Raw genomic sequence first — 71,350 nt, 5'->3', positions numbered from 1 at the left:
AGCCTGATTGATTAAAACCGCCTCTTCGAGTTCTTTTGATGTTTTTGAGGGAGACTAATATTGGTCCATGAGAGGACTGTTACCCAATTCTGCATTGAATAGGCAATCAAATGAGCATTGCAGAAAAGGCCTGTTTGGTTGTTGGACACACTATCAATGGTGAGTAGCTTGGGTTACATTAATCTATGCATATTATATATATATCGTAGTACTATAATATCATGAATGAGTTTTACATACATTTTTGGACAATTATTGGTACTTATTTGTCTGCTGAGAGCTAATACCAGACCAGACCAGGACCATGCCCTACCATACCATGCCATGCTGTCCCATGCATGTGGTGCTGCATTAGCAGTGTTGCAAACAGCCAGACAGCAGATTAAGACAGCTTGCAGCCAGTGACCCCCACACTCCCTCTGTTCTCTATTGACAGGCTGAGAGCTGCTCTGGGAAACTGACTTTTCAGTGCTAGTGGTTCACAGATGATGGTAGGATGAGGAGGGGAGAAAATAATGACAAGAAGAAAGGAAACCGGGCCTCGCGCACCATGACTGGAGCAGCCATCACAGACATCCTGGAGGGACTTGGCCAGGCACCTCCAAACATCTCCCTCTCCTCAATAATCAGACCACGTATGTTCTGTACTGTTTGACTAGGAGCTGCAAGTTGCATAGAATAGTGATACTGCCATTCATCTGAGCCACTATGGTAAATGGCTTAGGTTTTATAGCAACCAATTAGGATGTTACTGTGATGTCAAGTCAACAAAGCCCCAACATTTTGATATATGTGTATGATTTAACAAATCAAACTATTACATTTAGCGAAGACTCACAAATATGAAATTCTCTCACCTCAATTGTTCAACCTAAGCATTTTTTTTTCAACTCCACCTCTTTTGGAAGGTCAAAGAGACTGTTATGCCCCTTCAACATGGCAAAGAATTACATATTTGGAATGCTAACAGTTGAAAGAGCATTCTCCTCCCTGAATATAGACAGCTTATTGACTACAGTTTATCCACATTTGTTTTAATAGCCCTTACTTTAAAGATTCCCAAGGTCCCCCCCCCCCCTATCGTTGTGTCCCAAATAGCACTCTATCTCTATATAGTGCCCTACCTTTGAGTCCTATGGGCCATGGTCAATAGTAGTGCACTATAGAGGCAATAGGGTGCCATTTGCCACACAAACCCTCTCTTTGTGGAGTTTGTATGGTTAGGGTTTGGTCACCTTTATCCTTAACTCAATACTTTTTAGTTGTATTTTGTCATGAAACAAATCATATGAACAAATTTAAGCCATGGCATTGAAAAATGTATATTCTGTTTCCTGATAATCATGTAACAAAGTTGGTTTAGATTTGGGACCCCAAGAGGAGTATAGTTAAAATGATATAAGTTTATTTTTAAGTGAGATACACTGTACTTAACCAAGCACAGGCATAAAGTGACCCTGACAATGTTTGTTAATAACCATCCAAAGCTTTCCTTTTGTTTCTCATTTGCGATAGATCGCTAGTGGCCTTTCTAGTTTTAATCAAGGGGCATCAGAACATGTACCTCAACAGACCAAGATTTTGTTTCGATTTTTAAGTCTCGTTGGCTTTTTTAGCCTACTCTTGGTCATGAACTCAATCTGGCTCACCTATAATGAACACGAGCACAGATATTAAACTATGCTTTAATTGTATTTCTCAAAAAGGAATGAAGAGTTGAAATGAATTAAATGGATCAAGAACTCAAGGAAATGCAATATGTAGTTTAGTATTTTGAATTCCAACTAAACATTCCAATGTTTTGTGGGAAAAAAAGGCATCTATTTTTGTTCTTTGGATATCCTCATTCTTTTCTGTTTCTGATGACTTAGTGATTGTATTATAAGCATCAAATTTTTCTGCACTTCTATAATATCTGCGTTTGAATATAAAACTACATTATTTGGGTTTGTTTTTGGAGTGGAGTGTTTTTGGAGTGGAGTGTAACTGGCCTATCTAAACTAGCATGATCTGAAATTCTAGACTTGTTGATCTGTTGATTACCACAAATTAGTTTTTATCCCAAGATATTGACACTTTAATCAATCAAGCAGGAGATTCCATTTGATAGCTTTATCTTTAAGTATTAAATTGTGATTTGGCAGGAAACTCATTGGTTCATGCGCAACTGTCAAATGTACAACATGAAATGTGTTCTGTTTGTTTTGCTTCTTAGTTTTCATATCAAATAAATGTATGGTGGTCAGGTCTCTATGTTTCTTGTGATTTACAATAGTCTTGGAGACAGAGAGCGAGACACAGCTGCATGTGAGCACTCACATTTTTCAACATGTTTTTTACAAACAGATAGATTTGGAGTAATGAGCTTTTCATCAGGGACATATGCAGGATGCTACCCTCCACAGCATGGCCTTCGCTCCAGATGAAAACTCCAAACCTACAACCTAGTTTTGGCCAAAATTAACCGGATAGATTACTGCTACCAAGGTTTCCTGTTTCCAAGCTATGCAGAGGGTGCTCTAGCAAACAAACAGAGACCTGAGGACACCATCCAACCTGGAACTGAGTGAGTAGTGTTTGGTCTGATGCTATTTTGAAAGCCAAGAATAAAAATAAAGTACATTACAATGATATATTTTAATTTATGGAGACTGAATGCTGAGTTAAGGCTGCCAGGCTTGCTAGACAGACCAGATATAACTTCAATTAGCACTGAGGTGTGAAGTGAAAAGTGTTGAGGCCTTTGGGCCCAACAAGTGGCAGGAGTATTTGAAGCGTCCTCTGAAGCCCCCTGCTGCTGTTCAGACCATTCACTGGCATTTTCTACAAGAAATCTGCCTCCAGAAATAAAAGCTTCTCCCAAGTGGGTGTGACACCTACTCCTGTTGCCTGCTGCACTGCTGCTTGGATTCCACCTGGCTATCTTTTTTTATTTTACCTTTATTTAACTAGGCAAGTCAGTTAAGAACAAATTCTTATTTTCAATGACGGCCTAGGAACAGTGGGTTAACTGCCTGTTCAGGGGCAGAACGACAGATTTGTACCTTGTCAGCTTGGGGATTTCAACTTGCAACCTTTCGGTTACTAATCCAACGCTCTAACCACTAGCCACTAGGCTACCCTGCCACCCCACTGTTCACCGTCTGCCCTGGCCTGTCTCCCCCGTCTGGTACAGGTACCCCCACCACACTCCCCCCTCCCTCCCGAGCTTTTGCTCGCCTCATCACACGCGTTGTTGGGGCGAGTGACTCTGAACTTACAATGGCTAGCCCCAAGTCGTTATTTATTTTACTATTTTCTTGTGCATTTTGCTATTTGCCTCATGACTCCTGCATACTTTGTTGACTACGAACTTTCTTTACCCAAACATGGGACAGACTGTTTGTTCCCACACTCGGGACTCTGACTCTATTGGTTACGCAGAGCTCTCCCTGTCCTCTGCCGTGCCTTGATTGTATTACTGTTGATGATATCTGGAAATGTGCATGTACACCCTGGCCAATCTACTGTTGCTAGCCCCAATTCTGACTTGTGCTCCGATATCTTCTTCACTGATTTCTGCTCTCGTGAAAGCCTGTGTTTTCTGCACGTTAACACTAGAAGTTTATTACCTAAAATGGATCAATTGAAAGTGTGGGTTCACAGCTCCAATCCAGATGTTGGTCATTACTGAGACGTGGTTAAGGAAGAGTGTTTTGAATACTGATGTTAACCTTTCTGGTTATAACCTTTTTCGGCAAGACAGATCTTCCAAAGGTGGGGGAGTGGCGATCTTTAGCAAGGATTACCTTCAGTGCTCAGTTGTCTCCACCAAGTCTGTCCCCAAACAATTCGATTTGTTGGTTTTAAACTTTCAAATAGTACTTTGTTGACTGTTGCTGGGTGCTATTTTCCTCCATCATCACCGGCCTGTACCCTATCTGCCCTATGTTCTATCCTGGCCCCTTACACTAAGTCTGAATTTGTCCTGCTAGGTGACCTAAACAGGGACATGCTTATTAAACCACTTGACCAAGTCCTAAAACAATGGGACTCCCTAAATCTTTCTCAGATTATTACCAATCCCACAAGGTATGACTCTAAACACCCAGAAAAGGCTACTCTCCTTGATGTTATCCTCACAAATAATCCTGATAGGTATCAGTCTGGTGTTTTCTGTAATGACCTTAGTGATCACTGTTTTGCAGCCTGTGTTCGTAATGGCTGCTCAGTGAAACGACCTGTCCTGATTTGTCATAGACGCTAGCTAAAAAACTTTAATTAGCAAGCCTTCCTTCATGAACTGGACTCTGTAAAAGGGTACAGAATCAGCTTGATCCCCTCTGTCGAAGACGCTTGGACCTTGTTTTTAAAAATATTTTTTTCATTCTTTCAGTGGTATTGTTAACAGACACGTCCCCATAAAGAAAATGAGAATTTAAAAACAGGTTCAGCTCGTGGTTCTACAGTGATCTTGCAGAGTTACTCCACCTCAAGAATTGCATTTGACGAAAGGCTCGGCACACGCATACTCAGGCTGACTGGCTCTCGTCCGGAAGGCCAAAGTAAGTTACTTTAAGGAGCAGTTCTCTCTCTGTGGGTCTAACCCCAAGAAGTACTGGAAAACAGTTAGACCTGTAGAATAAAGCCTCCTCACCGCTGCCCATGTCCCTTAATGTTCATGATGTGGTTGTTACTGACAAGAAGCACATGGCTGAGCTCTTTAATCACCACTTCATTAAGTCAGGATTCCTATTTGACTCAGTCATACCTCCTTGCCCGTCCAACATGTCATCATATCCCACCCTTCTAATGCGACTATCCCAGATGCTTTTCTCTCTTTTTCCCCTGCCCCGCCACAAAGTTTCTCCCTGCAGGCAGTCACTGAGTCCGAGGTGCTAAAGGAGCTCCTGAAACTTGACCCTAAAAAACATCTGGGTCAGATGGTTTAGACCCTTTCTTCTTTAAGGTTGCTGCCCCTATCATTGCCAAGCCTATCTCTGACCTTTTTAACATGTCTCTACTTTCTGGGGAGGTTCCCATTGCTTGGAGGGCAGCCACGGTTCATCCTTTATTTAAAGGGGGAGATCAAGCTGATCCTAGCTGTTATAGGCCTATTTCTATTTTGCCCTGTTTATCAAAAGTGTTGGAAAAACTTATCAAGAAAGCCAATCACTTGATTATTGACGTCTATAGTATTCTCTCTGGTATGCAATCTAGTTTCCGCTCAGGTTATGGATGTGTCACTGCAAACTTAAAGGTCCCCAATGATGTCACCATTGCCCTTGATTCTAAGCAATGTTGTGCTGCAATTTTTATTGATTTGGCCAAAGCTTTTGATACGGTAGACCATTCCATTCTTGTGGGCCACCTAAAGAGTATTGGTGTCTTTGGCCTGGTTTGCTAACTACCTCTCTCAAAGAGTGCAGTGTATAAAGTCAGAAAATCTGCTGTCTCAGCCACTGCCTGTCACCAAGGGAGTACCCCAAGGCTCAATCCTAGGCCCCATGCTCTTCTCAATTTACATCAACAACATAGCTCAGGCAGTAGGAAGCTCTCTCATCCATTTATATGCAGATGACAGTCTTGTACTCAGCTGGTCTCGCTCCAGATGTTGTGTTAAATGCTCTACAACAAAGCTTTCTTAGTGTCTAAAAAGCTTTCTCCTTTCTTAACCTTGTTCTGAACACCTCCAAAATAAAGGTCATGTGGTTTGGTAAGAAGAATGCCCCTCTCCCCACAGGTCTGATTACTACCTCTGAGGGTTTAGAGGTAGTCACCTCATACAAGTACTTGGGAGTATGGCTAGATGGTACACTGTCCTTCTCTCGGCACATATCAAACCTGCAGGCTAAAGTTAAATCTAGACTTGATTTCCTCTATCGTAATCGCTCCTGTTTCACCCCAGCTGCCAAACTACCCCTGATTCAGATGGATGACCATGCTGTATTACGGAGACATAATTTATCGATTGGCAGGTAAGGGTGCTCTTGAGCGGCTAGATGTTCTTTACCATTTGGCCATCCAATTTGCCACAAATGCTCCTTATAGGACATGTCACTGCACTCTATGCTCCTCTGTAAACTGGTCATCTCTGTATACCTGTCGCAAGACCAACTGGTTGATGCTTATTTATAAAACCCTGATAGGCCTCACTCCCCCTTATGTGATACCTACTGCAGCCCTCATCCTCTACATACAACACCCATTCTGCCAGTCACATTCTGTTAAAGATCCCCAAAGTGCACACATCCCAGGGTCGCTTGTCTTTTCAGTTCGCTGCCGCTAGCGAATGGAACGAGCTGCAACAAACACTCAAACTGAACAGTTTTATCTCAATTTCTTTATTCAAAGACTCAATTATGGACACTTTTACTGATAGTTGTGGCTGCTTTGCATGATGTATTATTGTCTCTACTTTCTTGCCCTTTGTGCTGTTGTCTGTGCCCAATAATGTTTGTACCATGTTGTGATGCTACCATGTTGTGTTGCTGCCTTGCTATGTTGTTGTCTTAAGTCTCTCTTTATGTAATGTTGTGGTGTCTCTCTTGTCGTGATGTGTGTTTTGTCCTATTTTATTTATTTGATTTAATCCCAGCCCCCCCCTCACTTTTGGTAGGCCTTCATTGTAAATAAGAATGTATTCTTAACTGACTTGCCTAGTGAAATAAATAAAGGTTAAATAAAAATAAATAAGTGCAACCCCAAACGGCTGCCTGATGTAATGTGCGCCTCTTGTGAGTGTAGGGATTATAATGATGTGAACGCTCCAGGGAGAATATTGTTTGATGCTTTTAAAGCTATTTCACCATCCACGAGACCAGAAATGTGAAAAGAAAATGAATACCTTGCAGATTGTTATGTTCATCCTTTGGCAAATAAATCAAACTTGATTTTAGATCTACAACCCTCATGGACAACATTTTGATAGTCTGTGCGATAAACATAGGCAAATGCACCTATCATATTTCTGGGACGTAGGCTAACTGCTAACTGTGAAACTATAATCCAATCAATGTGCTTTTATAGCTTTTGACCCGCCCCATTTGATCCTTTTAAATTGTGAGTTTTTCTGGTGCGCTCCAGTCGCCCTGTCCAGTTCATAGAGAGGGTTAAGTAAAGCATCATCGCACAAGGAGCAGTGACAGCGGTTTCCACAATGCCCACCTGACTTGAAGGGGGAAGAGATCATTTGGAGGCTTTGGACACTACCACATGAACAGACTACATTCATTGCCAGAACAAGGATATAACAATTGCAAGATGAAAGCCAACACACCAGTTACCACGGGGAAGCAGAACGGGGACATGAACAGGAGGCCGAGCTATACCGGCGACCAGCGGGTGAAACATGCCAACATAACCACAAAGATTTGGGTGAAAGTGGCGATGGCGATTGCTTATTTGCTATGCGTGTCAATATCTGCCTTTATTCTGGCAATCTACTATGTTTTCTTTTGGAGTCCGGATCCTGTCAATAACCCGGCATCGGACAATGTCACCATCCCGGCAGTAACCAATAACACAATGTGCCAGCCAAGGTTATGACTGCGTTAGGTCCGTAGACTATCCTCCGCGGTGATATCCCGCGCAATGCTTGACACTTTTTAGATGCGCTTTAGGACACCTGGAGACAACCCAGGCACACGCAGCAATGGTGTACCGCGACAGAGGGGACAGCAAGACGTTATTTGAAGGATATTGGGATTTTTGCAGCAGTCTGCTGAACTATACAGGTTAGCCTACCGAGGAATCAAATTAGAGGTTGACAGCCTAAAGACTTGTGATTTCCTGTAGCTTTTCGGATGCAGAGGGAGGGACATTTATTCAATTAACCCATCCACTCATATTATCTCTGTTACTATAGAAATGTAGAGACAGTTTAGCACGTAACTCCAGAACATAGACAAATAATTCCCCTTCAGTGAAACTGTTGTAGCCTGTGACACAACCCTATGGACTATCTGTTATCTATTGTGTTGCACTGTACCCCGTACTATTTAAATAGGTGCTATAACAAAAATGTGACAGTTGTTTTAACTTTTTCATTATAGACAACATTTAGTTTCTAAGTACATGAACATTCACAATGTATGTTTTGAATGTCATTATTCTCTGTGTGTAATATGATATTCTCAAAAGGCAATCAATTAGAATCAAGCAGATGTATCTTTTGTTACTGTTCCATGGAGAATAGGCACAGGAATTGGGCACACTACATCTGCCTTTGTATTTTAATGAGGCAAGCGTCTCCTATGATCCTACATGATTCATGGTTCACAATCGTGATGAAAGAGTGCAGTTTGTCCTCTGACCCCCAGGTGTTTATGTAAACTCCTCTTGATTGGCACTTCTTTTTTGTCCATTTTCGTCATTGCCTCTATCTTTGTTTTATCAAACTTCAGTTGGTCTATTGCTAAGAGAAGTAAACACAGCCTACCATTAGCCCACTGCTTTCAAACATTATGACAGTAGCTCTGATTGACAATGAATTATTGTTACCACTGAACAGTCAGTCGGTGTACCCCACTCCTCTCTCCCTGTGTCTCGAAGGCATATGGGGAAAGCGGGAGAGAGTTGCAACACTTCCTTCGATCAATAATTAAATTGCACTGAAAGTTGTCAGGACCCATTCCTTCTCCCTGGCTGCCTTTGCCTCCATCTCCTCGCTCTGAGGCGACACCCATGTATGACTCAGCATGACGGAACAAAGGCCCCAAGGAGGTCACACTTTTTCAACAGCTCTGATGTGATGGCTCCTGAAGAAGCCTGTTAGTTGACACTTTAAAAAAAAATATGTACACCCAACTTTTGATTAAGCAAGGTGGGAACTGGGAAGGTGGATTAGGGTGGACACTCCTGACAGAAGTTGACAAAGATGAGTGTCGTTAAGAAGGGAACTGAGGGACCTGTCTGCTGGATCAGACTGGATCTGACCCCTACAAGGCTGCCACCAGACATTCCCTTCATGTTCCTGCTGTCAGGATCAGCTCTATTGGAGTTCTGCCTTCTGTGTAGGGAAAGAAGTATTAACCACACTGCTGTACTTGATATTAAACAGTACACTGAACAACACTGATTAGAAAATGACACTACGATGCCATGGGATCCTGCAATGGGAGCACTGTGCCCTAATGTTCTCTCATTACATTCACTAGAAACAAGATAGAGATAATATCCTAACCGTCTCACTAATTGCTATAGTTTAATTTCCACAAGAAATCGTGTAATATCCTCAATGTTCTTAGTTTTGGTTGTGTGGAATTCTCTTGATAACAATATCCACTCCGGGGTCAAGACCATTGGACCAATGGAAATTCAATAAGTTCAAGTCATTAGAAAGGTAGAATTGTCTTTATTATCTGTTATTATTGTCAAGTAATTAAAGAATAGCATAAAAATAGCAATACACAGATTTGCAATTGTTGTGCTCTAATAGAACACTAAAAGTTATTAATATATAGGTAATAATACGAATATTTCATTCCAGTTTAGAAAATGCGTAAAATAAACATTTCCCCTTCAACACAATACTAAGGGAGAAGATACCTGTTTCACCACTAGGGGTCATTGTTATATAAATTATGAATATGTGGACTATTATATCATGCCAGTCTGTAACAGCCTTATCTGCTGTCCTTGGTGACTTTCCAAAAATAATTATAAACTGGCACACCCAGTTGCAATTGGACATTAATATTGTATTTTGACTACAAAATATGTTCAATACAATATCAGTATTTGTAATGTAACGGAAGCACACAATTAGTGTTGTATTTGCTGATTCTCAGCAATCAATATTTGCTTGATAGTTTTCATAATTAAAAGCTGCCTTTCTAACATTATGTTAAGTACAAAACAAGATATTATAGTAAAACAACTCAGCCATTCATGTGGACAACTCACATTATCATGTTGGCATTCCAAAATTTCTTTGATTGAATTGTCAACCAGTCATCAGTCTGACACTCGGTCTCAGTGTAGTCCTCAGGAACTAGCTCCTCCAGATCAGTGTCAGAAACTTCCCTTAGGAAGTTCAACTCCGGGGATGAGTGGTGGCAGAGTGCTTGGAACACGTTACACCCAGGCCCAGAACCTAGATCCTCCGTGACAATAGGGACGACGCTTGGCCTGCTGAGGGGGTCTGATGTCTCTATCTCTGCGAACGCCACACGTCTCATTAGGCAGGCGGCATCGTTTGACCCTGTGAGGTTTCCAATACCCTATTTGTAGAGAACCATCTGTCATCCTACTCCCAACATATCCTTCCTCCAGAAAGCACCAGTTTTGGAGCATGGTGACTTAAGATGTGTAGTGGGACTCCAATGCCGAGGTGGTGGAGGAAGACTCATCTTGTAGGGGATTGTTGTTTTCTGAGTGTGACTCTGGAGAGGTGTCAGTCAGAGGGATGTGAGGTCCAGGCCCAGCAGTGCTCAGCAGCACTCGTCTGGGTGTCATCCATTTCCAGAAGCTACCAGAGGATTTGGTGGAGTTGACCTCTGTGGTAGACTGGTCAATACTATAGGAGTGTCCTCTTTTCAGCCAGCTAGAGATGAACCTACTCCTGGGCGTTTCCCCTGAGCCCTGTGGTGATTGGTAGGGTTGGGAGTGGCAGACATACTCCTCTCTGGCTCCTGACTGGCAGAGCAGAGGGTTCTGGATGACCTGGTCAGTCAGTGACTGGAGGAAGAGTGGGGACATTGCTGAACAAGTGGAGCAGTGGCCACGGCTCATTCCACTAACACACTCACCCCCAGGCTCCTCGTCCAGGGCATAAGGGTTGCAAATCACATGGTCAACCAGGAGCAGGTCACCCACGGTGTTCTCACAGAGAAAGTAGCCCATGTCTTTTGGGGGAGCACTCACTCTGAGATAGAAATAGCCACTACCTGACCCTTCAACATCTGCAGTCTCCAAAGACTTTCTCTGCCCACCCTGTGCTTCAACTGCTGAGGGTCCATCCTCTGAGAGGTTCTCTTGGCTCTTCTTGACCCTCTCTACCCCTCCATGGAGATCCTCCAGTGAGTGACCATCATGTTCCTCTTCCTCTCCCAGAAGCCATGTCTCTTCCCCCACAGCCTCCTCCCCCATCCCCTCCTCCCCCCTGCTCTTCAGATCCATCACTAGGAACTTGACCACGGCACTGTGGCGACAGCGGGCGGCATAGGCGAGAGGCGTCCTCCCCTGGCTGTCTGAGCTGCCTGGGTGTGCACCATTCTGGACTAGGAGGCGGACGGCATCCAAATGGCCGCATTCGCTGGCCAGGCTGAGGGCGGTGCGACCTTCGCTGTCTCTACGTTCCACCTCCGCCCCCCTAGCCAGGAGCAGCCTCAGGAAATGGGTGCGATCTGCGGTCCGTGGGAGTTTTGCGGCACACATCAGTGGGGTGCGGCCTGTCGCCAGCCCCTGCTGCTCCTCTATGGTGGCATTTACCGCAGCCTCACCCAGTGCAGCTAGGATGAAGTGGGCTAGCTGGACCTTCCCTTCCTCCATGGCCTGGAGGAAGATTCCCACGCCAGATCGCTTGATCAGACCACCTGGTCCATCCATCATGTCAGCAGGTGTGCCAAGGTGTGAAGAAGAGCTCGACATATTCCCTCTCTATCAACACTCACTATAACGTCGACCATCCCAGAATGTGGATTGAGTGTGCAGGGTCAGTCTGTATTGCAATGTGCCCGATAACATATTGATTAGATGGAAAGGCTCCCCAGGCTGTCAGCACTCTCCATTACTGTCCCTCCCTCCCTTCCTTTGTTCTCTCAAATATCTGATGAGCCAATGAGCCTTTAACCTTTTTTTTCAAAACATGTAGATATATTCTACTACCATCATCATGCTCTTTCAGCTTATTGGAGGAGATATGTTGCTATGGTGACACTAAAAGCACATGACAGGTAGGCTCTTTGTATTTTGGTAAGGGGACCATGAGGGGGAGTTACAGGGCTCACCTTCCATTATATTGAGGTATATCATACCCAGGGCATTATGTTGAGGTGTGTAGCATACCCTGAACTTAAATGCATGTTCAGTGGTAATTCTCGATTGAACATGGTTTGCCCATAAAGTTACATTTATGGGGTTACCCAGAGCTGTATATTTAGATAAACAGTACCAGTCAAAAATTTGGACACAGCTACTCATTCAAGGGGTTTTCTTTAATTTACTATTTTCTACATTTGTAGAATAATAGTGAAGACATCAAAACATGAAATAACACATATGGAATCATGGAGTAACCAAAAAAGTGTTAAACAAATCAAAATATATTTTATATTTGACATTCTTCAAAACGGTCACCCTTTGCCTTGATGACAGCTTTCCACAGTCTTGGCTTTCTCTCAACCAGCTTTATGAGGTAGTCACCTGGAATACATTTCAATTAACCTTGTTAAAAGTTCATTTGTGGAATTTCTTTCCTTGTTAATGCGTTTGGGCCTATCAGTTGTGTTGTGAGAAGGTAGGGTTGGTATACAGAAGATAGCCCTATTTCGTAAAATACCAAGTCCATATTATGGCAAGAACAGCTCAAATAAGCAAAGAGAAATGACAGTCCATCATTACTTTAAGACATGAAGGTCAGTCAATTTGGAAAATTTCAAGAACTGTAAAAGTTTCTTCAAGTGCAGTCGCAAAAACCATCAAGAGCTATTCTGAAACTGTCTCTCATGAGGACTGCCACAGGAAAGGAAAACCCGGAGTTACCTCTGCTGCAGAGGATAAGTTCATTAGAGTTACCAATCTCAGAAATTGCAGCCCAAATAAATTCTTCACGGAGTTCAAGTAAAAGACACAGCTCAACAGCAACTGTTCAGAGGATACTGCGTGAACCAGACCTTCATGGTCGAATAGCTGCGAAGAAACCACTACTAAAGGAAACTAGGAAGAAGAAGAGATTTGCTTGGGCCAAGAAACACGAGCAATGGACATTAGACAGGAGGAAATCTGTCCTTAGGTCCGATAAGTTCAAATTGGAGATTTTTGGATCCAGCCGCCATGTCTTTGTGAGACGCAGAGTAGGTGAATGGATGATCTCCGCATGTGTGGTTCCCACCGTGAAGCACGGAGGAGGAGGTGTGGGAGTGCTTTGCTGGTGACACTGTGATTTATTTAGAATTGAAGGCACACTTAACCAGCATGGCTGCCACAGCATTCTGCAGCGATACGCCATCCCATCTGGTTTGGGCTTAGTGGGACTATCATTTGTTATTCAACAGCACAATGACCCAACACCTCCAGGCTTTGAAAGGGCTATTTGACCAAGAATGAAAGTGATGGAGTGCTGCATCAGATAACCTGGCCTCCACAATCACCCGACATCAACCCAATTGAGATGATTTGGGATGAGTTGGACCTCAGAGTGAAGGAAAAGCAGCCAACAAGTGCTCAGCATATGTGGGAACTCCTTCAAGACAGTTGGAAAAGCATTCCAGGTGAAGCTGGTTGAGCTTTGCCAAGCGTGCAAAGCTGCCATCAAGGCAAAGGGTGGCTATTTGAAGAATCTCAAATATAAAATATATTTTGATTTGTTTAACACTTTTTTGGTTACTAGATAATTCCATAGGAGTTATTTTATAGTTTTGATGTATTCACTATTCTATAATGTAGAAAATAGTAAAATAAATTAAAAACCTTGAATGAGTAGGTGTGTCCAAACTTTTGACTGGTACTGTATAAATGTATGGCTTTGGGGCAACCATGCTGAACTCCCTAGTCATTACCCTTCTTTTTGTGTTAAACCAACTGTGATTTTGGCTAATAGTTGCTAATATTTTGGTTAATAGTTCCTGATGTCATATCAATGAAATAATACAATACAATCATTCAAGCATGGTGGTATTGGTTGCTACGGAGCAGCTCCCCGGATGTAGTGTTACCACCAGCAGCCTCAATATGACGACGAGAAAGTGAGACTTCGGCTAATATTACAGAGTTTTGGGCAGCTTCTTTTATTAAGCGAATCAAACTATTTATCCACTTTAGCGGTGCACGAAGGAAATTTAAGGTAATTATGACACGAATCAATTGTCTTTCATTCATTCAGCTATGCCTACTGACTTAACGTTAGGTATCCAAACTAAGTTTAGCTAGCTACGTTAGCAACTTGCTACCATTAATACTAGCTAGCTAGTTGCTAGCTAGAATGAGTTTGTTTGGCTAGTGAACCAAAAACGAACTTTTCTAGAATAAGAGTAACTTTATGCAATATAAAGTAATTCATAATGGGTCTTGAAACTCTGTGAAATGAGTCACGAGCTAACGTTAGTCTACTCTTTCATTGTAGAAATATAGCAGCTAGCTAACGTTATCGGCCAATAAGAACCTCTAAGCTAGTTTAGTTAGTGAGTTGACAAATCCAACTGGTAAACTAACAAACATTACATTGGTTAAAGTATGCTAGTAATCCACTGTTATAGGTAGAAGCCGTGTACCTCAAAGTAGCTGTTATGCTGAGAAACAATGATTTTGTTAGCTTACTCTAACTATTCAAACGCCCTAGGGGAGCTAAGTGATGTGTGTAGTCTGTGCTGTGGTGTAGTTTATTTATTTCACCTTTATTTAACCAGGTAGGCCAGTTGAGAACAAGTTCTCGTTTCCAACTGCGACCTGGCCAAGATAAAGCAAAGCAGTACGACAAAAAACAACACAAAGTTACACGTGGGATAAACTAAAGTACAGTCAATAACACAAAGTTGGACTAGGAGGAGCAATTACTTTGTTAGGAGAGTCAAGATTGAGGTTCTATCCAGAGACCGCTGATGTTAGCTGCAGTCTAATCTAGCTATCTGCTATACTGAAGAATTCAGGCCTTGTATTATGGCCTTATTTAATCTTTCTTGTAAGCAGAACCAGGCAGCAGGTAACCGTTCGCTGGTTTGAATCCCCGAGCCGACTAGGTGAAAAATCTCTGTGCCCTTGAGTAAGGCACTTAACCCTAATTGCTCCAGGGTCACCATCAATAATGACTGATCCCTGGCCGTGACCCCACTCTCTGACTGTGTCTCAGTGGGATATGCAAAAACAAATGTCCAATTCTCACACAATACACATTTGTACTTGTGTAAAATAGTACAAATGTAAGCACCCACCAAATTATTATTTATCTCATCTATGAAATCCTGAACTCTAGCCCTGTACAACTCTAATCCTGAACACTCTCTCTCTCTCTCTCTCTCTCTCTCGACTTGACAGTTCATGAAGCTTTTGTATTCTGATCATAGAGTTCTGATCATGGAATTCTGAACGTGTCATGCTGCTACATTTAAATATGTCTACCGTGTCCCGATTCCCTTTAACTGTGCTATATGTAGATGTCAGTATGAATTCCACAAATGGTGGAATAGGCAACATATGATAACACAACAACTGATGGCATTACCTAACTAGCCAGCTAATCTCTGTAGCTAGCCAGCAAACTAGCAAATAACACTAAAGGGATTGCAAACTTGTTAGTGTAACTCTAACCAAACAAAAAGTATTTATTCAAAGTATTAGCTAGCATTTGAGGCCAGCAAACATGTTCCTCACACACTAGGAATGCATTTCCTCCAACGTTATAGTGAGAAGGTGTCTCTTGGTCCCAAAACATTCGTTTTTTTTGGATACTTGTGGGAGGAGTATTGATTATGTCTCCCACTGTATGCGCTTTCGGTAGCCGGATTGCATCTAGAATGAGAAGAAATCTGCACACAATGCATCCCTGACCACCTCCTGAGATGGTCAGTCGGATCTGAACAACCATCACACCCCAAAGCGACATTTCAATGCGATCTTCGTATTCTGATAGCAGAAATTGCATGTAAGTGTCAAGTGTAGACAACCTCTCTTTCCATCCTTACTTTTGGAGACTTGGCAGCTGATAAATGTTTAGTGCTGGTGTGACAGGGTGCAAGTAAGCAGGTTTGTGCGATCAGCGCCGGGCACTCCACACATTCCTGGCATGTCTGAGTGCCACTGAGGGTCACACAGACAGAACCCCTGCACTCTACCCAAACAAAGACCTACACTACACCCAGTCACCCCAACAACTCTGTACCACCACACAATCTGTTTGTTAGGGATGGATGTTAGAGATCAACAGACGCAGTGATAAGCTGTAAGGGGTTTTGGAATTGTCATGACTAGTGTTCCCCCACCTAGTCTGTGTCAAGTTATTAAGCTCTTCCCAGTTTTGTGTTAGGAGATTGACAGGGTATCTACACGCTGCCCAGAAAGTGTTTTTAGTTTGTTTACCCAAAACCACTGTGATATGTGGCTATTTATCAGAACCAACACATTTCTGATAAGCATTTGTGTGGCATAGGCTAATTTTTCCCCATGAATTCTGAGAGTTTTGGAATGGAAGCAAATAAAACGTGAAACAAGTTCTTTACATCACATTGAGACTAGAGGTCGACCGATTATGATTTTTCTACACCGATACCGATTAATGGAGGACCAAAAAAAAGCCAATACCGATTAATCGGTCGATTTTATTTCGTTTTATATATATTTATATATATATGTGTGTGTGTGTGTGTGTGTGTGTAATAATGACAATTACAACAATACTGAATGAACACTTATTTTAACTTAATATAATACATAAAATCTATTTAGTCTCAAATAAATAATGAAACATGCTCAATTTGGTTTAAATAATGCAAAAACACAGTGTTGGAGAAGAAAGTAAAAGTGCAATATGTGCCATGTAAAAAAGCTAACTTTTAAGTTCCTTGCTCCGAACACATGAAAGCTGGTGGTTCAATATTTCCAGTTAAGTTTTGGGTTGTAGTTAATATAGGAATTATGACGCGTCGACTATTTCTCTCTATACCATATGTATTTCATATACCTTGCCTATTGGATGTTCTTATAGGCACACTAGTATTGCCAGCCTAATCTCGGGAGTTGATAGGCTTGAAGTCATAAACAGTGCTGTGCTTCAAGCATTGCTAAGAGCTGCTGGAAACCGCAGTAAAGTTTGAATGAATGCCTACGAGCCTGCTGCTGCCGACCAGTGTTCTATCAAATATCAAATCATAGACTTAATTATAATATAATGAACACAGAAATACAAGCCTTTGGTCATTAATATGGTCAAATCCGTAAACTATCATTTTGAAAACAAGAGCCAGGCGGCCCAAACTGTTGCATATGCCCTGACTCTGCATGCAATGAACACAAGAAAAGTGACACAATTTCCCTAGTTAATATTGCCTGCTAACATGAATTTCTTTTAACTAAATATGCAGGTTTAAAAATATATACTTCTGTGTATTGATTTTAAGAAAGGCATTGATGTTTATAGTTAGGTACATTCGTGCAACGATTGTGCTTTTGTTAAATCATCACCCGTTTTGCGAAGTAGGTTGTGATTCGATGATAAATTAACAGGCACCGCATTGATTATATGCAATGCAGGACAAGCTAGTTAACCTATTAATATCATCAACCATGTGTAGTTAACTAGTGATTAAGTTAAGATTGATTGTTTTTTATAAGATAAGTTTTTAATGCTAGCTAGCAACTTACCTTGGCTCCTTGCTGCACTCGCGTAACAAGGTGGTTAGCCTGCCACGCAGTTTCCTCGTGGAATGCAATGTAATTGGCCGTAATCGTCTATAATTGGCGTCCAAAAATGCCGATTACCGATTGTTATGAAAACTTGAAATCGGCCATGCCGATTAATCGGTCAACCTCTAATTGAGGCCAAAGGACGCCTGGCCTATGCTTTCGGTGGTAGTTAGTAGAAAAGCCATTTTATTACTGCTCTGTGCTCTCAAATGTATTTTTGGGGGGTGGTTATGTCTAGACCATTCAGTTCACCAATAGTTAGGCTTGCAAATTGTAACTCTTTCTAACAGGAGGCTTCAATTAACTCCATCTCTCATTTTCCTTTTTTTCCTGCCTGCATAAATCCCCTTTTTAGTAGAGAACAGAGAGTGGAGTGGGGCGGCAGTGTGAAGTTGTAGTTGAGACCCTAGATCAGAGGCCACACTGAGTTCACATGATCACGGACGGCATGTTGTCGTTCTTTTGATCTGAGCCCTAAGGTTGCCTCCATAGGTTGCCTCCAAAAACACAGCTGTATAAATCGTTTCCAGTAGAGGATTCGGAAAGAAAAATGGAAGGCATCAAGTAGCCTCTAGTGCTGATTTTATAGAGGGCGGCCTACGTGCATTCATTGGTCATGTTCGTAGACCACTTATGAACATGTTCAGGTTTAACTCATTCACACAACATGTAGGGCCAAGACGAGTCCTAAAACCAGACTTCCAGTGTATGTACAGATGTTCAGGGCCATTATGTGTGAAATCTTCTCATTTCAGCTACCAAAGTAATGTAGGCTAGCCTATAATGATGTGCTTTGCTTTTTTTCCTCCCACTACTATTCCACACCCTGTAGGCCTACATATTATATATTTTTTTAGGAGCCCTCTCTCTCCCCTCCGCCCCAGGCGAAAGGTGGAGTCAGCTTTTCATTTGAAGGGCTTTAGCACAGCTACTGCTCTGTTTTCACATCATGCCTCAATATTTGGCTATTAAAATGCTTTCATCTGACCCAGGGAGGCGCCTCACTTTCCAACTTTCAACTAGACAGAGTCAATCCCTCGTTGAGTCCTTAACTCACTTTCTCTCTCTGATTATAATTTTATAAGACACAGAATCTAATGGGCTCACTTTCTCATCAGTTGCGCTTCTCTCTCTCTCGCTCGCACATTCCTGTCTACCTCACTCTTTTCAGAGCAACTTAGTCTCACTGAGGGAGTGATCAGAGGATATTATGCTGTAGTCCTGAATGTGTGGTGTGGACTGGTCATCTCTTCAGCCCTGGCTTCACATAATCATACTCTGCATTTCAGTTTCATATTTCCTTTAAGCAGCGATTGCAACTGGCTGGCATTGTTTTCAGTTAAGGCTGATATGTCACTGTGTGGGTAAGAGTGATGGCATCGGGAATCTCTTGTCATCTATGTCTCTTAAACAAAGCCCTGTCTGTGTAGGTCATGCTGACTGTAATATAGGCTCAGTGTAGTAGACTATAGGCTACACACAGTACAGTGAATTGTTTTCCATGTTTGCAATGTGTAATCGTTTCAATCAGAGAGGTCCACAATCAAGCTAGGACCTGCTTCCCTGGCAATAGAAAGGTCTTGTGTACACAGTTTGGCAGGGGATTGTGGGTAATGGGCTGGCCACATTTCCCCTCTGCTTTAACTGTTGCACAATGAGAGAATATAATAATGAATTGTGGTTGCAAAACAAGAAAAGGTGCTGTTGCATTATGCAGGCATATTTATTTTATTTAACTAGGCAAGTCAGAACAAATTCCTATTTACAATGATGGCCTACCAGGGTACAGTGGGTTAACTGCCTTGTTCAGGGGCAGAATTACAGATTTTTACCTTGTCAGCTCGGGGATTAGATCCAGCAACTTTTCGGTTACTGGCCCAACGCTCTAACCACTAGGCTACCTGCCGCATAACCCTGGAATATTCAAAGTGAATGAGGCAGTGTTTTTGTTCCTGCCGGTGAATAGGCCCTGCCACTGTAGGCATGAAAGAAACTACACTGAATGTGCAGACTGAGCAAAGACAGCGTTGACCGCCATTTTGATACTAATGTCATCCATTTATTTTTCTATTTCATACCAAACTTTCCAAGCTGCTCTGCACAAGATAGATATTAGCCTAGGGGGCCCACTTTTACCTCAATATTTACATGTGATCATACAAGTGCTTGACAGTATGACGTCATAATTGTTTTGATGATGGTAACATATCATAGGCTAATTACAGGGCTAAGCACGGCAACATTACCTTGCCAATTACAGTGTGTAAGATTCATACGTCTATGTTCACTCCCCAAACGGCTCTTCTTTGAAATTGGAGGCTGTTGGTTGAAGAGTTTGGTTTATTTTTTCATCTCTACTGTTTGCTGTGATTTCTCCCAGGTCCATTTTGATGTGTGGACCTAATATGTTGAGGTGCAGCCCTCCATGGGCTGCTAGGCTTTGTGTGGTTTGCTGTTTGCACTGAAGAGATGGAGGGTTAGAGTAGTGATGGATAACTCAGTCCTTGAGGGGCCGGCGTGGTGTCACACTTTTTCCCCATCTGTAGCAAACTCGGCTGATTTAAACTAATTGCATTCTAAACTGAAGGTCATGATTTATTTTTAGGTGTGTTAGCTGGGACAAAAGTGACACAAATCAGGCCCCCGAGGACTGGAGTTTCCTCATCTCTGCTCTAGAGTCAAGCCAACTAGTTCCTGGGCCCAGAAGCACAATTACATACTGTGACATATCTCTCGCAAAACAAGTCTCATAGCAGTTGCATAATTCATTGCTTCCTCTTCCTTGTCACCTGGCAAGTTTGTCATCACATTGTATGAGTCAACGGTTTGGGTTTGTTTAAGGTTGGTACGGCCTCAACTGCAGACAGACTGGGTGGAAGGGACAGTTTTGTTACGATCACATGTTAAAATTGAGACCCAGCGGTGTGACGTTACCACAAGCTGCAAGATATTGTAAATGAATGCAATGCGAGATTATGCACACTCGGAGTAGCTGCGCATGTGTCTGCTTCACTAAGCTACAACGTGACCGCAGCTGGACAAAAACAGCAGAGGAGTTTAGCCTCACTCTTGTTGCTCTTAGTTGTTGTGGAGGTCATCCCGATACTGTTGTTTAGGTCATGAATCACTGACTCTACCTTTTAACTTGATTGACCGATTCAGTTAACATGAACTCTCCTAATTTGAAATGTCATTGTTTTGTTTCTCAACTGAATCAGCATAGCTTGATATGTCAAACATGCTTGTTAGCGTAGTTTGACAAGATGTTTGAATAGCACCCGAGTCGTTATGCAATGAAAGCCTGGCTTGTCAACCTCTGCAGTGTGCTTTAGGCTCAACTAAAGAGAACAATTATTACGTTGCAAGCTGGAAGCTTAAGAAATTAATCTCATAGTTATCTCTTTTTCTTGGCCTATGTGACGGCTTGTATTTATGAGAATTTTAGGGAGGCCCTTCTCTTAGACTGTCAGACTGATTATTTCAAATGTAGTGTTGGTTATCAAAGCACTTTGAACTGACTGACCCGTATCCCAGTGGAAGCTCACGTTCCCTCCTTTATCATTGACCTTTCCACATTCCTCAGCCAGACCTGGAAGTCTGCATGGATTGGCTAAGGCAGCAAGGGCTTTGTTTGAACCCAGCTTTTGGATTGGTTAGTATTCCCCCAATATAGAGAACTGTTCTCTTTGTATCCACACTACCCTTGCCATTTTTTTAAATTTAACTAGGCAAGTCAGTTAAGAACAAATTCTTATTTACAATGAGTCTACCTAAAGGCCTCCTGTGGGGACGGGGGCTGGGATTAAAAATAAAATATTGGACAAAACACATCACGACAACACTACATAAAGAGACCTAAGACAACATAGCAAGGCAGCAACACATGACAACACAGCATGGTAGCAGTACAAAACATGGTACAAACATTATTGGGCACAGACAACAGCACAAAGGGCAAGATGGTAGAGACAACAATGTATTAATTGCGGACTCAACTCTTTTGACAGTTCACTTCACACATTGCTATGTTTAGAAAGAAACCAAGATTTATTTCCAACATTCCCTCAATGCACTCTGGGTTTTTACAAAGTGCAGAATGTGTTATTGGACAGCTAGATATACCTACATACATTTTGAAATCTAATAATTGCATTTAGTTAAAAGAGGAGACATAATAATTGTAATCAGAAGATACTTTTAACATGTAAATTATTGGTAACAGAATAGATAGCAGAAGAATAACTGCAGATTAAATAATTAAATTGTACACGACTGCCCCTTCAAAATAAATGTTTTTCTGGTGTTATACTTTGTATTCCATGTTATAGAGCAGCTTATCAGGAACAGAAGACTTTTAGTTTGAGGTTAGGATTTACCATTGCTGAGATCTTATTTTCACATGATCAGAAAAGGTCAAAAAGGTCACGGACAGGTAAATGGTTATCCCTTGTCAAAAAGGCACCAAATCACCTGTCTGAATTCTTAATTTCAACACATTTAGTCCAATATCTTAAGATAGTGGTCATATTGTTATGAAATTTTCAGGGTTGCTATAGAATACAGAAGTTAAATATTCAAATCAAAGTTTTTGTCACGTGCGCCGAAAACAACAGGTGTAGACTTTACAGTGAAATGCTTACTTACAGGCTCTAACCAATAGTGCAAAAAAGGTATTAGGTGAACAATAGGTAAGTAAAGAAATAAAACAGTAAAAGACAGGCTATATACAGTAGCGAGGCTACATGCAGACACCGGTTAGTCAGGCTGATTGACGTAGTATGTACATGTTAAAGTGACTATGCATATGATGAACAGAGAGTAGCAGCAGCGTAAAAAGAGGGGTTGGGGGGGGGCACACAATGCAAATAGTCTGGGTAGCCATTTGATTACCTGTTCAGGAGTCTTATGGCTTGGGGGTAAAAACTGTTGAGAAGCCTTTTTGTCCTAGACTTGGCACTCCGGTACCGCTTGCCATGCAGTAGTAGAGAGAACAGTCTATGACTGGGGTGGCTGTGGTCTTTGACAATTTTTAGGGCCTTCCTCTGACACCGCCTGGTGTAGAGGTCCTGGATGGCCGGCAGCTTAGCCCCAGTGATGTACTGGGCCGTAAGCACTACCCTCTGTAGTGCCTTGCGGTCAGAGGCCGAGCAATTGCCGCACCAGGCAGTGATGCAACCAGTCAGGATGCTCTCGATGTTGCAGCTGTAGAACCTTTTGAGGATCTCAGGACCCATGCCAAATCTTTTTAGTTTCCTGAGGGGAATAGGCTTTGTCGTGCCTTCTTCACGACTGTCTTGGTGTGTTTGGACCATTCTAGTTTGATGTTGTGGACACCAAGGAACTTCAAGCTCTCAACCTGCTCCACTACAGCCCCGTCGATGAGAATGGGGGCGTGCTCGGTCCTTTTCCTGTAGTCCACAATCATCTCCTTAGTCTTGGTTACGTTGAGGAATAGGTTGTTATTCTGGCACCACCCAGCCAGGTCTCTGACCTCCCTATAGGCCGTCGCTGTTGGTGATCAGGCCTACCGCTGTTGTGTCGTCTGCAAACTTAATGGTGTTGGGAGTCGTGCCTGGCCATGCAGTCATGGGTGAACAGGGAGTACAGGTGGGGACTGAGCACGCACCCCTGGGGAGCTCCAGTGTTGAGGATCAGCGTGGCAGATGTGTTGCTACCTACCCTCACCACCTGGGGGCGGCCCGTCAGGAAATCCAGGATCCAGTTGCAGAGGGAGGTGTTTAGTCCCAGGATCCTTACCTTTGTGATGAGCTTTGAGGGTACTATGGTGTTGAACGCTGAGCTGTAGTCAATGAATAGCAAACCGGAAACCACTCACCCAGAGGGGAATTATGGAAATTAGGAACTTCATTTGCAAATGAGTCAGTACGGAATACATAATTACAGTAATTTAAGCCCAATTTAAGGTAGGGTGGTAATATTATTAACAGATCTTCATGCTTTATGCAAAACTGAAGAGTTTAACAATTTGAAACAATTTATGAAATTAGAAAATGTTACTTTATGCAAATTAGATACAGTGCATTCTGAAAGTATTCAGACCCCTTGACTTTTTCCACAATTTGTTACGTTACAGCCTTATTCTAAAATTGATAAAATTGTTTTCTTCATCATTGTTTTCTTCATTTCTACACACAACACCCCATAATGACAAAGCAAATCCAGGTTTAGAATTTTTTGCAAATGTATTAAAAATAAATAACTGATCACATTTACGTAAGTATTCAGACCTTTTACACAGTACCTTGTTGAAGCACCTTTGGCAGCTATTACAGCCTCGAGTCTTCTTGGGTATGACGCTATAAGCATGGCACACCTGTATTTGGGGAGTTTCTCCCATTTTTCTCTGCAGATCCTCTCAAGCTCTGTCAGGTTAGGTGGGTAGCGTTGCTGCGCAGGTATTTTCAGGACATTCCAGAGATGTTCGATCAGGTTCAAGTCCGGGCTTATGCTGGGCCACTCATGGACATTGAGACTTGTCCCGAAGCCACTCCTGCGTTGTCTTGGCTGTGAGCTTAAGGTCGTTCTTCTGTTGGAAGGTGAACCTTTGCCCCAGTCCAAGGTCCTGGAGCAGGTTTTCATTAAGGATCTCTGTACTTTGCTCGGTTCATCTTTCCCTCGATTCTGACTAGTCTCTCAATCCCTGCCGCTGAAAAACATCCCCACAGCATGATGCTGCCACCATGCTTCACCGTAGGGATGGTGCCAGGTTTCCTCCAGACGTGACGCTTGGCATTCAGGCCAAAGAGCTCAATCTTGGTGCCTTTTGGCAAAGTCCAAGTGGGCTGTCATGTGGCTTCTGTCTGGCCACTCTCCCATACAGGCCTGATTGGTTGAGTGCTGCAGAGATGGTTGTCCTTCTGGAGGGTTCTCCCATTTCCACAGAGGAACTCTAGAGCTCTGTCAGAGTGACCATTGGGTTCTTGGTCACCTTCCTGACCAAGGCCCTTCTCCCCCGATTGCTCAGTTTTGGGCCGGGGGGCCAGCTCTAGGAAGAGTCTTGGTGGTTTCAAACTTCTTCCATTTAAGAGTGGAGGCCACTGTTCTTGGGGACCTTCAATGTTGTAGAAATGTTTTTGGTACCCTTCCCCAGATCTGTGCCTCGACACAATCCTATCTCGGAGCTCTACGGACAATTCCTTCGATGGCATGCTTTTTGCTCTGAAATGCACTGTCAACTGTGGGACCTTTTTATATAGACAGGTGTGCCTTTCCAAATCATGTCCAGTCAATTGAATTTACCACAGGTGGACTCCAATCAAGCTGTAGAAACACTTCAAGGATGATCAACGGAAACAGGATGCACCGGAGCTCAATTTGGAGTCTCATAGCAAAGGGTCTGAATACTTATGTAAGGTATGTTTTTTATTTGAAAATTCGCCAAAATCTCTAAACGTGTTTTTGCTTTGTCATTATGGGGTATTGTGTGAAGATTGAGGGGGAAAAAAAACTTTAATACATTTTTAGCATAAGGCTGTAACGTAACAAAATGTCAAAAGTCAAGGGGTCTGAATACTTTCTGAATGCACTCTATATACAAAAGTATGTGGACACCCCTTCAAATTAGTGGCTTCAGTACAGAGTTCCAAACTGCGTTATGATCTCCCTTCACTGGAACTAAGGGACCTAGCCCAAACCATGAAAAACAGCACCAGAACATTATTCTTCCTCCACCAAACTTCACAGTTGGCACTATGCACTCGGGCAGGCAGCATTCTCCTGGCATCCATCTGCCAGATGGTGAAGCGTGATTCATCATGCCAGAGAACGCGTTTACACTGCTCCAGAGTCCAATGGTGGCGAGCTTTACATCACTCCAGCCGACTCTTGGCATTGCGCATGGTGATCTTAGGCTTGTATATTTCATGAAGCTCCAGACTAACAGTTAATCGTGATGACGTTTTGTCCAGATGCAGTTGGGAACTCGGTAAGACTTGCAACTGAGGACAGACGATTTGTACGCGCTTCAGCACTCGGCAGTCCCGTTAAGAGCTTGTGTGGCCTAACACTTTGCAGTTAAGCCGTTGTTGCTCCTAGATGTTTCCATTCACAATAACAGCACTTAGTTGTTCTGGCACCTCTAGCAGGGCAGAAATTTGATTAACTGACTTGTTGGAAGGTGGCATCCTATGACTGTTTCACGTTGAAAGTCATTAAGCTCTTCAGAAAAGCCATTCAATGTTTGTCTCTGGAGATTGCATGGCGGTGTGCTTGATTTTTATACACCTGTCAGCAACGGGTGTGGCTGAAGTAGAATCCACTCATTTGAAGGGGTGTCCACATACTTTTGTATATGTGACCAATAATATTTGATATATCGTTCAAGTATTCCCCAGCACATTAGCAGCAACTCATTATGATGGCAGACATGGGATCTTTACAAATCTTTTTGACATTTGCTTCATCATTATTATTTGACAACATTTGCTTACACTATGAACAGTTTTGATGGAGGAAGCTACAGTGCATGTTTTTTGTTCCGAGGCCTCTCTCTTCACAGGTTGCTTGTGTTCATCCGCTGACAATCCTGTTCAAATTAGCAGTCACTCTGGGTATTTCACAAGATGCCGTTAAAGTATTGATGAGACAGTGCTATAATAAATAAGCGAGTACATTAGTATTTACCAGTAGTTGAACATTCCTGTTTCCCCCAGATGTGCCTAGGTCAAGCTTTCAGCTTGGCCGTGTCATATAATAGATGACATAACAATCATAATGACTAGTAAGAAGAGTGATCATTGAACAGACACCGCAGGCAGTGGGCGTTCCGGGATTTGAATGAGTCAGACGTGACTCTCATTTTACCCCTGTTTCCCGGTGACGTCATGATACTGGCCCGCGTTAGTGAAACCATCGGAATGCGACAACATTGATTTTTAGAGGTTTACAGTTCTATTTCGGAAGTTATTCATAAGTCGTTTTTTATCGTACAACGTACATTTTGGGTAAATACGGCGTGTGCACTAGCAGCAGCTCTTTACCTATTTGAAACGCTGCGGAAATAACTTCTTGATCTCACTTTGAAGAGTGTTCTCACAGAGCGAGGCTGCCTGGGATATTTTTTTCCTTGTTTGTTCTCATGCGTGATCGTGAAATGGTATCAGGTGGATTGTATCGCGTTGGATAGACATTCTGGTGAGTAAATCAAAGGCAGTTTTACTGTCGTTAATCATTGTTTTCATAGTCATTCTTACGTCAAAATATCGAATATAATTTAACCTAATATGCTTCTCGACCGTGAGAAGTTTATCTCCACTGCAAAATGTATATTTGTGTTTCTGAGGTAAAAACTCACTCATAAGATTAGCCTCAAATCAACTTGAAACACGTTATTATAGAGGTCAAATGCTCTATGTACAGCCATTACATGAGTAATAAACGCAGTGACTTCTCACTACACATTAAACTACACAATCTTTACCACCAGCATGTGGAATTCTGGTATTTTATTTTCTCCCATCTGACCTTTGGTTCGTAAACCTGCTCATATCTGTTTTAGTTTTATTTTGCTATACGATCATGAAACTACTTCCCTAGTGCTGTTTCACATGTAAACAACTGTCAACGTGATAAGAGACAACGGGATTACACTCGTGAAATTGAGGGAGGTAGGCTACACCCTGAAGTAACGATACTTTTCAGACCGTAGTTTCTCTTTTGGTCGTGTTTTTGCAAGCTATAGCCTAACGTAATGTTTGACAATAAAGAAAGCATAACAAGGTACTGAAACCAATGGTCTAGTAGTTGTTATTTAGTTGGATCTGACACTGTCAGTAATAGTCACTGCTTGTAGCCCACGTGCTTGTGGATGGGAAACTGGTACTCTTATCTTTAATTCCTACATTTACTGTAATTGCTCACAGACCTATCCTCGTTTGTTTTGCTGCAAATTGCACCCTAACACCAGGCTTGTTAAACAACAACAGATAGGCAAGACCTGATAAGAAGCACTCTGGCTGGGATCTGGGTGGGCTCCAAGGTCGCACTGCACTTCCTAAATCAGGGAATCTCAGTTAGAGGGTAGAATTCTGTTAGTTAGCATTTCTGACTCATCACTGGGCAGTAGGCTAAACTTCAAATGAAAGGGTGTGACAGTGGAGCACGCCCACAAACATCTAGGCTAAGCTACATCATGATAAATTGACAGTGATAATTGCTACAGGCAGAGGAATGCGGGACAAGGTGAGACAAATCCCTGAAGATGTGACCTCATTTTGTGTCACCTCTGAACCCTGCATAGTGTCCGCAATGACACAACCTACACAACCTAACACATTGAACATTGCAGATAGAAATGCAATGAAAATAGTTAACATGATTACTTTTCATGTCCAAGGCATGCATGTGTTGTGCTATACAATATAGGTGTGTACTCTTACTATATTTGACATGTGCATTTGGACTAGTGATTAGCTATGACTCATACAGGTTCTCTTTAAAAAGCCTTCCTTGAAATAAGTCATCACCTAAATCTATTTTTGGTGTTGAGATGTTTACATGTCCTTTAACCTTCAAGTGTAGTCCTTGTAAAATGGTGTGTGAGGTATGCCTAAATGGGACAGAGGAAAACCATTTGAGTTAACAGAATAAGGCAATTGACGACTAGACGTGCCGTTGTCCGGATCTGTGTGGTGACAGTGCAGTCTGAATGATGAGTGGCTTACCTTTTGAATTGCCACCTCGTCCGTCATGCCTTGAGGTTTATCCTCCAGAGTGGGCCTGCCCCGAGCACAGTTGTTTTGATGTTAACTACTTTGACTGAGAGCCCCGCATTAACCCATCACAGAGCTGAAATGAGGTGTTTTGCATTGACACCCATGGCTGTGCCTGGAGTCTGGTGGACCACCCCTTGTGCTTGGACAGACAGTAGCTCTTTGGCCATGACCCATCTGGGTCTACGCTGCCACTGAAGTGGCTTTCTTACTGCTCACCGGTGCATAATAGTATGCTAATGTGAGAGACATAAACGGGATAGTGTGTCGTGAACGTCACCTTTTGTTCCTTCACTGCGTGGGTGGTTGCAGCTCTACTCTCTTCATACACAGAGGGAAATTATCAATGAATGGTAGTTATATAAGCTAGGCTTTATGACCGCTTTACTGACAGACAGGAGGAAGAAAATGGAGATGATACATCGGCACAGTTATAGTTGAAAATGTGTCCATCTGTTGGTCTCCCAGGGGCATCTTATTTTCTGTCCTGTAACTGTCTGTCTAGTCTGAGTGCATGGACACTTGTCTCTCTCTTCCCCTGCTACCTGCTTCGTAGGGGGAACTGTACAACACGGATGAGAGAGGTCTGTGTTCTGGGGGAGGTGCTACTACACCTGCTGCTGCGTCACTCTCAGCTGGGCCTCACCTGTTCAAACCTGTCTCACTGCCTGCAGGCTGCAACCTGAGCTCCACCATGTGGTTTGTGGTGCTTTCCGCTTTCATTCAGTCACTTATCCTAAGCTTATGCCATGTTTTTGCTGTTTTCATGACACCCAAGTTGTCAAGCAGATCATAATGCAACTCAATTCTGTCAGTCTCGCTGACTCAGAGTTATTGAATATCAGTTTGGACATGTTTTTGTCATCTCAGCAGTTGCTGATGGCCCCAAAAAAACTTCTGACATTGAATAATCATTTTTCCTTGGCTGTGTTAAACTATTTCCCCCTTCGTTGCTTGGCTCCACTAAGGCAGGGTTTCAGAGGAGCAACCCAATACTTCAGCAAACCACTTTACAAGTCTGTCAGCAAGATTCAGTTATGTGGGGCTCTGTGGTTGCTGCTCAGTATGTTTCCCATTCAGTCAGTTTTTGTAAACTCATCTAACCTTTGTATTTTTATTTTTTAATCGCTGCAACTCCCCAACGGGCTCGGGAGGCGAAGGTCGAGTCATGCGTCCTCCGAAACATTACCGGCTAAGCCGCTCTCCTTAACACCCGCCCGCTTAACATGGAATCCAGCCGCACCAATGTGTTGGAGGAAACACCGTTCAACTGACGACAGAAGTCAGCCTGCCGGCGCCCGGCCCGCCACAAGGACTTGCTAGAGCGCGAAGAGCCAAGTAAAGCCTCCCCTAACCCGTACAGCGCTGGGCCAATTGTGCGCCGCCCTATGGGACTCCCGATCACGGCCGGTTGTGCTACAGCCTGGGCTCGAACCTGGGTCTGCGATACAGTACCTTAGATCGCTGCGTCACTCGAGAGGCCCCTCTAGCAGTTTTTCGAAGCAAATAAATCATCTAGCAGTACTGTCAGTAGCAGCCGCCTTATTTGATTTAGTCATCATGCTGACTTGGTCGTTCAACTCTGCCCAGCAATGGTGGCTTTTAAATAGTTAATGGAAGGCCCATGTTGACCTCATCTCTGGCCCTTTGTACAGGTTTGTGCAGATGGGTGGATGATCACATTACACTTCAAACACTCACTGAGTCAGTTCTGCTTTATGGGCCAGTCAGGCGGTATCCCTCAGCCCCTCGCCAAGCACCCCTTCCCTGCAGCTTGGGTGGGTCTAGGACCGTGGACACGAACGGGCAGCATATCGCAGGCAGGCAGCCCAGTGTTTGGATTCAGGGATAGCTGCCTCTATCTAAAGCAAGAGAAGGAATCCAGAATGTTTGAGAGTAGAGAAATAAGCTAGAGGGAAAATGTGCTTGTGAAGGAAAGGGGAAGTCATTTTTCTGGGGGCCTTGGGCTCACCTCGGAGTAATACTTACCTGACTAATAAATGTTTTGGCTCTGAAGAAAGTGGCTGCTACCTGTATAAGGTATTTGTCTTTATGGGAGATGTCCCTACAAATTATACTGTCATATTCTAATGTCAACTTGTCGAAGTTACATACACGGTTGTCTACTCTGATTCTATCTCTCTCTCTGTGCATTTGCCAAAGGATATTCACTGTGTGATTTTGTCAGTCTACATGAAAAGGTTTTCAGCTCTATAGTCTGAAGTGTGTCAATGTGGCCGCATGACAGATCAAGTTTTGATGCGTTAGCCTCTCAGCTCTATTGAAAAGAAACAGGACATCCTTGGTATTATCATTTGTTATCATCATGAACTGCTGATGTGTTTAACACTCTTCCAAAGTCATTCCTGGGGTGTTTTCTTTTGGAAACAAACCGAAGCAAACAGACCGTAACGGGAAGGGAGCAACCTGGAATTGTTAAATAAGAAACCTTTTTTTAGTTGCAAACCATTTTTCCTTGCAAAATGTTTTGCTACGGTTTACCACGCTGTGCACTAATGAATACACCCCTGTTCTCCTCTCTGTGTTCCAGGTCTGATGCCCAGCTGCCGCCATGTTCACTAAGAAGAAGAAGCCCCGTGTCCAGATCTCGGCGCCCTCCAACTTCGAGCACCGCGTGCACACAGACTTTGACGAGCAGGAACAGAAGTTTGTGGGGCTGCCGCGGCAATGGCAGTCTCTGATCGAGGACACGGCCAAGAGGCCCAAGCCCTTCATCGACGTCACCGTCATCACCACGGTGGAGCCCCGCAAGGTCAGGGGTCATCAAAATGGGATGTGGGAGGAAAGGGGCGTGTCACAAACAGGAAGTGATATTTTCACTGTAGTGGCATTCTCTGTTGCGTTGTAATTTGAGAGAATGCCATGGTAAAAAGCTGTGATGGGTCATGCACGCGAAGATGTCACATGACTCTTACTTAATTTTCAATGTTTTTTAAAGTTATTTTCACTTGATCAGGGATAGCGCACACAGACGTTCCGGCTTTGTTGTCTTCAGTGTGTAGGCCATGGTCTCAGCTTACTGTACGTCAGATTTGGATCACAGTCTGAATCCACAGAACCTAAACAGTAAACATGATTGTCTTATTACCTGAACAATAAACGCAGCGAAGGCAAAAGACATCACTGAAAATAGAATCTGTCGGTCATCATATCTCTTTTTAGAATGAAGTTGTGACAGTCCAGGAAGTCTCTTGTCCTGACTGGTCTGATCTCAACCCCTCCTTACTTGGTGTCTCTGCTTCTCCCTCCTGTAGACCATAGTGCGGGGTAGTAAGATCGCTGTTGACGGCTCGCTGACATGGCTGCTGGATGAGTTTGACACCATGTCGGTGACCCGCTCCAACTCCCTGAGGCGAGGCAGCCCCCCTATCCAGCCCCGCAGAGACTCCGGATCCTCGGGGGGAGGAGGCCATGAGAACGGGGACCTGGCCTACCAGCAACACCACCACCCAGATCACTATGGAGACATCAGAGACAGGTACAGTGTCAGCAGAAGGGGGCCAAGGGGTATTCAGATCTCAGCTGTAAAATAGCTCTCTGAAGAAATGTTTCCACCACTCCAGAGAGATGTAACCTGTTTACCGTGTCTCTGTTGCACTAGGGAGCGGCCCAGGCCGGACCAGTTAGCTGGTGGAGACCCCCGGCAGCCCCAGCGGGTACCCCGCTCTCAGCGAGAGGACTGCAGACCACAGCAGCAGCCTCGGGGCCAGGAACCAAGCAGCAGGCACCGAGAGAGGGAGCGTCCCGGCCCACCCCCTCCCCCGCCAAAGCCCAGAGACATGGACCCACGGGACCACCACGACCAGGTAGTCCGCAGGGAAGGGCCCAGCGACAAGAGGCCTAAGTCCAGCTACACGGGCAGGGACGGCAGCCCCCAGTCGCCCCGGGATAAGAGGCCTCTCTCGGGGCCCAACATCCGTATGCCTAACCTGCCTGTCACAGAGGGGGTGATAAAGACAGCACAGCAGAGCAGCAGGCCGTTCAACACCTACCCCCGCACTGACAGTGAAGGAGGAAGGAGCCCCACCAGCCAGGTACTGACAGGCTGCTAGGAGAACACCAGGACATTGGGAGATATGGAAACCAGTGCCGCTAATGTTCTATTGCATGTCTTTAACAGACTTCTGACATAAGTGTTGATCATACAGTGTCATCATTTTCTCTCCCTTCTAGGAGCTGAAGCCAGCCAGACCACATGAAGCACCGCCACACAACGGTCCTTCTAGTGCCTCCAGCCGAGATGGGGGAAAAGCACCACAGAAGGGCCAGCTACGAGGAGACCCCCACCACACCTCCCACCCTGTCCTGGGCCCTGAGCCCCCCCACGGCCACCAGCAGCAGAAGGCTCCCGTTCCCCGTCCCCCGGCCCCTGCCCTACCACCACAGCAGGCCCTCTCGCCCCAGAGGGAGCCCCAGCGGGTGTCCCATGAACAGTTCCGCGCCGCGCTGCAGATGGTGGTGGACCCAGGTGACCCGCGCACCTACCTGGACCACTACATCAAGATCGGAGAGGGCTCCACCGGTATTGTGTGCATTGCCACCATCAAGAGCACTGGCAAATTGGTGGCTGTCAAGAAGATGGACCTGCGCAAGCAGCAGCGCCGGGAGCTGCTATTCAATGAGGTGGGTTTTAGTATTGACTTGAACAGAATGCAATTGAGATGATAAAGGTCTTTAAGATTTTTGATGTTCAGGGAATACATTATAATGAATTCATAAGCTATTAGTTGTGTGAGCCATAATCTTTTAGAGTGGCTATTACAGAGCTGATTTGCTAACGTTTGAAAGATTTGTCCTGCATGAAGGGTGAGGTTCATGCATATCTTTGCAGGGGTGTAATGAGTGATGTCATGTGCCGTGTAATCGCCCACGGTCTCCTTAGTAACGCTGGTTCCTGTGCTCTCCAGGTGGTGATCATGCGGGACTATCACCATGACAATGTGGTGGAGATGTACAACAGCTACCTGGTGGGAGATGAACTCTGGGTCGTCATGGAGTTCCTGGAGGGAGGGGCTCTGACTGACATTGTCACACACACCAGGTGCGTGTCTGTTGATCTGCGGTTAGTGCTATCTGGCATCCTTGGGATTTCCATAGCCTAAACCCTAACTATTTAAACATTTCAACTTCAATGGGGTGGTGTCACAGTTGGACGTGTCAAGGATCCCGGATAGCAATGACCGTTGATCTGCTGCTCTCACAACTGACCAGCAGGACTATAAACTTTGGTAGGGCTGTCCACCCTTTTCCTGGAACTATAGTGTCCTGTAGGTTTTCAGTCTAACCCTAACCTAACATACCTGATTCGGCTAGGTAAGGTCTTGGTGAGCAGAATCAGGTATGTTAAATAGATTTGGACTGAACCTACAGGATGGTAGATCTCCAGGAAGGGCCATGGGCAGCCCTGGGCTGTGGTGATTAGATTTAAGATGTCTGTGTTTCACACTAGTGATATAGTGTTCAATTGCTCATATCGTAGCTGTTTTTACAGTTCAAGCAATGGTAAGGGCTCCCGAGTGGCGCAGCGGTCTAAGGCACTGCATCACAACCGGCCGTGGTTGGGAGTCCCATAGGCCGGCGCACAATTGGCCCAGCGTCGTCCGGGTTTGGCCGGTGTAGGCCGTCATTGTAAATAAGAATTTGTTCTTAACCTCTATGGGCTAGGTGGGACGCTAGCGTGCCACCCGTGGTGCACTCCATCAACAGCAGGTGCATTTCAAGAGCGGCAAATTTGAATCGAAATAAATGTCAAAATTCAAATTTTTCAAACATACAACTATTTTACACCCTTTGAAAGATAAACATCTCCTTAATCTAACCACGTTTTACGATTTCAAAAAGGTTTTACGGCGAAAGCATAAATTTAGAGTATGTTAGGACAGTACATTTACAAGAGTTGTGTGTAATGTTTTGTCAATTCAAAGACCGGGTCACCAAAACCATAAAACCAGCTAAAATGATGCACTAACCTTTTACAATCTCCATCAGATGACACTCCTAGGACATTATGTTAGACAATGCATGCATTTTTAGTTCTATCAAGTTCATATTTATATCCAAAAACAGCGTTTTACTATGGCATTGATGTTGAGGAAATCGTTTCCCTCCAATAACCGGCAGTCAAGTCAGCGTCACAAATTAAATAATTAAAATTAGAAAACATTGGTAAAATATTATATTGTCATTTAAAGAATTATAGATTTACATCTCTTGAACGCAATCAACTTGCCAGATTTAAAAATAACCTTACTGGGAAATCACACTTTGCAATAATCTGAGCACTGCGCCCAGAAAAATACGCGTTGCGATACAGACTAGACGTCATGTTGGGGAGATCTAAAATCGAAAATACTATGTAAATAATCCATTACCTTTGATTCTCTTCATCAGATGTCACTTCCAGGTATCACAGGTCCATAACGAATGTAGTTTTGTTCAAAAAAGCTCATCATTTATGTCCAAAAATCTCCGTCTTGTTAGCACATGATCTAAGCCAGCCGGACTTCTCGTCATGAACGAAGGGAAAAAAATATATTTACGTTCGTTCAAACATGTCAAACGTTGTATAGCATAAATCATTAGGGCCTTTTTAACCAGAACATGAATAATATTCAAGGTGGACGAATGCATACTCTTTTATAACGTATTGGAACGAGGGTACCCAACATGAACTCGCGCGCCAGGTGTCTAATGGGACATCATCGTTCCATGGCTCTTGTTCGGTCAGATCTCCCTCCAGAAGACTCAAAACACTTTGTAAAGGCTGGTGACATCTAGTGGAAGCAATAGGAAGTGCCAAAATATTCCTCAGCCCCTGTGTTTTTCAATGGGATAGGTTTAAAGGTAATACAACACATCAGGTATCCACTTCCTGTCAGAAAATGTCTCAGGGTTTTGCCTGCCAAATGAGTTCTGTTATACTCACAGACACCATTCAAACAGTTTTAGAAACTTTAGAGTTTTTTCTATCCATATATAATAAGTATATGCATATTCTAGTTACTGGGTAGGATTAGTAACCAGATTAAATCGGGTACATTTTTTTTATCCAGACGTGCAAATGCTGCCCCCTAGCCCTAACAGGTTAACTGACTTGCCTAGTTAAATAAAAATAACCACTCAAGTCTTTTTCTTTTGTTATTTGTTTCACCACTAGGTGGTAGTGTCGCATGGCTACACTCTCATGTCACTGCAATGCAACCTGTAGTGTGAGATGTTATTTCTCTGTCAGCTCTGAGTGCTAATGACCTGTGTGTGTGTCCAGGATGAATGAGGAGCAGATAGCCACAGTGTGCCTGTCTGTGCTGAAGGCTCTGTCAGTGCTGCACACCCAGGGCGTCATCCATAGAGACATCAAGAGTGACTCCATCTTGCTCACCCACGATGGCAGAGTACGTACACCTGACTTCAGAGGTTAAAGTTCTGTGACTGCATTGGATTTCCTTCATATATGGGGGTTGGGCCGGGCCATGTCTGTTCTGTTAAATATATTCCCAAATAGATTTCTTCTCAAATATGAACATTTCTCTGTTAGGCTGTGTGCACTGAACTGACATTCTTTAATGCGGAGCGTTTAACTCCGACGGTGCTGTGTAGCCTATTGTAGCGGCTGGCAAAGCCTCTACTTTATCACTCAGGATGGAACTTTCCACTGCTACTATTTTCCCATGTAATATTGTTATTAAAACAAAATCCAACAACCCCATAGTAGAATAGTTACCTAGTCGTCTTGTAACGTGTTCTATGCCAGATACTATATTCCTCTCGAGGCACATTCATGTTGCGAGGGCCGTAGGAGGGAAACGTGTTCTGACAAGCAGTCAATGTACAGCAATTCTTAATGGAATTGCGAAAACACTTTTGAAAGCAGTTCTGGCCTCTCTATTTTCTACTTTTTTTTTTAGAGTGGGATCCCGGTTTTACATTTACACTTTTATTCCTCTACTCCTTTAATCCCGCCTGCCATAGTTTTAGGGGCAGCTGTGCAACAGACCACTTAAATGGGCATAGTCATCTTACAAGGGCAATGACACTGTAATGATGAATTTTAATTTATATTTATAATAAAATAATAAGAATTAATAACAATCAGAATGTTGTCCAATAGGGTGAATGCAGGAGGACAAACCCAATGCTTCATCTTATGTACATTTTATAGCCACTATGCTTCATTAGTTGGGCGACAGGTGATAACGCTTATTGCTAATATCACATCTGATAATATAGACCATGCATGGGTTATATTATCCAATATGTTAAAATAACTAACATTTTTACCAGTATGTTATTGGGCCCATTTATGGAGATAGAAATTATATTTCAGCTGGTGTCCGCATCATGTTTTCATTCATTTTGGAGTAGAATTTCCTTTCAAAAAGTCACCATAACTGAGCTTCCCAGTCCTTCTCCATAAAAATGATCCCAGGTAGGACCTAAGCAACGGGACTAGAATTGGTCAAACATGATGGTCATGACTTTCTTACATGAAAGGGAGGTTAATTTGGCCCCAGACAATTGATCTGAGATCGATGTAAGTTTCAGTCATGGGTTTTTTGTTGTTGCTTTTTGACCACAAACCCTACATCACCAGCTCCCTCATAGACAATTATAAGACTGGAGTATGTACACCTAACTCACTCACCACAACCCTGCTTCATACACAATGATATTATCATTTTCCATGGCAAAAAAATAAAACCCGAAATAGACTGACCTCTATGGTCCTTGAAAAACCTGCTGTATGATATAAAATATTGTGTGATATAGGCCTAGCATGTGACTCTGAGTGACACAAGAAGGCTCTGTGTATCCAACAGAATTTCTGATTCTTCATGTTTTGTTTCTTTGCCATGATATATTTCCGAGTATTGGGGTTACTGGTATCGTGACAACCCTCCCCATACCACTGAGTCATAACAGGCTACCCCATTTACATATCGAAACGATATGAAACCAGCTGTCAAAATGAAGATATGGGGAAAGAGGAACTTGTTGCAGTCATGTTTGTTCCCAAAGTATTGTAATATACAGTATGAGAGGTAATGGAGGGCTTGAAGCTCACGCTGTAAATGTACTTCTTACTTTACCCGACAACAGTTTGTAGATGATTGAGCCCAAGTGTCAACCTGAAACCCCCTGAAGACACTTGTAGCTGTCATGGTTGGCATGCTAAGGACTGTGCTTAGCTCTTATTGTGGTTGACCCAAGGGGAAGTGTAGTCAGTAACCCTCAGCTGATTCTCGGCAGAAGAGTGTGTGTGTATTCACATTTCCCCTTACCAATTCAAAGCATGCTTGAGTCAGTGAGCCCTGTTCTTCAGAGGTCACCATTGGCAGACAGGATATTTATCCACCCAGGCATTGCAAAGGTTTTCTCAGAAAGCTGTGGGAGGTGTTCTACTGTGATGTGTAATACTGTAAAGCAGCACATTGCCAGATAGAGGATTGTTGGTGGTACGTTAAGAGTTAAGCCTGTCAATCTATAACACCACGTCCATGTCAGCTGAAAAGTCTATCATTTAGTCATTTGTAAAGATGGCAGTGTTTTTAGAATGCCTGTTTCTTTTCCCCCGTAAATAATTAATTTTCAAAGCATCTGATCAACAGTTACTCAGGTCTTCTTAATTGTTGTGTAGCTCTGACCCTTTCCTCTATGCCCCCCGGCCCCCCCAGGTGAAGCTGTCAGACTTTGGCTTCTGCGCCCAGGTGTCGAAAGAGGTCCAGCGGCGCAAGTCCCTGGTGGGCACACCCTACTGGATGGCCCCGGAGCTCATCTCACGACTGCCCTATGGGCCTGAGGTAATGTCCAGTTAGTTGTGTCTGTGTGCATGCACTATAATTCGAAACTATTGATGATCACTGTGTGTATACAATATTCTACCCCGTAGGTGGACATCTGGTCCTTGGGGGTGATGGTGATCGAGATGGTGGACGGAGAACCCCCCTATTTCAATGAGCCCCCCCTCAAAGCTATGAAGATGATCCGTGACAACCTACCACCCAAACTCAAGAACTTACACAAGGTACTAGGCACACTAGAAAGAGCCTCTCTCTCCTGTTATTCAACATTTTGAAATTGATAGTCATCCTTTGATGTTATTTTTCCCAGGTTTCTCCTCTCCTCAAGGGCTTCCTGGACAAATTGTTGGTGCGAGACCCCACCCAGAGGGCCTCAGCCAATGAGCTACTCAAGCACCCCTTCCTGAGCAAGGCTGGCCCGCCCTCCTGCATTGTGCCTCTCATGAGGCAGAACCGCATGAGATGAGAGCGAGCGGAGACCTCTCCCCCACTAAGGAGTAGTGTCACATGGACCCTCAACTCCCCAAGCTCACACCTCGGACTCACACTGTTCTGGAGTGAGGAGGTTGGGGTGTGTGGGGGGGGGGGCAGCGGAGAAACACTGCCCAGCTCATATTAGCATTTTTACTGGTCAAGCATTTTTTTAAGAACCTTTTGAAATGAAAAGGAACTCTGTCCCTTTTCCTGTGGGAGAAAAGATTTTGACACTACAAGGATGTATAGCTTGAGCTGTTTGTTGCAGAATGATGTTTGGAAAGTGCTGCTTGCTTTGGAGACTCATAAAAACACACTGTTAGCATCCTAGCTGAATGGTCTGAACCATGCTTCCACACTGCAGGACTTCCTCACTACATGGCCCAGACTCAACTCTATTCCAATAGACAGGACATCAGAAAAGACTACTGAAGGAGGACCATGCTTTTCTCTTACCACATGCTGCATCGAAGTATTTTTTTCATGAAAGTAAACACTTGGTTCCTGTTACAAACCCTAAGCAAAGGTAGACACTGGAGTTGTGTTTTAGATTATTTTCTTTATTTTTCTTGTAAGTATGATGAACATAGATATATCCGCTTTGTTTTCTCTATTTTGTGATAATTTTTTGGGGGGTTACAGTGAGATTTGAAGCACTGTTCTGAGATAGAAGCTGCACTCCTGGTTGATTCCAATATATCATCGTTTTTTTAAATTATTTTTTATTATAAGATAATTAGTTTCTTTTAATATACCTGTGCTTAATAGAATATCATAAAGTGAACATCGAGGCAGAGTTTCAGCTGTTTTTTTCTAAAGGCTTATTTGTACTTTAGGAATTTAGCCATGTAGATTGTGCTGCCTGTAACCCCTGGATCTGCTGCTGTAGACCTCAGCTGTTAGTTTATAGTAGTGACCACTAGGTCAATGTAAGGACAACCCTTATGAAAGCCCCCCCCCCACACACACACCTGTATATACAGAAAATATATTTTTAGTCATTTTTCCTAATGATTCATTTCTTAAACGCCTGACCTGGCCAGTCTGGACAATGGTTCTAGACTATGTGAATGTAGTGCTGAGCCACAAACTGGCTCTGTGTTTAAAGATGGGATCTGCATTAGGGGGAAACAGTGCTACTGTTATTTTTGTTGTTGCCGAGGTGAGGAGCGTCGCGCAGCATGGTAAAAAAAAAACAAAGCAGAAAATATTGTCCTCTTCTATCGTGTGTGCAAAGAGGTGGGGGGGGGGTGTTTGCAGTTACCACTTTGTTGTAATATCGCAAATGGACGTGACTGTTTCACCATTTTGGATAAGGATCCCAGCTTTAAGGGCTTATTAGAACAGGAAACGGACACACAAGGTGAAAATCCGCGCTTAGCTAAATGAAGTGTGCAACAGCTGCTAGAACTGAACTCTTGTCCACAATGTAGCAATGACAGGAACTGTATGGCAGAAAACAGACCCACAGATGCAAACTCAAATAGTAAACACTCACCACAATCACCCACACACTTCATGCAGGGCCCTACAAAAGTCTATGCGGGTGGAATCACGAATCCACACATTAAAACGGAATTCAATAATATTAAAACATTTATTGAACTTTGTTAAGAAATCAACTAAATGTATTTGAAAATGTATTATTTAGCCAAGATTATCATAAAACATAAACAAATTGCATCAGTGATTTGTATTTTCCTTCAACTTTCAGAAGCAAAGGCATGTTAATGCCCCTGTCTGAGTGCACGTTTGTCTACCACTTTGTGTAGCCGTTAGCAATGATGCTAATAATCACCGTCTTCTGGTAAATGGGAAGGCTTTCTAAAAGAATGTTCAGCAGACTGCAATCACACGCTACAGAAACACAGATAACCAAACAAGTCTCTTGGCTGGTGCACACTACAGCCAAAAATATAAATGTCTTTGATTTTTCACAGCCCTTGAAAGTGATCTCCCTGATGTGGTTTAAGCGTTGTGGTGGACTTCGAACATCAAATGCTGCTGTTTTTCTATTTAAAACGTGTGCATTTTTTTTTTTTGAGAGCGAACACATGAAAAAACTGAGGGAAAACAGAATTTGGTCAAAAAAGCTAACAGATTTTATAGGGCCCTATTTATCGTTAGTCCTCATTTTTCTCTGAGCTTCCCCCTCCAATTCTAGAGTAGCAAGACGAAGTCGCATATGTACATTCACCATAGAGAGCATCCAAAGACTACGAGGCCTTAGTGCACAGCAAAGAGTAGCCAATGTGTCTGTTCTGAGTTTCAGTGAGGAAATCGGAACAGACTCCATAAGTAGACATTAACACTACATTGTGAAGTACTGTTAATTAGATGTCAGAGGTTACTGTACGGTTTTAACATTCTGTCAATATTCCATATTTCCGAAAGACAAGTGGACGTCTGTTAAAAGTGACATGAGTAAGATGTGATCCGTCTGTGTTCCATGTGTAAAAAAAAAAAAAAACATGTTCTTCCAGTTTAGTTTTGCAAAACTGAGTGAAAAGATGGACTGAAAGAATGACAATCAAACTGATCACTTTTCATTGCTCACAAAGTTTTGTAACTATAATTGTGCAGCATTTTGATAAACTAATTTTCTAAACAAATCCTGTTTTGATACTCATTAAATCCATCTTTGCATACTGTATATTTCTAAATCGCTTAACTAATCATTACCGTGAAGTGATGGCACACTGATATTTTTTTTTTTTTTTTAATTGAATCATCTCATTAACCCCCACATGTTAGATACGATATCATTCGCCATTGGTTTCACTCACGTCAACTACAGTTTTCAGTGGCTGGTATGAAACCAATCACCTACATTCCGCAGTTGGTATTTGACATTCCTGTGGCTTCTACTTAATTGAATGGCTGTCAAGGTTAGAACGGCTTAACTTCGTTTTTTTCGGTTATTTTGTGTGTTAATGCCTTAACGTTCAGAAAAGTAACATGATCAATATGATTCCCTTTCTTTGTAATTGCTGTTAATTGCAAATGTACATGATGATTTTACAAATCTCCAGGAATCTATAGTGCCTCAGAGTAAACTCATTGATATCGTTCGTTTGTGTTTGTTGAGAGGATGCTCCAATTCCAATTAGGAGCTGTGAAACCTAATGACTGGCCTACTTGGAAATATATTTGTGTGAATTTCTCCAACTTGTTTGTATGATCATTTTTCACACGTTCTTGTATGCTAAATCATTTAGGCATCAGTATTGTCAAGTTTGTGATGGTTGACAGTTTTTCTTGAGTCCCAACCCCCCCTGGATTTTTGAATTTCTGCTGGTTATTGTAAAAAAAAAAAATGCAATTTTAAATATTTTTGGCAAATACAGTTTTTTCTAAAATGTCAGTTTTTTTTGTCATGCCCTATCATTTGTGTATTGTGTGACCATTTGAGGATGTCAACCATTTCAAAAGTTGTGATATAGCCTTTGTCGCAGATGGTACTCATCATCTTGGGCTCCCGAGTGGTGCAGCGGTCAGGCACTGTTTCTCGGTGTAAGAGACGTCACTACAGTCCCTGGTTCAAATCCAGGCTGAATCACATCCGGCTGTGATTGGGAGTCCCATAGTGCGGCGCACATTTGGCCCAGCGTCGTCCAGGTTTGGCCAGGGTAGGCCGTTATTTTAAATAAGAATTTGTTCTTAAATGACTTGCCTAGTAAAATAAAGGTTAAATAAAAAGACTTGGCCTGTGGTTATGTGAGGATGATTATGATGGTGTTGATGATTGATAACATTTGCCTATGATTTGTGGTTTTAAGGTATGGGCTGGAGCCCATGACTGGAGCCCATGACCTATATATAGGTGGATGATAGCTAATAAGTTCGTTAGTTATATTGTGTCTTAGGTACGGCCAGACGTTTGTCTATTTTCATATTTATCAACATGATACATTTGAGAAATATGTTAAGGTTAAATATTACATAATACAATATTCATGTTTCTCTGGAAGGAACTAAATTCTGTTGCATTGGTGCACTATATTTTTAGCACTTCCGTCTAGTCATTCTGTCGGATGTGATTCTGTATCATCTAGCCTTGCACTGTAGACTTGTTTGTTCACTTCACTCATCTTAGCAGGCGACCACGGTGGGGGACAGCGTTGTAAACAGAGGATTTGTGAAAAGCGTGGTCTAAAAACAATTTCCCCTCATTATACTGCGGTGAACTGAACGTTCAGTTTCCACAGTTCTGGGAAATATAGCTCGAATTGACTGAATATGACAAGGTCCAGCGGCGTGCTCAGGGCGGGGTTTGTGTGAAGACAGTGGTGGAGTTGGTTTTGCATGGACCCGTGGAGAGGTCGCTTAACGACCAATGGAATGGCCTAAAATGAGGCAACTCCACCCACTCTGCAAAACTAACTCGATCAATGTCACCAGCGCGCGTAGTCGGGACCGGAGCCTGTGATAAGTCTCTCTGTTCCTGTCAAAAACACAGCTGAGCGATGACTCAATTGTCAGCGGCTGTGAAATAGATCCAGTTGTTGCTATATGCCCCATTTCATCTGGAGGAGATTTGTCGAGTAAAACAAATGAGATATTCATCTCGAGCGGATCGTATATCAAACAGACTGGGAAGTATTGATTTATACCATCTTGGACTAGTCCTCGGACGGAATATTCCTATATCTAGATTCTACAGGTGAGTAGCCTTATTGGTTATATTTAGCCAAGTATTTTTTTTTACTTGCCTAAAGATAAGTTTAACCCCAGTAATAGAACATGTGATATGTAGGATATGGCTAGCCTGTAGGACAGAGTGTTGATGTTGGCTGTAGGAATATTCTTTTGAATTATTGGGAGTTGAGTTTATTCGGCTAAAGAAAATTGTGATTTTTAATTAGACTGGTTTGAAATAATAGCATGCTGGATATGGTATAAATGCGTCAGTTTTGGCATGTGTATTTATTTGGGGATATCTGGTGATTTCTGGGTATGCACCTGTGCGTTCAGCTCCGTTGCGCATTTATGTTCAGCGAGCGCTGGTAGGCTATTTAGTCGGTTTTTCATGAACGTACCACAAACACTTGCCTTATTTCTATGAGCCTACCTGGTTTTGATTAACACAATAGCCTTTGCTTACCATATTCTGCCGTATTCTACAAGGTCCTTCCTTATAATTTGTGCCTGGATGTGTTTTGATAGGACGCATAAAATTACCATTGATAATATTTCCTCACTTCCATGACAACACAAAGACATAGGTAGTGTGAGTCATATTATAATTGATCACTTGTCTATTCCTCTTGGATGAGTGGGATGGCATGAAAAGTGTTACTGTGTGTCAATGTCACCCATGTATGACACTTACAGAAACATCTCACAGGGATGCAGCTGAGTAGTTTGACAATCAGAGCAGAAAGTGCGAAGTACCACATAGCAGAAGTCATTAAACCCATGGGTTATTTAAACAATAAGGCACAAGGGGGTGTGGTAAATGGCCAATTTACCATGGCTAAGGGCTGTTCTTAGTCATGACGCAACGTGGAGTGCCTGGACACAGCCCTTAGCCATGGTATATTGGCCATATATCACAAACCCCCGAGGTGCCTTATTGCTATTATAAACTGGTTACCAACGTAATTAGAGCAGTAAAAATACATGTTTTGTCATAGCTGTGGTATATGAGACCGTATACCATGGGTGTCAGCTAATCAGCATTCAGGGCTCAAGCCCCGAATGCTGATTGGCTGAAATCCGGGGTATATCGGACAGTATACCATGGGTATGACAAAACATTTATTTTTTACTCTGCCTTGCGTCGTGCTTAAGAACAGCCCTTAGCCGTGGTATATTGGCCATATACTACACCTACACTAACCTATCAAACATGGGAATCATTACAGGCACACAGAAGACAAACAGTTACCAAATCCATACAGAGGAGAAAAACATGTTTATTTTTTACTAGATTTGTTGATGACAACTTATTGTGTCTACATTAGTAAATGTATTGATCGATATTTATTACATTTCATTTTATAGTGTTGCGTTTTAAAGTAATGCTTTATAATGGAACTGGAGCAATTTATAATGGCATACTTCACAGCTTGTTCATGAACAGAAGTCATATTTTAATGAGATGTTGAGTAAGATGCCACCCACCTACATTGTGGTCACAGCTCACTGCCTGGTAGATACAGGTCTAGGATATTAATATGATCACTCTGTTGCAGAAACCTTCCAGCAATGCAGGAAATGTACAATTTGTTGTGTGTTTGAGGTTTAAAAAGGCTTCGGAAATTTGTAATTAACGTTTAAAAATTTCACACTGGATTTTCCCTTATGAAAATTGTATCAACCCCTACAAAAATGTAAATGAATTAGAATCCACATAATAATTCACATTTCCTGTTGCTGCAGGATTATTTTCATGCTGTAGAAAACTGGCTCAATTTAAGATCTTACACCTGTAGGCTATGTGAGAACGGCACACGTGGTGTTGGCAGGGACCTCCCCTGCTGTTCCAGAGATGACTTGCACCCCCAATATGAAAGCGCTCCGAAACCCGCCATAGGATTTGTGTTCGTGTCAAATTCAGTGCTAAGAGAGGAAATATGGGCCAGGTGAAAAAAAACACTACCAGTCATATAAGTTATGTTGATAAATGTCCGGTGTTAAACAATAACCCAAGTTTAGTTCCAGTTTCTGGAAATGAAAGGTTAGAGGGTCAGGGAATGATTCACTCATTCAGGGTCAGGCTGTGGGTGTTTATGGTAGCTGCAGCTGTGAACCGCTGTCCCCTGCCTTTGTTAGGGCAAAAGGGGAGGCTTTCCATGTGCATGATTAGATATTTGTCGATATTTTGCAACTGTGAGTGTGCACATGCGTGCATGCTTGTTTGTGTGCATATGTATGTGCGTGACTATCTGCAGGGCACTGAGTCCTCTGTTTATTGCACCTGCAGGAAGACTGTTTTGATGTCTGCGCGGCGGAAGTCTTTATGGCTGTGTGGACACGTCACTCTGGGCTACGGGCTCTTTCTCCTGGTCGTCCTTCCAGACCTCACCACAGGTACCCGTTTCCCTCCTCAACCACCCACCTTAACCACCCACAACTGTCCACCCCGGTCATCACCTCTGCTAGGCATCCAAGTTGCAACACCATGCACTTGTTGAAACAGTCACCACTGCACCCAAAAGCTGTAATCCATCTGTAAGAGCTAATTATATAGCTATCTGGACATACAACCTGCATCATGCTGCAATGATACTTAGCCCTCTCCCCAGACCTGCAAGACTCCTCCTCCCAGACTCCACTTGTCTTACTCCATCCACACGACTGTATCTATTAATAAACTCTCTACCAAAAGCTTTTTTCCTCTTCAACCTGAATCACAGATCTTTGAGATACAATAACTGCCGGTTAGATTCAACAAGGTCTAACAACTGAACTGTATGCCTCATCCGCAGGCAGGCAAGGGAACTGCAGCCACCCTCTGGTGCCAGAACATGGGGGCTTCCGCTGCGAGCCCTCCCCCTGCCGAGGATTCCCCCAGAAGAGCTTGATCTACTACTTCTGTGAGCCCGGTTACACCATCCCAAAAGAGGTGCACAGCTCGCGCTGCCGCCACGGCAAATGGATCCCCAGCGTGCCCACCTGTCTGTCCACACCAGGTGAGTCACCACGGCCGTGTGGGAAGAGGGGTAAACCTTTGCCCCTAGTGTAATGGACTAGCGCAGGGATGGGCAACTTTGATGGGGGTGGGGGCCACAATAAATCTGAACTCATCATGATTGGCTGCAGTGGCTCGCGGGCCTGCGTACCCACATCCATACCCACATATGCAGTCAGAGCCCCACTTTGCGAGCAAAACATTTTAGTGGCAGCAGAGAGAGAACATTGACGTTTTATTGTTAATTTCTTGCAATTTTGCCATGGGGCATAGATAAAATGTTGCCGTTTTAAAGACAATTTGCTGCAATTCTACATGTTTTGCCATGGGGCAGAGGGAAGATTTTTCAATTTTAGAAAAAAAAATTACACAAGTTAATTTCCTGCAATCCTACTCATTTTGCCATGGGACAGAGAGAAAAATGAACCGTTTTTTAATATGATATCTGAGTGAGAGTGACTAACAAAATGAATGGGGGTCCCCTGGTCAGTATTAGACCATGATTACTATATGTTTAGCTAGCTGGCTGCTATACTAATTTACCAATCTAAAAAATGTCACTCAATGGGCTAATTGAGTGACTGTCAGTGACTGACATAACAAGAGAAAAACTGCTGATGTACACAACCAAACTTCGAAATTGCAGCTTATTTATTTTTGGAAATGGATCCGCGGGCCTACAAAACGAGGTCGCCAGTTGCCCATCCCTGGTCTAGTGCATGTGTGTGTGGAGTATGTCCATGAGTGACTGATATGAGATAAGTGTTAGGTAAACTAGTCAGGTCAAAGGTTGCAGTGTGATTTAAGATAGGTTCTGTACTCAATCACTCACCGCCTTTGTAAATGCATTAACTCAGACACCTAACAATTACTTTGGCTGATTCCGGTTTGGCTATATGCATGCATGGAGGTTATGGGTTGATGATTTAAATGTTTCATGGCTTTCTTCCACATAGTCATCTCATAAGCTGATTAATAGCAATGCTATGACCACCCTCATTCATTCGTCCTCTTATTGCAGGGATGGATAACTCCAGTCCTCAGGGCCTGATTGGCGTCACACTTTTTCTCCATCCCTAGCAAACACAGCTGAATAATCAAATTGCATTCTAAACTGAAGATCATGATTAGGTGATTATTGGAGTCAGGTGTGTTAGCTGGGGCAAAACTGTGACACCAATCAGGCCCTCGAGGACTGGAATTGCCCACCCATGTCTTATTGGATGTGGACGAGGCAAGTGGAAGCATGCACTCTATACCACTCTATGACTGTTGTGCTATAGTTTCAATGGCCTTGAGTATAGCTTACATGAGCTTTGAGTGGCACTAGAGCTGAGCAGTGTGTTAGGGTGGTTAACAGGATGGTGTGGCCTGTTAAGTGCTAAGATTTGATTGTCGTAACTTTCTGGTAGCAACCCTGTAGTTTCACACGAGGTCAATGACCTACTTGGTGAGATGCAAAAGCCGACATAGCAGACTCTTAACATGCTACTTTAGAGCCTCTTGCTTCCTCTTTCGGCCTGTGCTGCATCGAGGCAGGAAACCAGCATCAAGAAACGGGAAGTGAGCAAAGTCACCAAACTAACCAGTCTCTTTCCTCTGCCATATTAAACCTCACGGAAATGTAGTGTGTCATGGATATAGGAAACCACATGCAGATGCATGACTGACTCCCTTTGAGAGACCCTGTTTTATACTGTCCATATGTATCAGTAGTGTGTTTCACCTAAATGACGTGTGTAGTTACTGAATGTATTTGTTGTGTTGTAGCTCTGGTCCAGGGCGACAGTGTGCGTTCAGGGGCATTAGTGAGTGCACACACTAACGCACTGGACCACAGCTAAGTGTTGTAGGTAGTTGATGGGTGTGTGTGTTGATTGTTTGTGTTGTTTTCTTTCAGACAGACATGTTAACTATGAGGACCAGGTGGCCCACTCACTCCCCAACGTTGCCACGACGGCGGTGGGCGTGTCCATATTCCTTCTCACCACCACGGCCTGCTTGGTGATCAAGTCCCGCCTTTTTCCCTGTCACTCACACAGGTAAACACATATGACTGGCTCTTATCCCTGTCACTCACACAGCTATATTCATATGACTGGATCCTCTATAGCGGTGTTGTCACTACTAACCCTGGTCCTGGAGCATCAGTGTATGTAGGTTTTGTTCCAGTCCAGGACTAACACACCTGATTCAGCTAACCAAGGTCTTGATGATTGGTTGAATCAGGTGTGTTGCTCCGTAGGGTGGTTACAGCGCTGTAGTGGCTTTGTACAGTAGAGGCTTGGAAATGCATCACATCCTGTAATGAAAGCATCTTTATAATCTGATGAGTGAAAGTTGAAAGACTGTGGAGGAGGAAGAAGGGAATTCAGTGGTTTGATAGTCATGTTATCATCAATGCTGGGTGTTTCATAGCTGTAGTGTCAGTTAGATTGTAGGTAAATCCACCCACTGTGTGAGTGCTGTCTGTGATGTGATCATGTCTCTACTGTTCAGCAGGTGCTCCTCTGACCAGATGGATCTGATGGTGGATGGCCTGCCTGTGTCTCTGCCCACATATGAGGAGGCTGTCTACGGGAGCTGGGGGCAACACCTGCCCCCCTGCAGAGGGCCCACCCAGCTCCTATTGGCCCAGGAGGCTCCAGGTCCATCATTAGCTCACAACCAATCAGATTCAAGTCACCTTATCCATCAATCCAATCAAAGCCCCGAGATCCTTCCGCCCCCTTACGAGGAGATCCAATCCCGTCCCAGAGAGAGTCAGAGTGAGGTGGACGTTCAAGCCATACAAGTTGCACTTCCCGATGACAAGGACATTTGAGTGACTGGCGTATTTGTGTTACCCACCAATGATGTACTGACTTGTAAAATCATGTGCTCAGGCACTTATATGGATTCAAGCCTACCAGCATGGATCAACTTTCTTTTCAGGTTTTAACCTTATACATAGCACACCAGTTCTGATTGGCTGTTTGTAATGTTATGAGACGTATCCTGCCATGGAGACATGGTTTATATCCCATCAGTGATGGGACCTGAGCCTCGTTTGTTGAGGTGACTTTGGTAATGCCATTACTGTTACATCACAGGGACCTGCGCGTCCTTCTTGTTGGTTTATGATTTGCGATGATCGCAGAGTTGTAGCGTCGATATAGAAACCAGCAGACCGACCCTGTTCCCGCCTTGCACCTCTCCCCTATCTGCTTTGAATTATTGACCAGAGTTTGGGGAGGGTTGGGGGTAGAAACCCCCAGGATGTAATTATTCGTTATAGACATTGAATGTAGTTGTTTTTCTTTTCAATAGAAAAAAATGTAATGTATGTATGTATGTAATGTAACATTTACATAATATTGCAATTATTGCATTGCGCATAAGATTAAACGTCAACATTGTTTCTAATTGTAAAACCTCTTGGTCTTATTCAGTTATGGTGCTCTCTGGGAAGAATTAGTCAAAGGAAAGTAGATCGCATGGTTGATCTGAGACACAGTCTGCACCCAAATGGCACTCTATTACCTATAAAGTGCCCTACTTTTGACCAGAGCCCTATAGGCCCTAGTCAAAAGTAGGGCATTATATAGGGAATAGGGAACCATTTGGGACACCACACAGACAGAGCTAGGCTAATAACCAGCTCTTGTTGATCCATGTCGAATAATTAAGTTAAAGTTCTATGTGGGAATTTCAGCTTAAAGCGGCAATCAGCAGTTGAAACAAAACTCCACCCCCGTTTTAGTAAAAAGCTGAAGGATGGGCCTGAGAAATGTAACCTCTCAAATTCATATCCATGACATAAAAATGATAGTTTTATCCATGTTTTGAGGCCATATAGTGTTAACATTTATTTTGTTTTCAAACACTGCCATAAAACAAGCTTGGGTCTCAAATCAATCTGTAAAGCGGAAGCATTACATATTTCGTGATAGAGACTGCATTCACGGTAACCGCTGCATATGTCTGCTCAATCGGAAATGACCTTTACATTGGCGGAATCTGTAAACGCTTCAGTTTACAGATTCAATAGAGACCCTTATATTTTGGGTTCTGATGGGGTATGACAGTTGAACTAAGCTCATGACACATTTAAGTTATATTCTTCAAGAATCAACAGGTACATATGAGTTTAACAATGGTTGTAGCAACTGCTAATTGCCCCTTTGACCTGCCTGAACTAAAGTTGTAACATGGGATCTGACATGCTGACCAACTCATTCTTCTGTTATATTACACAGGACTTTGTACAAGCAGGATGGCCAGGGCAAGGCACTGTGAGGGAAGTGGAGTAGACTCATTTTAACTTGTCAAGCCTGCTAACTGTGTCCAATTGGAGAAGTACAACATCCGCTTATGAGGAATGCAGAACTACTATACTGACCTATTTACTGGAATCAGTTGAGAAATTACTGTGTTTAGCCCTGATTTGAGGTTGTAGTTAGTGAATGGAAAGACCCATTGACAAAACAGAGTTGGTGCATTATGGTTGTTTCCCCATCAAACAGTTTCAAGCAGGAAGTGATATGTAATAGAACATAGTTCCACAGGTTTTAATCAGCATCTGTGTGGGTCTCCACAAATGGATCATGCTTCACAGCATTCTTTACCTTCCCTCTAAAGCAGGGGTGTCAAACTCATTTTGCGCCGGGGGGGGGCGCATTCGGTCTTCAACACGGTCCGGAAGTCGCACTGAACATTTTTCTAATTCCCGGCCACGTTAAAATTTGCCAAAAAAATTGTCCTCTATCAATCGTTTTTGTAATTTTCTAAGTTCCCTGACTCTAGCTTTAATTTCTGTGATTGTTAGTGAGCTGGACAGTCAAGAAACTAAATGTAGGTCCATTATCATTTTACACAGTTTAGATTTGGTTTTAGTCATTTGAAAGTATATGGAGTTTGTTTCCCCCACCGCCCAAAAAATATGTGCTGTATATTATTATTTTTACAATTTTACTCAAACCACCCGCGGGCTGGATTGGACCCCTCGTGGGCCGTATGTTTGACACCTCTGCTCTAAAGTGCCAGTTAATTTGTAGCTATTGTGTGTGCCATTATACATATGGGTGTTATGTTCATGAGATGTTCAAATTATTTGGCACCGCCAGACTTAAAGGTGATGCTATTTACACATGGTGTGATGTGTTTAGAACGACTAATGTGTAGACTACAACTTTACACAATTTATAACTATTCTGGAGGTACTGCATAAACTTTACATTAACTGAATAAAACTAGGTCAGAAGTAACCTAATCTCTCGTGGACAGACGCATGTAACATAACTGAGATTTTTTTAGTTCTGGGTTTCCGAGATTAGCATTATTAAATATCAAGTAAAGAAACAAGCTCCAATCTGAAGTCAGTCAGCAACCTACATTACGAAAATATCAATCTACCATAAACCCCACAAGATGGCAGTATTTGTTTACATTACATCCTCTTGAATAAAAAGTGCGTTTATATCTATTTCAGTTTATTCAGTGAATAATACAACGCAAAACAGTACAAAGACTAGTGTTTCAAAATGAAAGTTATGATATAAGCCAAATTTATAAACAGAAGTATTATGGTGGTAGACCTACATCATTATAGGGTAGGTTGGGGAAAGACGTGCCATGCGTAGGTAAACACATTTTGAAGGGAACTAGGTGGGCATACATTTTTTTGCCAAACATACTCACTATAAATTGTACTACTTGATTAAATAATCCACTTGATTAGAGAGAAATTCTCTTTCTGCTCCCCTATTGGAATATATATTTTTTAAAAGTGTATAGATCTAACTTCATTAGATTATATCACTGTTTATTACAAAATATTAGAGTCACTTAAAGTGGGGGGGGGGGGGGTTTAACACCATGCAACCCTGCTATTGAAGATTATTATTTTGTAATGAAAAGCAAAGTACATTCTTAAAAAACCAAAGCTCAAATGGCACCCCAAAAACGTAATACTCTCAGAAATATATGGAGGGCAAGGTTTACACAGGTTAGTACAGGTGAGAAGGCTATGTTGCTTCTTTCATCATACTGGGCGGACAAACAATACTAACACATTCTGATGAATCTATAGAGATGAACCTAACGCCACCATAGGATCATTTAATTATTGCAAATGCAATAATTCTATAATCATGCAGGTAAAATAAATCCTATGTGTGCTTCAAACCAATTATCTTTCAATCTCTTTCGTATTCTTAAAAGATAGATTCATAATAAAAAGACAACGGGGGAGTAATTGATTAGATGTTAAGTCATTTTTACAGTACGTGAAATGAATGCGCAAAAGGCGTATATCAGATATTTTTTCCACTGAATTTGCAAAGAGCAACCACATTCTGAAAAGAAATAACTACTGCTTGAATATGACAAGATCTTGCACCACCTAGAAATACATGATAAAAGCAACGGAAACATTGCGGTTTATACAATAGTAGTCCATAAGCGAGCATAGAAAACATTAATTTAATACATGTTTTTTTTCCTTTCTAAAGTCTAGCATGTAAAGTATATAAAAATACTAAGTAAAAAGATGCCACTGAAATCATTTGTCTGTTTGGTTGGAAAGAGATGGCAGTCGAGTACGTGACATACAGCTTATCTGTTGAGGTAACAACTGCCTGAGTACTGCATCCTGCTGCTCAATAGCAATGGCTTGGGATGTTAGTCATTCATTTGATCCTTCCTTATAAAAATGACCCATAGACGATCGTTCTGAGGTAATATTGGAATATCTTATAACCGTTGTGCGTTTGTTACAAAATAATATCATAATAATAAACCTAAAGGTCAGGTACAGACTGCCAGGTCCACATACCGTACTGAAGAACAGTAGACCAACTGAAGGGTCATCACTGTGTCCTAAAACACCACTCTGTCAGATTTACTGGACGTGTCTTAGGCTTGATTTGTGCGTGTGTTTTGAGTCTGTTCTGACCTCGGAAGCACCATTGGGTCAAGTGTAGTGTTTAGACTAAAGTCTACAAGTGTTCGCAAGAACTGAGGAGAACACTTTTATCAACCCTGAATGAGAGGGGAGGAGGGGCTAAACCTAATACTGCCACCTACCCCCTAGAACATGAGACATAAAAGAATGGAGAGAAGAGGAGGAACAAGGTTTCTTAAGCTACAGGCATCCTCGCAGAAAACCATAGCAGGCTGTTGTGGACATAGCTGGGTAGCGTGAGGAAGTCTTGAGTTGGAGCTGCTGGCAGAGAGAATGCGCGCGTCTGGCTGGGGAGTGTGTGAATCCTGTTGAGGTGCCATGATCTCAGAACTCCGCAGCTGGCAGGGGATGATTAGCAGCTGCTTCCTCAAGTCAGAGAGGAGGTCAGGGGGTCAGGTGGGCGGGACAAGAAGAGGTCCCTCATCAAGGCTGGGGGAGAACATGACAGAAGGGGGGGAAGAGATGAACTGAGTTGGATTGGTCATCACCTATTTCAGTAGATATTAGCAAGAGTGCATTTGGTAGGTACGGTATGACATAGTATGCAAATGCCACACACAAAGCCTAAATATTTGCCTAAGATACAGTAGTACCATGACGTGTGTCCGTGTGTTTGTACCTGCGGTATCACATCGTCCCTGGGCTTCCCCGAGGATGGGGTCCCTGTCCGTCAGCAGTTGACTCCGCCTGCGGGGGTGTGGCCCCAGCTCCAACTCTGGGCTGTCTGTGTCCTCCAGGCAGTCCTGAAACACACACAGTTTCAACTTTAATAGCACATCATTGTTCATTAAGTCATTTCATACACTGTCCTCAACTCCCACCCTAAACCCCTTCCTCACCCAACCCTAAACCCCCTTCCTCACCCAACCCTAAACCCCCCTCCTCACCCAACCCTAAACCCCCTTCCTCACCCAACCCTAAACCCCCCCTCCCTACCCCCTCCCTCCCTCACCCAACCCTAAACCCCCCCTCCCTCCCTCACCCAACCCTAAACCCCCCTCCCTCCCTCACCCAACCCTAAACCCCCTTCCTCACCCAACCCTAAACCCCCCTCCTCACCCAACCCTAAACCCCCCTTCCTCACCCAACCCTAAACCCCCTCCCTCCCTCACCCAACCCTAAACCCCCTCCCTCCCTCCCTACCCCTCACCCAACCCTAAACCCCCTCCCTCCCTCACCCAACCCTAAACCCCCTTCCTCACCCAACCCTAAACCCCCCCTCCTCACCCAACCCTAAACCCCCTCCTCACCCAACCCTAAACCCCCCTCCTCACTCTACCCTAAACCCCCCTCCTCACCAGTAGGGTGTAGCTGAGAAGCAGTTCCTGCTCGATGGGGGACACCGAGTGTCTCAGTCTCTTGTCCTGACTCATCAGCTGGGAGGGCATGTCTTCATCCTGCTCATGGCTCCTGTGGAAGTTACAGTTAGGAACGTTAACACCCAACACCACTGTCTGTTCCTCCAAAAACACCCAACACCACTGTCTGTCCCTCCAAAAACACCCAACACCACTGTCTGTCCCTCCAAAACACCCAACACCACTGTCTGTCCCTCCAAAACACCCAACACCACTGTCTGTCCCTCCAAAACACCCAACACCACTGTCTGTTCCTCCAAAACACCCAACACCACTGTCTGTTCCTCCAAAACACCCAACACCACTGTCTGTCCCTCCAAAACACCCAACACCACTGTCTGTCCCTCCAAAACACCCAACACCACTGTCTGTCCCTCCAAAACACCCAACACCACTGTCTGTTCCTCCAAAACACCCAACACCACTGTCTGTTCCTCCAAAACACCCAACACCACTGTCTGTCCCTCCAAAAACACTCAAGCCAACCGGGCGTCTCGTCTCTCTCACTGGTGTGACCCAGACAGCAGTGAGTCAGTAGAATAGAATAGATTTTTACCGTTTCCTGGTAGCAGTGGGGTTCTCTGGAGAGGGGCTGTCAGGGGCCTCAGGGAGCTGGACGCTGAGCAGGAAATCATCATCCATGGAGATATACGGTGCCAGCATGTCCAGATCAACCACTTCCACGTCCTGCCAGCACAGGAGACAGACTGCTCAATCACAGGTATAGGCTCCTTCTTCCTAATTTCCCTCTCAAAATAGTTTAACTTCTTGAAGAAATAGGAAAGAACTATGCTCATCATTAAGTGTTCGGGTGTGTTCTGCATGTACCTCAGGCTGGTCTTCCTTCTGCACGACCTCTTCTGGACAGACGGCAAACAACCTCTCCACCTCATCCTCTATTGGCAGCTCCTCAATGGGGATCTGACGAGGACAGATATACAGTGGACTCCTCATCAGTGAGAACACATTGGGTTCATATGTTATAGACTCTAAGGAGATACTGTATCCTCACTGACATTTAAGAATCAACTAAAGTTATTACCAGCGCTGGTGTTGGTGATGATGAGGTGGGCTTGTCGAATATGGGTGAGAGGAGCGTCCACAGCTCGGGGGTGCACAGGTCCTGTGGGAAAACTGGGGCGGAGTCAGGGCTTGATGGAAGGCTGAACGACAGCTCCACAAAGTCTGCAGAAACACAGACACACAAGTCAACACACAAACAGTCTTGAGCACTTGTGACAGTGAATGAATATGTAGTAAGCCAGCCCTGTCTGAGCCAGAATGGCCCATAGGGCAGGAGGCTGCTGCGTGAGGCTGCCGCGTGAGGCAGCTTGATCTACTAGTACACTAGTCTGTCGCAGGGCCTCAGGCCCTAGAATCTTTTGGTACTCGACCCGGGGATCAAACTCCCAACCTCAGGGGAGACACTAACCACTAGATGGTACAGTACTAAGGTGTGAATTAAAGTGTGAGGATGACCTGTGACGGGGTCTCCTGAGACAGGGGCCAGTTGGAGGAGGTCCTCTGGGTTCTCCTTCAGCTGTTGGAAGAGCTCTCCACTGCTGCTGTTGTCACTCTTCTTCCTGTTGTCACTGTCACACAAGGTCTCCTCTGAGGCCTCAGAGACAGGATCCCTCTTCAGCCCACAGCCAGTCTGCTCTACTGAGAACACCACATCTGCCTGCTCCACCACACTGAGATGGAGAGAGAGAGAAAGAGCGATAGATAGAGAGAAAGACAGAAAGAGATTATGTAGGGTAGGGAGAATGGAAAGGGGTGAAGGTATGGGTCATGAAAAAGGAGATGAGGCATTACCTGAGGATGAAGTTAAGACAGACCACAGCCTCTGGTTGAGAGGTCTTGTTGTTGTAGATGACTGTAGCCTGGGTCTCTGCCCACACGAAGCCCCCACTCTTAGCCAGGAAACGATATTGGCTGGTGCACACCTGGCCTTTAGACAGAACTGGGATGGGGGGGCAACGACAGCGGACATATCAATGTACACAGACAAACACACCCACAGGCACACTTCAAGTTGACCACTTCACTATAGCACTCTTAAAAGGCTGAGCAGGGCTCATAAAACAATGTCCTGTTCCCAGAGGTGGAGTAAATGACATTACTAAGCTGCTCCTGAATGTACTACATCAGGAGTCCATGTGGGTTTTAATGACATTACTAAGCTGCTCCTGAATGTACTACATCAGGAGTCCATGTGGGTTTTAATGACATTATGAAGGGCAGCGCTGAACAGTTGAAACTGGATTTTAAAAGAGCTGATTGACTCTGCTAGACACTAATAGAAGACCCATCCTATCTGGACCCGTAGCCTCTCTGAAACGCGGTATTGAACGCTTTTAGCAGGATTTTCTCTCTTCACAACTGGCTACGTGATTATTGCAGCTCAATGAGTGTAACTTTGGTTTCCAAAAGGTATCGAAATTGTCAACCAAACACGTTTTATAAGGAGGATGGGCTCCACCCAAATCATTTGGGTTCCTGGATCCTTTCACAGCATTATAAGGCTGTGTTGAGACAATGGCTTATCAATGACCCAAGCCCAGCTCAGTTAATCCCTACTGTTGTGATGCAGAATTGTCATAATGCTTCAGCAAATGGACATTACACCAGGGGTGTTGGTCGACACAATGTAAGTAAACTAATTTGTCCCTCTTACTGCCCTGAATGCCTCTGCTGATCCTACAGCTATTGTATGCAGTAATCATGTGCCTATGAACCAGCATTATACTGTTAGCACTGAGGCAGTGTGCCCTAGGAGGAAGTCCACTGTGTGCAGCTCACCCTACTAACATGAATAACATGAGCATATCTACTTCTGCTAAGCTTCCCTGTAAAGCAATGAAAACAAGTAAGCGTCCAAGAAGAAAAGTGCTCAAAATAGCCCACGTTAACATACATAGCTTAAGAAACAAGGTTTATGAAATCAATCATTTGCTAGTAACGGATGACATTCATATTCTGAATATCTCTGAAACTCAGTTAGATAAAACTTTTTATGATACAGTGGTAGCAATACAAGGTTATAACATTTATAGAAAATGTAGAAATGCCAGTGGTGGAGGTGTTGCTGTTTATATTCAGAACCACATTCCTGTAAAGATTAGAGAGGATCTCATGTTAAATAATGTGGAAGTAATATGGCTGCAGGTTCATCTGCCTCACCTAAAGACCCTTCTGCTAGGAAGCTGCTATAGACCACCAAGCGCTAACGATCAGTATCTGGATAATATGTGTGAAATGCTTGATAATGTATGTGTTATCAACAGAGAGGTATATTTTCTGGGTGATTTAAATATGGATTGGCTTTCATCAAGCTGCCCACTCAAGAAAAAGCCTCAAACTGTAACTAGTGCCTGTAACCTGGTTCAGGTTGTCAGTCAACCTACCAGGGTAGTTACAAACAGCACAGGAATGAAATCATCAACATGTATTGATCACATCTTTACTAATGCTGCAGAAATGTGTTTAAAAGCAGTATCCAGATCCATCGGATGTAGTGATCACAATATAGTAGCCATATCTAGGAAAACCAAAGTTCCAAAGGCTGGGCCTAATGTAGTCTATAAGAGGTCATACAAGAAGTTTGGTAGTGATTCCTATGTTGTTGATGTAAAGAATATCTGTTGGTCCGTGGTGTGTAATGAGGAGCAAACAGACGCTGCACTTGACACTACTGTTAGCTAGCCCGACAGTCACAAACAATTGTTAGCTAGCTACCCACAAAGAATTGACATCTACCTTGCACAACATTACTTTTAGGTCCATCTTTGCCTGTGTGGTCTCGTCTCTATTTTTGCTGGCTGAAAGAAGGTTTCAGTGAATGGGAGGTGCAGCGTGAGGCAATACAGGAGGGGAGTGGAAGCGCTTCTCACGGTAGTTCGCAAATTGAGAAACACCCTGTGTTTTCACGCAGTCTAGCAGTAGTTGTTCCATTCTCTGTCCTTACTGTTCAGTCTGCTTCCCAGACACCCAGGAGGAAAGGCTGAGCAGTAGCATGTCCGCCTGACAACAGCTGTCACAACAACACGTCGTCCCCAGTACTCACACAGTGTCATTTTACTTATGCGTCACTCACTGGCATAACGCCTTACAGTGTTACACTGACTCTCACGGTACTGGTATATGTCGCATGATAATGTTACAAAGGAGACTAGCTCGGTGAATCCAATGTTTTAGCATGGGCCCTTCCACCTACAATCCACACACACCCTGCTCTCAGAGACTCACGGATGTGCAGGCTCTTGGTCACATGATCCGAGTCCAGGGCATGATGGAATTCGTAGGCAGATTTGCCAATCAGATCTTCTGGCTCGTATCCCACTAGCTCTGCAACCCTGGCAACACAGTGGAAGCAGAAGGAGGGGGTCAGAGGTCAGCTTGTAGTCAACAACCCATCGATGATGCAGTATGGTAGTTTTGCAAGAGGGAATGGTATAAAATGATTAATTTACCCTAGCAGATTAAGTTAGGAGTTATTGTAATGAGCCCCACAGAGTGGGCAACAAACAATGGTTATAAACTCTCCCACGGTATGGGGATGGCCATCTCCAGCGATCTGTTTGTTTGTGTGTAGTGGGAAATTATTTCATTCACGATTTTCTGAACTTGATTTGTTAATGATATGTTCTAAATATAATTGTATAAGCGGAGAGACGTGGACCGAGGGCATTCCCCTGGGAGGTGAAACCGGAATTAGCCATGTAAACATCATGTTAACATCATGTTAATGCCATGTTTGGTTAAGTCGTTTTCTGTTAGTCTATAATTATGTTGTAACTGACTACTGATATCCTTTTACTTCTTAGACCTTTGACCTGTTTAAGTGCTGATGGTATACTTTCTGGTAATCTGTGTCGACAGTGGCTAAGGCTACTGTCTTAGTTGGAGTCGGAGGATTTAGTGACCTTGAAGACTGAACAGTTGTCTGCTGATAGTGGATATAAGGGCCTTCTCCGAGGCCAGGCAGACTTTTTCTATGCTGGAGGTTGTCTCCCGTTGAAACCGAATTGATTTTATGATTGACTATAACCGCGACTACTCTTCTCTTTTATCCAGGGGTTGGAACCAAAACATAACGGGTAGGGAGAGATCGAGAGAGGGGTGAACGTTTAGGTGGCTTGATGTCCTGAACATCATGGTATGACTTGGAATGTGTTTAGGCTATTACTAGCATCAGAACTCAAATGAAAATTGTTGTTCAGTCGTGTCTCTTTCTGGAAAGATTTGGATGGAACCCCAGGGTTTCCCAAACTCGGTCCTGGCCCCCCCCGGGTGCAGGTTTTAGTGTTTTGCCCCTAACACTACACAGCTGATTCAAATAATCAAAGCTTGATGATGACTTGGTTATTTGTATCAGCTGTGTAGTGCTAGGGCAAAAACCAAAAGGTGCCCCCTGCTTTAGAACATGGAAGAATTGATCATTTATAGATGTGCAGCTTGTGCCCAATACTTCAGACTTGTCATATTGGAATGGCACCGTGCGGAAACCAGAACATTTAAATGAACTACTTCCATTTAAGAATGCAACAGCTTTTACGTCACGTTGAAGAGCGTTTGGATTAAAAGGTTTTGCAACAGAATCGGCGTAATGAATTCACCCAGTGTGTGTGTGTGTGTGTGTGTGTCTGCTAAGCCTCACCTGCCCTCGCAGTGTGTGAAGTGCAAGTCCATGCTGTGTCGAGTGAGGAAGGTACTGCGGTCCAGAGGGAACTCCACACTGGACGGGTGGGGGATGGGCTCACACAGCACCGTCATGAAGCTGCCTGCAGGGGGTGACGAGTCCTCGTCACTGCAGCACACACGCATGTGGCCTGTACAGTGCAGCACCTGGGGGCCACAGAGTGCAGGAAGGTTAGTTTGATAACCATGACTATCCATATTTACATAACAGGGCACATGCAAGAGCAACAGAACCCATAAGTCCCAATGAGAATGTTGTAGAGCAGGGATGGGCAACTTTGATGGTGGTGGGGGCCACAAAAAAATCACAACTCATCATGAGGGGCCACAGTGGCTCGCTTTTTTTGTTGTTGTGTGGAAATTGATATGAGGGCCTTTAAAAAGGGGGGCTGTGCTGCGGGCTGCCCGCCAGTTGCCTATTCCTGTTACAGAGACAATTCAGGGCCGACTGACTATGTTTAGCAACATTCACAGTGGGACTTGACATGGTGTGTTAGAAGAAAATGAAGGAATGTAAGGATTATTCTATACAAGAGCAAGGTTCCGTCCCAAATGGCAGCCTATTCCCTATATGGTGCACTACTTCAGACCAGAGCTCTATTCCCTATATGGTGCACTACTTTTAACCAGAGCTCTATTCCCTATATTGTGCACTACTTCAGACCAGAGCTCTGGCGCAGACCAAATAACCATAGAGATGGAGAGGAACAGCAGCATACTGGAACAGCAATATAAAAATGGGATGTGACACCCTTGTAACACAGCCAAGAGTGAGAACAGACTCACCTCAATAACACAATGCTGAGTCAACACTTTACACACACCTCTACTGGAGTCCAGAGCGTAACTGGGTCAAGGCTTTCTGACAGTCATGATCACTGATTGACCCCTGCCCTGTGTGTGTGTGTGTGTGTGTGCACACTTGTTTTCCTACCTTATCAGGACCCCAATGTTCTAACAATTCACCCAAACGTCCTGACAAGGTAGGAAAACAACTTTTTTCTTGCACAGAATTTTTTTAAATTATATTTTAAGGGTTAGGTTTTAGAGTTTTAAGTTAAGGTTAGGTTTAGGGTTTAGGTTTAAAAACAAACTACAAATTGTTAATGGTATTGATGATATTGAATATTTCAAAATACCCCGGTATACATTACGAACGGTATACAGCCCAAGCCTAACGCCCTACGCAGGTGTGGAATACGCAGGTGTGGAATACGCAGGTGTGGCATACGCAGGTGTGGCATACGCAGGTGTGGAATACGCAGGTGTGGAATACGCAGTTGTGGCATACGCAGGTGTGGCATATGCAGGTGTGGAATACGCAGGTGTAGAATACGCAGGTGTGGCATACGCAGGTGTGGCATACGCAGGTGTGGCATACGCAGGTGTGGAATACGCAGGTGTGGAATACGCAGGTGTGGAATACGCAGGTGTGGAATACGCAGGTGTGGCATACGCAGGTGTGGCATACGCAGGTGTGGCATACGCAGGTGTGGCATACGCAGGTGTGGAATACGCAGGTGTGGCATACGCAGGTGTGGCATACGCAGGTGTGGCATACGCAGGTGTGGAATACGCAGGTGTGGAATACGCAGGTGTGGAATACGCAGGTGTACGGGGCTTGGGGTGTTGGTGACTCATTAGGGCTCAGCTGTGTGTGTGTGTGGGGGGGGGCGTGTACCTTCCAGGTGGCAGACTTTATGTTGACAGTGCGTCCTCTAACAGTCAGAGTGCTCTTCATCCTAAGAAAGAAGGTCATCTCTGTGTGTTGCTGCACTGGTTTCTTCTTGAATACACCTGGGATGGAGAGAATAGGTTCCAGGCTTTAGGCCTATAGCTCTGTGTGAGCATGCATGATGAACACACACACACAGGGTACTTTGTCTCACCTGGCCTAGGCACCAGGAGATCCCGTAGCTCCTCTTGGTCACATGGGTGGACAAAGTCATAAACACTCTGGCCCAGCAGCTCCAGCTGGACAACAACAATAATACAACCATGTCAACACAATGTCAACACAATGCCAACACAATGTCAACACAATGTCAACACAATGTCAACACAATGCCAACACAATGTCAACACAATGTCAACACAATGCCACACAGGCGCCTTTTCCATGAACTGCAGATTAAGAAAAACTGCACTGCAAATGCGAGAATATCACACCTGGTGCTTTGTAGCTTGTATCTATTTGCTAACTTCTACAAACATGATGATGTCTGCATTTTCTTGGTAATCCAACCAACCAGACTCTTAAATGTGTTCTGCAGGGTCATCTAGGGGACCATTAACTTTTAGTTCCCGTTTCACTATTGTGGGATGATTATTTGTAACAGCTATGATTGTACTACATGCCTGCATGTCAAATAATAAAAAGATAGGTAAGCTAAGAAAGGGGGGAAGAGATGACTTCTCGTTAAAAAAAAGTTTTTATCTGTAAAATGAGGGCTCTCAGACACCACAGCCTATTTTGAAGGAAGAAAAGGAAGCACGTATAAAGAACACATATCACGTGTGGTTTAACTCACATGTCAGACACGGAAATATCCAAAACGCCTCATGATTTCAAACCGTTAAATCAATTATGCAACATAGAACTAACCAATTGGACAACCAAACTGTTCATCAAAGGCCATGAATAAAAACCTTGTAAAACATGCATTAATAACTTAATATTAATGACATTACTCGTTGCCATTCGTTAAGTGAGAGAACACCTTTTGTATCGAGTCTGCAGTTGACATTCTAGTAAGTCTATAACGGATTAATTCTACTTGACTATACTCAATTAGAGCTTTGTGGATACAGACTGACTGTAAACAAAAACCACACAACAGCAGTGGAACTGTATATTACTATAGTACTACTATATGCCATTAAGCAGATGCTTTTTATCCAAAGAGACTTACAACAGCGAGTGCATACATTTTCATATGGATAGCCCCAGTGGGGATCAAACCCATGACCCTGATGTTACCAAGACCATGTGTGGCTGTATGTACCTGTTGGATGCCCAGGTGTTTGTCGACGCTGTCACCCAGGTAAATCATATCCCCCTCCTCGGTCATCACCATGATGAAGCCTGCCAACGCCCGGGGGTAGAACCCATCCATCGTGTCCTCGTCCCCATCTGTGACGCGCTCCTCACTCGTATCCCCTGCTACGACATAAAACCCACCTCATTACAAAATACACGTGTCCTACGTCATGTCATGTCTAGACCACCACCATCTTGGGGGTTGGTTATTACTTGGAAAGTAGTAAAGAAAGTAGGCTCTCAACCATTCACAGGACACGGACATGACTGGCCAATGGGAGCCCACCTGAGCGGAGGTGGTGCATGCGAAGGAAGCTGAGCGTCACCCTCATGATGGCGGCCTTGTCCAGGTCGGCGGAGACTCTGCGGGGGAGGGGCAGGGTGTGGGCCAGCTCGTAGAACAGCTCTGTCTCCTGACTCCGCCGGCAGCGCGCCGCATCCCGGGAACGCACCTTCCTCTGATCCGTACTCGACCTGGACACAGGGAAGTGAGAGAGAAAAAGAGTGGTGAGGAAGTGATGAAGCAGGAAGAGAAGTAGAACAGACCAATGCGGTGTAGGAGCAAGGCATACTGAGGTGTTCATTCATGAAGATAAATCCTTTGTGATTTCTTGCGTTCAAATGTAATCCAATTTTCCGATGTGTGAAATTCTAACAAATCACAAAACGCCCAAAACCCTTTCAACACACATTTCAATATACTTTTTCTGTGAAGTCAGTCAGTGTACAAAGTCAAACCAGATATTTAACATCCACTTACTATCTACAGTGTAATATTCACTTCCTTCTCAGACAAACAAAATTCAAACATTGTTTATCACTCTTCATCAAACTTCTCTGATCCTCTCTTTACTCTATCACACCTCCATAACCGAACAAGCAAATAGCTAAATATTCAAACTCACACATACAAACAGATGGAACAAAATGTATTTCCAAAATTGTTTTCTCTTTTATTCAGCATATAGGATCCTCAGTATGTAGTTGAAGTGTTCACCGCGTCTCACACTGTGTCTGGGAGAGGGCAGGGAAACGATCCTCCCTGAACCACAGCCCTCAATCTCCTCTTACCTCCCTCCCCTTAGCTTCCTCCCTCGCACCACGGGGATACAGGCAGGCTCTGTTAACCCGTTTATGGCATCTGACCCCAATCAACAGTCAGACCCCCACTTCCGCTTCGCCCTCGTGTCCTCCATTGTCCCCCTGTCCTCTATAGTCTCAAAGAGCTTCTGAGATTGTGCCCTCACTTCTTTCCCCCTGGCTTTTCACAGGAAGTTTAAACAGAAGCAATGTGTATCTCCACGTATGACTGCAGGCTGGGTGAAACAGTTCAGGAGTTCTCCCAGTCCCATAGCATCTCACAATCTGTGTTTATCCAAAGAAAATGTAATTGATTATTTAATAACTGTAATTGATCCTTACCAGCTGTGGTAATATGAAGTGAGAGTAATGAGTTTCGTCATTGGCCAGGGTGTGACAGAATGTGTTCGGTTTGATTTTAATATGGTCAGATGTGTTCTCAAAGAACTAGCAAAGTAACAGGCAACATAAGGGCACTTCCATGGTAACAGAATTTAGATTTTCACTTAAAATGTATGCAAAAAAAACATTGATTTCAAGTTTAACAAACCATACAACTCTATGGCCAAGGACTACCTTTAACAATTTACACTGAACTCGTTACAACAACAAAACATTACTGGAAGAACTGTGCAGATACGAAGTTCGGTAACAGAATTTCGATAAAATCTACCTCTTTTTTTTATGTGACCGTTTTTCAAAAAGATTTAAAAGGTGTGTGCAGAACTACAGTAAGTAAAGTGGATTTACACCTGGTAACAGAAATGCGGTAATGGAATTACATCATGGGTCCCTGATCTGTACCACACAGAAATGCATAATTATGGATATGAATGTCATTCTCTTCATGATGTATCCTAAATAGGTACACAAAACGGTAGAAATATGCAATATCCTCCTTTGCATATTTGGGTATTATTCTACATACTGGCTATTATTTTAATGAGCTCTGCTACCAAGCAAGACCAAATTTGGTTGGTCCAGACAGAATCTGAACCAATCATAGAAGTCTATGTTGCACAAGTTTGGACATTAAAGTACACCACTGTAGAGTATAATATAATACAGTACAGGATTGATTTCTTCATCCCGCTCAGGCTGCTTTTCATACCGCGTCCACCCACTCCCGCTGACTTCTTGTCCGACTCCCACCTGCTCCCGCAAGAACTGGTCCTGAACCCGACCACAGTCCCACAGAGTTATTTTAGGTGTATGTGAAGCAGCTTGATTTGCAGCCCCGGGCTTTAGTTTTGAACGGTTTGGGATACAGATGAGCGGTTTTCTGCATTTCTCCAACACTGGCCGCGCATTCTCCATGATTGATTGGTATTCAATTATTCAAACAATTTAAAAGTAAATGCTACAGCCCACACTATGCAAAATAATATATTGTTTGTCAATAGAGGATTGTGTTTCTATCTCCTGTCTTGTATAGGCTCTGAGATTAAATAGGAGTGTGACGTCATAGCCTATCTCACAGCAATACTGCAGTTTACCCATACTGTCCCATAATACACTTGTTGCTTTTAAAGTAACAGTTGTTGTGTTTAAGGGGTTATAAGAGTGCACTGCCTGCCAGGCCCCCTGACTGCTGATTGGTCAGTTCATTGGAGTCAGCTTCTTTTCTGCTCCTGGGATCTTCATGGCTCGGTGGCTGGTATGCTAGAGTGGGGGAGGGGTATCTGAGTGAGCCAGAGCCTCTCAGACTGACTGTTTGTTAGCTTTTGAAATTATAAAAAAGAGAGTGCAAGATATTTTGTGAATATGTCTAAAAACATAATTGTATTTGGAGAGGTTTTTGACCATATATATACCTAAACTCAATCCCTCAAGACAACATGAAAAAATGATTGTATATCTCAAGGAATGCTATTTTGGCCATACAAATACTGTCATAAATTACAGAAATGAATGGAAATATTTTACACAATTTGATTTTTGACACCGAAAGGACACCTGGGCCTTGTTATGGATAAACATGTATACAGACAGATTGGTATAAGATATCTGCTCCATTGTTTTGTGCACATGTTGACAAGATGTTGGGGAATCACTGAAATGAAATATTGACCCACTGAGCTTGCCTGATGACTTAAACACTGTGTGAAAAAAAACTGTGACTCTGTTTTATCCCTCCACATGAACAGGATAGAGCCCTATACAATGTGTCGTTCAGGCATAGTTTAGTCAAAATCTATATTTGGGTCTAATTACCCTGAACTTGAGTTGTGTCTCAAGGTCCATGGTGACAGAATCCGCAATAATCTATTTATTACTTCTGCCACAGCCCGCATCGTCAAATGTCATGAACGTAAACAGCCGTTAGCAATGCTGCACTGCAAGCTGAAATTTCCTAAAAATATATTGTCACCATGGGTCTTCAGTTTAGACATCTCAAGGTTAAGGTAAATCGACCCAAATATAGATTGACTGAACTAGGCCTCTCGTTAACCTTTTGTTTTTTGAAAATCATTTATCGTCGATATAAAATGTAGGTTCCAAAACCGTAGATCGAAAGCGAGGCGTATCAATATTTAGATAGAGCATTTACCCCGCCCGGCATATTGGTAGACTACGTGAAATGACCCAATGCCATGCAATTGGAGTCATAACGGCATGACTGACTGTAGGCAGTGTCAATTTGACCTGGGAAACATGAATGAAACCTAATGGAACATGTCCTCTCAGGTGGGTATAATTTGTGGAACGGTCCAACAGGAATCTGTTCCAAAACCTTTGTAAATAACAAGGTTGCCAACAAACAACGCATACAAAGTTGTATAGCGGCAGAATAAGATACTGGGTAGAGAGTGGGCTATTTCATTATGTTTTTCACTCATCACGTTTATTCTGAAAAATGTCTGTCTTCACTCTGGTAGCCTATGGACAAACATTAAGAATAAGCTACGTGGTGAGTTGATTCCTATTCGGCAGCTAGTTAACTAGGTGAATTGATCATGCTACTTTGTATGCGTTGTTTGTTGGCAACCTTGTACTTTACAAAGTTTTTGAAACAAATTCCTTTTGGAACATTCCACAAATTATAGCCATCCTGTCCTCTCTACCCCCTGGAATAAGGTCAATGACACCATCAACTCCGCACCTTACAGGTTTACTAGGCTCTTCATTTAATCCTGCCTCAAAATGAGTTGATGATATTGAGATGTGTGAATTGAGTAGGCTCAATCCTATCCTAAACTATAAAGAATCTCTCAACCAAAACTATGTAGTGAAATATATACTTAAATAAGGTTGTCTAATAGTTGTTGCACAATTTCCATTGCCAGGATCTAAATGCAGAGACACAGCGGCGTTATGCCCATAGGGGGCACGGGGGTAAGTGCCCCCTCAGATATGTCCTGTAAAAAATATGTATATATTTCTCTGTAATACTACTAGCCACAATTTGATCAAGTTGGGTTAAGCTAGCCCAGATAGGTTTCCAATATCCCAACCTCATAACTTGCTACCAAGAAGCCATTTCAGGCTATCAATCAAGTTAGAGTAGCTAGTCCAACTATCTTAGCTGGCATGTGTAAACAACGTCACGTTGCTTGCTTAGCCAGTACCACTTCATCCCAATTTGGACCATACCTGGTGCGAACTCTGGACCTCTGCTTTGCTAGCACACATGACCGCCATCCTGAAACATCTTACCAGTCAGCGCCACATGAAAAACGAGCTAAAGTCTGAAGTGGCTGAGGAGTACGTTTCACACATCCCCAAGTGCTACACATGCCTGCTGGCAAGGTTGGTAGACTTCAGAAAGGCAAGCAAGATTTTGGGCCCTAGATTGCAGGAAAAAGCAGTTTCTGGTGTTTGAAAATGCACATACTTTGTGCCCCCTCGGATTTGGGTGCATGACGCCCCTGGAAGAAGACTTGGGGGGGAAAAAAATTGTGGAAAAAAAATGGATTTTACTTTTTGATATCTCGTATCTGTACATTCGTGTGCATGTCCAAGTTATTTTGGAGTCGGCAGACAATAGGCTACGAGAACAGTTGGAATATGTCGACGATGTTTAATTGAAACCGAAAACGCACATGTATAACTCATTTATAAATGTCTTACCGTTGTCCAACAGGCTCTTCCTTCGTATCCATATTAAACTCGTAAACTTCAAGGATCAGACTTCTGATTTGTTTTATTATTGTTAATGTCTATGCTGAGACTGTTTGACTCGAGAAAGCTCTAACTACAACACCTCCTCCCGACTGGCTTCCGCCTTTGCAGACATTCTAGCCAATGAGAGGGCAGATTCGCATGAACAACAGGGATGCGTTCAGTACGAAAAAACGTACTGCAACGTTCAATTAAAGGGACAAGGTGCGGTTCTGAACGACCAGTTCAAAAACGGAGAGATGGTTGGTTGGGGAACGAAATTTGTCACTCACTGCTTTAAAACCATACCCACCAAACGTACCTCAAAGTCTGTTCAAGAACGTTGAAGGACGTTCTGAGGAAACGTGCCGTTCAGTACAAACCGTGACGTAACGTAGCAGACATTCAATCGAACTGGCACAACTTTGTCTATTGTGCTCGTTTGAGTGGTAAGGCTGAAGCCACGACAGTAGAATAAATTGGAGTAAAGTCGGGGGGAGGTGCATTTGGTGTCAGCCGAATGGTCGGACACTAATGTGGTTTTCCAACAGCAAGACTCAGATCAACATGGTGGGGTCATTGTTTATCAAAGTTTTTATTTATAATGTCAAAATAAACATGCCTCCAACCCCAATATCACACAAGCACAAACTGAAATCAAATGTGTGTACATTGTTCAATCAATTAGTGACAGTTCCAAATATCACATGAATTGCAGCAACGTCTTTGGTCACATTCATGTAGGTCAAACAAAAAGACAATAATGATTGGTTGACAATTAGAGCCTCCCACAATGCAGCTGGTGGCTGAAGGATGAAGTTGGTGAAGAGCAACTGCAGAAACTAACAGTCGACTGCAGTCAAAATGTCATGACCTTTGATCACATGATTTCTGTTCATGCAGTGGACATGAAGGTGCAAGTCCGACAATTTCTTTCCCAATAATGCAACACACTTTGAAAGCCGGTGACCGACATGACAAAAGTGATCAGCTCGAACGAGTTTGAGCTGATCAATTCTGTCTGTGGTCATGCCTTTCAAAGTGAGTTGCAAACCTGCCTTGCATCTACATGTCAACTGCATGAACTTTGCAAAACCCATGTGATCAAAGGTCATGCAGTTTTTTATGCAAGCGCCTTCAAGTCGCTGTAGCTGCTTATTTCATGTTTATTTTTGACACAACAAAGATTTTTTTATTTTTTTATAAACAATGGCAACACAGTCATGTTGCTAGGAGCCTTGCTGTAGGGAAAAGGCTATACGGACACTCAAGAGCTGCAAACCGCTATGGCAACCTGCAATGGCAACACTACCATGTTGCACGGAGCCTTGTTTTAGGAAAAAGGCTATATGGACACTCCTAACCTGCAAACCTACATTTCATTTCTGAGTTGGTAAAAATTAGGTTAGGGTTCGGGTCTGGGTCCCAACCTGGCCCTAATTTTAAAGCTTTTGGAAGTGCAATCCAAGTTGGAAGATAAACACACTAGTACACCACAGAGGACATATAATATCTACATAAACACAATGTAATTACTAGGTGTTACACAGGATTTAGCCAGTTAAAATGAAGTCTATCTTGAAGGGTACTTTCTTGTAATTCAATACTCCTGAAAATATGAGGGCAGCGCAAGCAGATGAATGAAAGTAGTGAATATCAGTTTTTCTCTGTGAGAATCCCTGGGACCAAAGCAGTTAAGGATTTAGTTCAAATTAAAGTTAAGGGTCAGTTTTAGATTTTGGATAGTCATTTTGCAGGTCAGCAGTGTCCTTATAGTCTCTCTCTTGCTGTAGGTAAACTGTGCCCCTCCTCCGACTTCACTCGTTGACTTTCGTCTACAGTCGGCTGCGTTAAAGCCTTACTGCTCGAACACACCCGATGGGTTTATTGATCCCCTCACCACTCTCTGGAAGTCACCCTCAGAGTTTCGTCAGCAACACGTGACGACCTGGAGCCCTCCTAGTTGGCAGGGGTGAGGGGCGGGTTTGGGATTCACCATTTAAAAACACCCTAATGATTGGTTGACAAATAGTGCCTCCCACTTGCCAGGGATGGTGCAGCCAGTGAGAAGCAACTGCAGCAACTTGAAGGTGACTACATAAAAAACTGCAGGACCTTTGATTACATGTTTTTTTGTAAAGTTCATGCAGTCGACATGTAGCCATGCAGTCGACACGCAGTCGACATTTTGAAAGGCAGTGACCAACAATTTTCACCGACTTAGGGAAATTGATCCACTCGAACAATCCAATTTCTTCTTCTACTTCTATGGCTGGATCAGTGGTATTTTGCTGTCATTGTCTGACTACCACCACCTATTGGCTTGGAGAGTTGGGTGGCGAAAAGCAGAATGCGTTGGTGAACACTGATGAAATCAAGTCCTATTTGTCACATGTGCTGAATACAACAGGTGTAGACCTTACCTTGAAATGCTTACTTACAAGCCCTTAACCAACAATGCAGTTCAAGAAATAGAGTTAAGAAAATATTTACTAAATAAACTAAAGTAAAAAGAAAAGAAAAAGTAACACAAGAAAATGACATAACAATAACAAGGCTATATACAGGGGGTACCGGTACCAAGTCAATGTGCGGGGGTACAGGTTAGTCGAGGTAATTTGAAAAATGACTTTTCATCGATAATTAACAAAGTAAATAGTCTGGGTGGCCATATTATTAATTGTTCAGCAGTCTTATGGCTTGGGGGTAGAAGCTGTTGGCACTCCGGTACCGCTTGCCGTGCAGTAGCAGAGAGAACAGTCAATGACTTGGGTGTCCCTTTTGGGCCTTCATTTTTGTGCCTTCCTCTGACACCGCCTAGTATATAGGTCCTGGATGTCAGGAAGCTTGGCCCCAGTGATGTACTGGGCTGTACGCATTACCCTCTGTAGCACCTTACGATCAGATGCCGAGCAGTTGCCATACCAGGTGGTGG

The 71,350-nt window shown here is 43.4% G+C and overlaps 4 protein-coding genes across 9 annotated transcripts in view; 3 read left to right on the top strand and 1 right to left on the bottom strand.

Annotated features, from left to right (window-relative positions):
* The window catches only part of LOC106612595 (eukaryotic translation initiation factor 3 subunit A), a 17,194-nt gene extending 14,945 nt beyond the window's left edge, over window positions 1-2,249 (top strand). For all 3 annotated transcript variants that reach the window (XM_045724445.1, XM_045724443.1, XM_045724444.1), the window contains one exon: window positions 437-2,249. In XM_045724445.1, the coding sequence (XP_045580401.1) occupies window positions 437-441 (5 nt within the window). In that variant the 3' untranslated portion in view covers window positions 442-2,249. The remainder of the gene's footprint in view (window positions 1-436) is intronic.
* Window positions 2,250-13,691: 11,442 nt separating this feature from the next.
* Window positions 13,692-41,921, top strand: LOC106612596 (serine/threonine-protein kinase PAK 4). Of its 2 annotated transcripts, none has more exons than XM_014213894.2 (10): window positions 13,692-13,984; window positions 30,817-31,038; window positions 31,541-31,764; window positions 31,888-32,320; window positions 32,460-32,909; window positions 33,194-33,327; window positions 35,551-35,677; window positions 37,958-38,083; window positions 38,173-38,307; window positions 38,394-41,921. In XM_014213894.2, the coding sequence occupies exons 2-10, from the start codon at window positions 30,838-30,840 to the stop codon at window positions 38,547-38,549; spliced, it is 1,986 nt and encodes a 661-aa protein (XP_014069369.1). In that variant the 5' UTR covers window positions 13,692-13,984; window positions 30,817-30,837; the 3' UTR covers window positions 38,550-41,921. The 2 variants fall into 2 exon arrangements, with proteins under 2 accessions (XP_014069369.1, XP_014069370.1); XM_014213895.2 differs by lacking the exon at window positions 13,692-13,984 and adding an exon at window positions 26,363-26,688.
* Window positions 41,922-42,947: 1,026 nt separating this feature from the next.
* Window positions 42,948-49,598, top strand: LOC106612597 (sushi domain-containing protein 6). Of its 2 annotated transcripts, none has more exons than XM_014213896.2 (5): window positions 42,948-43,220; window positions 45,486-45,592; window positions 45,991-46,194; window positions 48,094-48,235; window positions 48,693-49,598. In XM_014213896.2, exons 1-5 carry the CDS (start codon window positions 43,111-43,113, stop codon window positions 49,015-49,017), a joined length of 888 nt encoding a protein of 295 aa, XP_014069371.1. In that variant the 5' UTR covers window positions 42,948-43,110; the 3' UTR covers window positions 49,018-49,598. The 2 variants fall into 2 exon arrangements, with proteins under 2 accessions (XP_014069371.1, XP_014069372.1); XM_014213897.2 differs by having other exon boundaries at window positions 42,951-43,220; window positions 48,696-49,598.
* Window positions 49,599-51,647: 2,049 nt separating this feature from the next.
* LOC106612598 (hypoxia-inducible factor 1-alpha) lies at window positions 51,648-68,557 on the bottom strand. Of its 2 annotated transcripts, none has more exons than XM_014213898.2 (15): window positions 68,386-68,557; window positions 63,521-63,708; window positions 63,200-63,357; window positions 62,084-62,168; window positions 61,876-61,991; window positions 60,154-60,341; window positions 58,743-58,849; window positions 56,310-56,457; window positions 55,974-56,188; window positions 55,537-55,679; window positions 55,323-55,415; window positions 55,051-55,181; window positions 54,435-54,546; window positions 53,756-53,879; window positions 51,648-53,565 (listed from the first exon to the last, which is right to left on the bottom strand). In XM_014213898.2, exons 1-15 carry the CDS (start codon window positions 68,415-68,417, stop codon window positions 53,504-53,506), a joined length of 1,902 nt encoding a protein of 633 aa, XP_014069373.2. In that variant the 5' UTR covers window positions 68,418-68,557; the 3' UTR covers window positions 51,648-53,503. The 2 variants fall into 2 exon arrangements, with proteins under 2 accessions (XP_014069373.2, XP_014069375.2); XM_014213900.2 differs by having other exon boundaries at window positions 63,200-63,354.
* Window positions 68,558-71,350: the final 2,793 nt, after the last annotated feature.

This window comes from Salmo salar, chromosome ssa09 (genome assembly GCF_905237065.1).
Source record: "Salmo salar chromosome ssa09, Ssal_v3.1, whole genome shotgun sequence".
Classification (NCBI taxonomy): domain Eukaryota; kingdom Metazoa; phylum Chordata; class Actinopteri; order Salmoniformes; family Salmonidae; genus Salmo; species Salmo salar.
The sequence above is the reverse complement of the archived record's forward strand: the minus strand, read 5'-3'. Positions and strand labels throughout refer to the sequence as shown.

What these genes read in the sequence shown, in the direction of transcription:
- LOC106612596 (XM_014213894.2), top strand. Translation starts at nt 30,838, where the DNA reads ATGTTCACTAAGAAGAAGAAGCCCCGTGTCCAGATCTCGGCGCCCTCC. An exon ending in CCACGGTGGAGCCCCGCAAG is followed by an intron (nt 31,039 to 31,540) that starts GTCAGGGGTCAT and finishes TCCCTCCTGTAG; the next exon opens with ACCATAGTGCGGGGTAGTAA. An exon ending in GACTGCCCTATGGGCCTGAG is followed by an intron (nt 38,084 to 38,172) that starts GTAATGTCCAGT and finishes TCTACCCCGTAG; the next exon opens with GTGGACATCTGGTCCTTGGG.
- LOC106612597 (XM_014213896.2), top strand. Translation starts at nt 43,111, where the DNA reads ATGAGATATTCATCTCGAGCGGATCGTATATCAAACAGACTGGGAAGT. An exon ending in CCTTCCAGACCTCACCACAG is followed by an intron (nt 45,593 to 45,990) that starts GTACCCGTTTCC and finishes CCTCATCCGCAG; the next exon opens with GCAGGCAAGGGAACTGCAGC. An exon ending in TTTCCCTGTCACTCACACAG is followed by an intron (nt 48,236 to 48,692) that starts GTAAACACATAT and finishes TCTACTGTTCAG; the next exon opens with CAGGTGCTCCTCTGACCAGA.
- LOC106612598 (XM_014213898.2), bottom strand. Translation starts at nt 68,417, where the DNA reads ATGGATACGAAGGAAGAGCCTGTTGGACAACG. An exon ending in CTCAGGAGACCCCGTCACAG is followed by an intron (nt 55,680 to 55,973) that starts GTCATCCTCACA and finishes GTGTTTCTGCAG; the next exon opens with ACTTTGTGGAGCTGTCGTTC. An exon ending in CATCACCAACACCAGCGCTG is followed by an intron (nt 55,416 to 55,536) that starts GTAATAACTTTA and finishes TGTCCTCGTCAG; the next exon opens with ATCCCCATTGAGGAGCTGCC.